We start from the raw sequence: 58,572 nt of genomic DNA on the forward strand, positions 1-58,572 counted from the left end.
ATTTGTAAAAATTAATTGTTCTTAGCTAAATTAAATCTATGATAATTGTTAGTAGCTAAAATATTTAGTTTTACCTACTAATTTGGGGAAGAAATGATTTGAAGGGAAGAAACCCTAAACTCTACTAATTCCTATTAAATTTGTTATGTGTTGTCTTGAATAGTTTAATTAAAATCTAGGGTTTATGATTTGTTATTGTGAATTGAACTTTTAGGGTATGGGTTGAATCTTTGTTATTTCTAGTTTTTGTTTCAAATATACTTTGTATTGTCTTGATAGTTTAGTTAGAATCTAGGGTTTAGGATATGAATTGAACCTTTAGGATATGAATTGGACTTTTAGTTTATGAATTGATCTTTTAATTTATAAATTGAGTATTTTAGGATATGAATTGGACTTTTAGTTTATGATTTGGACTTGTAGTTTATAAATTATAATTTTAGGATATGATTTGAACTTTTAATGTATGAATTGAACTTTTTTGATATGAATTGGACTTTTAGTTTTTAAATTGAAATTTTAGGATATGAATTGAACTTTTAGAATATGAATTGAACTTTTAGTTTATAAATTGAGTATTTTAGGATATGAATTGGACTTTTAGTTTATGAATTGAACTTTTTGGATATGAATTAAAATTTTAGTGTATGAATCGAATTTTTTGGATATGAATTGAACTTTTAGTTTATGAATTGAACATTTAGTTTATAAATTGAACTTTTAGTTTGTAAATTGAAAATTTAGGATATTCATTGAAATTTTAGGATATGAAATTAATTAACTAAAAAAAGATTAGGATATGAATTAACTAAATTAATTTGTTCTTATTTTATTTGTATAGATGGAACATCGTACTTGGATGTACAATAGGAATTATCCTAATCGGCGGGGAGTGCGGGAGGATTTTGTAGAAGGGGTTGATGACTTTATTAGACATGCAATGTCACTTCCGCCATACCAAAATGAAGGAGTAATTAGGTGCCCTTGTGTTAGGTGCGACTGTATGAAGTTTGGAAAACCGGAGGAAGTTAAGCTTCATCTTTATAGTAAGGGGTTTATAGCGAATTACTTTGTGTGGACTAATCATGAAGAGATCGACGGTAGCCATGGGATATTTCATAACATGGTTGTGGGTGAAAGTAGTAGGTCGGTGGAGAATACAAATGGTGATTCCAGAATTCATGATATGGTTACGGATGCTTTTGGAATGCACTTAGGGGGTGAGCCCAATGAAAATGTTGAACAAACTCCTAATGATAATGCAAAACGTTTTTATGAACAGTTAGAGGAAGCTAGTCGTCCACTGCGTAAATGAAGTCTGCACTCTGAGTTGTCTGTTGCAGTTAGATTACTAAGTATCAAATCTGATTGGAATATTTCTCAAGGAGCCATGGACACTTTCATTGACCTTATGCGTGAACTAGATGACCCTGATATCGAATTACATGGTGATTTCTATAAGGCAAAGAGATTAGTTTCTAAGTTAGGACTTTCGTCAATGAGAATTGATTGTTGTGAAGATGGTTGCATGTTATATTATAAAGATGATGCAAATTTAAGCAGTTGTAAATTTTGCGAAAAGCCTCGTTTCAAGAGGCTTTCCAGCGGGAAGATGGTCGCTATCAAGGCGATGCATTATTTACCTCTTATACCTAGGCTAAAGAGGTTATATGCGTCGATGAGTTCTGCTCCTCATATGAGATGGCACTTTGAAAATAGAAGACCACCTGGTGTTATGTGTCACCCTTCAGATGGAGAAGCTTGGAAGCACTTTGATAGGACATATCCAGATTTTGCTAGTGAACCAAGGAACATTCGGTTAGGTCTGTGTGCGGATGGCTTCACGCTTTTTTCTGTATCTGCGACACCGTATTCATGTTGGCCTGTCTTTCTTACACCATATAATCTACCACCCGAGTTGTGCATGACTAGTCCATATATATTCTTAAATTGTATTATCCCCGGTCCACGTAATCCGAAAAGTTTGATAGATGTATATTTGCAACCTTTGATTGATGAGCTGAAACAATTGTGGTACAATGGTGTTGAAACATATGACATATCAACCAAGCAGAATTTCAATTCGCGTGCTAATTTAATGTGGACAATTAACGATTTTCCTGCGTATGGAATGTTGTCTGGGTGGATGACTGCTGGGAAGCTAGCTTGTCCTTACTGCACGGAAAATAGTAAAGCGTTCACTTTGAAACATGGCCGAAAGCAATCATGGTTTGATTGTCATCGTCAATTCTTGCCTCCTGATCATGAGTTTAGAAGGATGAAAAATGCATTCAAAAAGAATAAAATGAAATATGATTCTCCACCTCCGATACTTTCAGGTGAGGAAATTTGGGAGAGGGCCCAGAACTTCAGTAAAGTTACTGAAGCTCCACCTTATAGATTTCCCGGATACGGTGTTACTCATAATTGGATGAAACAGTGTATATTTTGGGAGTTGCCTTATTGGAAGGATAATCTTCTCCGTCACAACCTTGATGTCATGCATATTGAGAAGAATTATTTTGACAATTTGTTCAACACAGTGATGGATGTTAAAGGTAAGACAAAGGATAACCCGAATGCTAGAATGGACTTACAAGAATATTGCAGGCGGCCTGAATTATACTTGCAGACAGCAAACAATGGTAAGATATTCAAGCCCAAAGCAAGTTACACATTCACCTCAGGAGCCTTATTATGCCCCCCCAATTTCCATGTGGGTTTTTTGATGTGATGGAACACCTTCCAATCCACCTTGTACACGAGGCACGACTTGGAGGGCCTGTTCAATGCAGATGGATGTATCCCTTTGAGAGGTAATAGTATAAGTTTGATGTAATTTTCTGTTTTATTTGAATGTTCATGGCTAACCTGAAATTATGTAGGACAATTGGCAAATGCAAACAATTTGTTAAGCAGAGGAATAGGATTGAAGGATCTATACGCGAAGCTTATCTTGCAAAGGAAAATGCTCATTTTTGTTCTTATTATTTTGAGAGCAATGTGCCATGTGCTAGGAATAGGCCCAACAGGCACACGGTCGACCTTATGAATGATCCATTATATCCGCCTATGTCCATATTCAATCAACCAGGCCGATGTTCTAAGGATGTTAGAAAGAGAAGTTTGAGTGATATGGAGTACAAGTCAGCTACACTTCATGTATTGCTAAATTGTCCCGAAGTTGTACCATTTCTCAAGTTAGTATTGATTTAGTAGTTATCAAAATATAAAATTTACTGTGATTACATCTCAATGCAACTACTAAAAATATTTGATGTGTCACAGTCACTTCGTGGGTCAATTTGGCCATGATGCTGTATATACGATATTTGATACGTGGTTCAAACAATTTGTAAGTTTATCCTTAAATTATTCTAACACTATGTAGGTAAACAATGTTTGGAAGTTATGCTAACTTATGAATTTTTTTAACAATATGTAGGTAAATGATTCAAATAATGGTGTAAATCAATTTTTGAAAGATATATCTTGGGGACCTGGGCTTCAGGTCACAACAATGTCTAAGTACGTTGTGAATGGTTATAAGTTTCATACAGAGGATTGCTCTAAAAATAAAAGTAGCAACAACAGTGGGGTGTGGGTTCAATGTGGTGATGGTAACCAAGTTGGAGATATTGATTATTATGGTGTGCTCAAAGAAATAATAGAACTAGAATATACAGGTTGGCCATTTAAGAAATTGATACTCTTTAGATGCAAGTGGTTTGACCCAAATCCAACAAGAGGTACAAGAGTACACAATCAATACAACATAATTGAGGTTAATCATACGAGGGAGTATGATCGCTATGATCCTTTCATAATTGCACATAATGTTAGGCAAGTGTATTATGATCCTTATCCATTGCGGCAGAATAAGTCCGATTGGTGGGTTGTAATCAAAACTAAGCCTGTAGGTAGGGTGAAAGTCGAGAATGTGTTAGATGTTGCATATCAAAACGATATCTCCAGTGTTCACCAAATAGTGGACGAACTTTTAGAAAATGATTTGGAACATCATGAACACATATTGGAAGAAGTTGATATAAATGAAATAAGAATTATAGATAACGAGGAAGAAGAATCAACTGATGAAGCTCAAACTAGTGAGGAAGAAGAATTCTCTGACGAGGAACAATACGTCGATGAGCTTTAAAAAGTTGGTTTCTTTAATAACTCTCGTTTATAGCTAGTTTCTTTATATGTTTTAATCTAAATATGTATTATATTATGCAGATGACAGGCAAGGGTCGAGGTAACAATGACCCTAGTGGTTCTCGGGGTCGAGAAAAGGCTAGGAAACCAAAGAGGAGGGTAGAAGATAATACTCAATCTTTTCCACCCTCTTCTGATGTGCCTATGCCTATGCCTATGTCTTTACCTCCACCCCAGGGCTATTCTGAGCTGCCACAACATCACACGCCCTACACCTTCGTGCAGACACCAGGTCTTTCGTCACAGGGCCATAGGACTATACATCCGACATACAGTCCACCTGCCTCACTACCCCGTGGATCACACCCATCATCATCACATGGATCGCATCGATCCATGTCACATCCACATGGATCACAACCGTCACTGTCACATCCACTCGGGTCACAGCAATCAGTATCACATCCACTGGCGGTCCATACAGCTATGTCGCAGTCATAGGGATCTCAGCCATCTTCATCAGGGACTCTATCTATTTCAGGCCTTCGACTGCGAGATACTAGCTCTGACCCCCCCTACACCTTCCACACATGCCTCTGATATACATGTTTCGAACGGTGATGCTGATGCTGACGAGGAGGTGCATTATGATCAATATGGCAGGAGCATCATAGTCCCTGAGGGTGATGGGTAAGAGTTATTTGTTATTTTTACGTTTATTTTTTTGTACAGTTTTTACTAAGATATTAATGTGTTTTTTTATTAAATTGCAGGTTCATCCCGAATAATATTACTACGAGGATAATCACAAAAGCAACCAGAAAGCTTTATGATGGCCCTTATGCGTCTTGGAGTGAATTCCCATTCTCGTTGAAGGAGCAAATTTTCAATGAATTTAAGGTATAAATGTTCTTTTAAGCAGTATAATTATTTATATTTATGATATTTTCATATAATATTAACTTTTGAAATACAGAGCAAGTATGTATGGGAACACCGCTATAGTGCGGACGTGGCTGCAAATTTTCATCTCAAAGCTCGCAAGCGGTTGTCACATACTTTCTCCAAAGCTAGAAAGTTGAACCAGAAGCCTGGCTGGTTGCTTCAGAATTATGGGATGGTTTGCAAAGGCAATGGCTTACTGCAACGTTCTTAGAGAAAAGCAAAAAAGGAAAGAAAGCTCGCGCATCTGAGAAGGGAGGATCCATGCACACTGGAAGTGCGATCAGCCTAGGGACAATAAAAAGAAGAATGGTACGTAATTGCTTCATTTATTTTAATTTTCAAAGTATATCTATTCTATTTATTAACTAAAATTTATGAGTTTTCAGGAAAAGAAGTTGGGGCGTCCGATGAACCAAGATGAGCTATTCAATGAGACTCATATTGTAAAGATGAAGAAAGAGACGGATCAAGAAAGGTGGGTCGAGGGACGAGCCTCGACTGTACATGTAAGTTTTCACTTTTCATTAAGTATTTTGATTTACTTTTATATAAATTTTAAAATACTGATTCAATGTAATTTTTCTTATAGGGTCGCTTCACAGCTGAAGTGGAGGAATTCATACGCAGTCAGCCACCTAATGAGTCGGGCGAGCCAATCCAACCTTCGGACGAGGATGCTGAAAGAATGTGGACGGAGGCTGCAGGCAGTCCAAAATGGGGGAAGGTATACGGGCTTCCTACTAAGAAATTCCATCGCTATAAGTGTGGAATGCAAGGAATAGGGACTTCCTTGTCAGCCGAGAAACTTGATGGGGAGAGCCTCTCCACTATACGGGAGACTATGACAAAGCTCACATCCGAGCTAGAAGCGGCCAACGAAAGAGAAAAGCTTAGAGATGCTCTTTTCCAGTACATTGGCATGCAAGCTCAGTACCAGGGCATGCAAAAGCAGCTCAAATCTCTCCTAGCTTCTGGAGCTTTTCCGATTCCCCGATCTCGTGAGTCATCGCCAGAGGCTCGCCTTCCCCGTGCTTGTTCCTCCCGTCTTCCAAGTGCTCGTTCCTCCCGTCCTCCCCGTGATCGTTCTTCCCATCCTCGACAAGTAGACCCTTTTGGATACCGTCATGGTGATGAAAGTTCATCAGACGGTGATGATAATGATGTACAAAACACTCATTGACCTTTATACACTTTGAACTAGACAAATAGAATTGCTTTTCTATTGGGGTTGTAATAAGAGTTAACTTAGTTTGGTTAGCTTAATGTGGTAGTTCTATTGAACTTTAAACTTTGTTGGTTTTATTGTTGGTTTTAATGTTGTTTTTGTGTTGTTGTTGTTGTTGTTGTTGTTGTTGTGTTGTTGTTGTGTTATTGTTGTTATTATTGTTGGTATTGTTGTTGTTGTTACTTGTAATAGGGATTTGGTATGACTGGCAGGTGGTGTAGTTGCCAAAACAGGCAGTTTCTGCCAAAATAATACCCAGAAAAGCCACCAACTTTGGTCTCTTTTTGGTCGCTTTTCTATTAAAAAAATAATTTTCTGGGCAATAGCGACCAAAGTTGGTCGCTTTTTACCCAGAATTCTCAAAAAGCGACCAACCTTGGTCGCTATTCCGTTAAAAAAATAATTTCTGGAAATATAGCGACCAACTTTGGTTGCTTATATTTAAAAAAAATTAAATTCTTGAAATTAGCGACCAAAGTTGGTCGCTAATTTAAAAAAAAATTAAAAAATTAATAAAAAAGCGACCAACCTTGGTCTCTATTTTCCAGATTTTAAAATATAATATTTGGATTAGAGACCAAAGTTGGTCGCTTTTTTATGATTAATAATAAAAAAAATGTATTTTACATTTAGAGACCAACTTTGGTCACCAAAATTATATTATTAAAATAATAAAGCGACCAAAGTTGGTCGCTATAGTCTTTACCCGGAATATTTGGTCCTTTTACCTTAGAGACCAAAGTTGGTCACTAATTAGCGACCAACTTTGGTCCCTAAAATAAAGGGACCAGCAATATTGCGACCAGGCATGTTTGGTCGCTTTTTGGTCGCTTTTAGGCCTCTAAGCGACCAACTTTGGTCGCTTTTTGTGGTCGCCTTTTACCGGATTTCTAGTAATGATATATATTTAGAGAGATTCTAGGGTTTATTACTTGGTGGCTAAGTCACTCTCTCCCTATAAATAGAGGATTATATTCCATTGTAATTCATCCCAAATTAATAAAAATTATCTCTCTACTTTTCTCCGCAACTGTTCTTCTTCTTTTTATAACAAAAAGGACATTATACCTACCTAAATGAAAGGAAAAGCTTGGAAAATATAGGCTTCCTTAAATGTGTAGGCGAGGTCTTCAAGCAAAACATGTCTGCCCAGTCAAGTTTTTGTTCATCAGAGACAACAAACAACTGCCCAAATCCATCTGTATCCCCTGGCAATTGTTCAAACTTCGCCTTCTCTTCTAATGGCAGTTGGAAGAATTTTTGAATCTTAGATTTCATTTTCTCCACCGCTGAAGAACTTACTCCATGATTAATCAACTGCAAATGTTAGCATATTGAGTACATACACAAATTATTCGTATTTCACTTCTATTTTCTTTAAATATTCAGTTGCAACCTGTACAATCTCAATACTAGGAAATATAGATAAGTACCTGAAAGAAACCCCAATCTTTGGCTGCAAAATGCAAATATTTCTGAAGCTCGGGATTCATAGAGTCAGTAGAGTTTAAACGTTGCATGTCATGATGTCAATGACTGGAACTTCCTTGTCTGATGATGAGATTGAACGGTCCTGATCATCACGTACATATCGGATGGAATCGTCACCAATTTCTGCTTAGCCAGTTCCTGAACAGAAGGAACTTTCATGGAACCTCCTAGCTCTCCCGTATGTGCTTCCATGGCGTTGCTCCGTTTTAGCTCTGTCCAGTTCTCTACTATTTTCTGATCGTAATTTGCATTTCAACAAGGATTATAATAGAGTTATTACTAGGAAGATCTAATCAGATTATTGCGTGTGTGGTCATCAAAACTTTCACAACGGCATCTACACGTTTTTCATGTCCAATTGGTAGTGGTAAGAATAGTACAGTCAAAGACCAAACGCAAAATAGACAATTAACAGCTACAAGCCATAGGGTAATTTTGTTTTTAAGTGTTTTTAAAAAAAAAATTCCTCTTTTTATATTAGGTAACTCTTTAAATCCAACACTTTACACGATTAAGGCTACAAAATTAAAATGGTATTTTGGTACATTACACACATCTTTAGTCTAAGAGTAAATTCAATTTTTTTTTAATGCCTAATCAAATTAAGACACCCCGATTGAAATAGAGGGAGTAAAATGTTGCAATTGAAGTGTAACATTTTTAATTAGTTAGTTGAAGATTACTTGTAAGAATGTAAGATCACCATATATATTGTGGGGTCATGTTGTACCCAAAATAATTGATGTTTTACGTTTTTCAAATTTTTTCTGAACTTGTCGTTTGTTTTGTTGAAAGATACGTTTACAAAGCCTTCTCAACTCCTAAAAATGTAGCACTATCGCGTACATAAGCAAGTAATAACTTATTCCCAATTTCATGCGATAATTTTAAGACTGAAATAAAGCAAATACTCTGTGAACATTTGGATTAGTGTGTTGAAATCTCCACGGTAACTTTAATTAGTAGCGTGTAAAAAATTGTACACGGATAATCTTTTTTAAAAAGAAAAAAATTTCTGAGATGAGATTTAGAGTGGCAAAGCACCTAACGCCATCAATTTGATATTTTGATCATTATACATTCTAAGCAATTCATATATAGTTCAGTTATATTCATGACACAAAAAATAATGTTGTGACTTTACTTGTTATAATGAGCAAAGTATAGTTACTTTAATGTAACAAAAACATTAGTTCTATAATTTGGTCTAGCTATAATTCTGTATACAGTTGAAATCGGGCATGTCCGATTTCGTAGGCTCGAGGAGTTGCTTCGAGAATAAGCTCAAAACGGACCAGGCTCGAGCCCGGTGGCAGAGTATAGGACTTGAAGATCGAAGTGCTCGTTGAAAATCAAGGCCGAGTATGACCAACCTCGAGTAAGGCATAATAACGGAATGGCGAGATATTAGCAACCAACCAAAGGTCTCGACGGAAATCTCGAAAAAGATCATGCCGAGCGGTTATCGGCGCCAATCACGGGATTTATCTCCGTTATTAGAGTTGTACCTTATTTAGGATTCATCTACTATATAAACAGGGACCCCATTCATTTGTAAGGAAGAGACATTCACTGATAAATAATACACACGCTGCTCTCTGTTTACTCATTATGCTCTATTGTCCTTTATTGTTCTTGCTGCTTGATCTCGAGACCGTTCCGAATCGAGGTCGATACATTGCCATAGCACTGGTTTGATTTGTTTTATCGTATAATTTACTTACTAATTCGTTATTTACCAATTGGTATTGAATTAGATCATGTATCCTTAAAACCACAATACAAGTTTAATTGTTACTCAAATTTTAGGGTAAATAGTTTGGCGCCCACCGTGGGGCTAAGGATAATAGTGATTGTTCCAGTACTGATTCTGATAACACACGTTATTTTCACACTTGTTCTTGTCAAGAATTTTTTTTTCTCAGGTTAAAGCATGTCAAACTCACAAAAAGCACCCGTACATGATGATGATGGTCTTGGATTTCACGGGGAAAACGACAACGTAATTGCTCCAAGAGCCGGGGTGCCACCGGCAAATCTCGAGGGAGTACCGGTCATCGATCCAGTCGACATCAGTTCGCACATTGCTCTGAATGCGAATTTAGGCGCGGACCTTGAAGGGAGTGTACGCAGGGAAGGCCGATCTAGTGGCCAAGGAACACAGGGCGTAGGAGACGGGGGAGTTAGTCTCCAGGTAATATTTGAAATGCTACAGGATCAACAGGCCGCTATTGCTCAGCTTCAAAGTCAACATAGAATTTCGAGTGTGGTCGAGCCGGAAATCACTCGCCGTACCGAGCCAGTTCTTGGAAGGTCGAATGGTAACGGATCAGGGACTGATCCTGCAATTATGAAAATGCTCAAGGAGCTCACCAAAAGAATTGAGTCGGGAGAGAAGAAAATCGAAGATAATGATAAAAAAGTGGAAACATACAACTCCCGAGTTGATCAGATACCGCGGGCACCCCTGATCTTAAAGGGTTTGGATTCAAAAAAGTTTGTGCAGAAGCCTTTTCCTCAGAGTGCGGCTCCGAAGCCATTCCTAAGAAGTTCCGTATGCCGGATATACATAAATACAACGGGACCACCAATCCTAATGAACATATCACTTCGTATACATGCGGAATAAAGGGAAATGACTTAGAAGACGATGACATCGAGTCCATTTTGTTGAAAAAATTTGAGGAAACTCTATCAAAGGGAGCAATGATTTGGTATCACAACTTGCCGCCAAATTCTATCGACTCATTTGCCATGTTAGTAGATTCTTTTGTGAAGGCACACGCCGGGGCCATAAAGGTCGCAACAAGAAAATCGGATGTTTTCAAGATAAGACAAAGGGATAACGAAATTCTGAGGGAGTTTTTATCCCGATTTCAAATGGAACGCATGGAGTTGCCGCCGGTCACAGATGATTGGGCCGTTCAAGCTTTCACCCAGGGGTTGAACGAGCGGAGTACGATAGCATCACGACAGTTGAAACAAATTTGGTCGAGTATCCAACTGTAACTTGGGCAAATGTGCACAATCGATATCAATCGAAGATCAGGGTCGAGGACGACCAATTAGGAGCCCCCTCCGGTTCAGTACATCCAAACAGGTTGGCAGTTAAAACCCCGAGGGACATCGACAGGGAATCAAGATCGAACAGGGAACGATATCAACCATATATCGCGGATCGAAGGAACAATGGCTCGGGACGCAACCCCTCCCGGAATGATCGAAGAAATGATCGAGGACAAAATTCTCAGGGACTTATGAGCAAAAGTGGTTTTGATAAGCATACGGATCCCGTAGAGGCACCTCGGTTATCGGAATATAACTTTTGCATCAACGCATCAGGCATTGTATCGGCAATCGGAAGGATCAAAGATACTAGATGGCCCAGACCCATACAAACCGATCATTCCCAAAGAAACCCAAATTTGATGTGCAAGTATCATGGCACACATGGTCATAAGACCGAGGATTGCAGGCAATTAAGGGAGGAGGTAGCCCGTCTCTTCAACGAGGGCCACCTTCGAGAGTTCCTTAGCGGTCGAGCCAAGAATCATTTTAGAGACAGAGACGCCAACAAGAAAAATGAACAGGAGGAACCACAACATGTCATTCATATGATCGTCGGCGGGGTCGATATTCCACAAGAGTCCGTATTCAAACGCACTAAGGTATCAATTACTAGGGAGAAGCGGACCCGGGATTATGTGCCCGAGGGCTCCTTATCATTCACTAACGAAGAAGCAGAAGGCATTTCTCAACTACAAAATGACGCTCTAGTAATTTCTATCTTATTAAATAAGTTCAAGTTAAGCGTGTTTTAGTGGATCCAGGTAGCTCGGCGAATATAATCTGATCGAGGGTCGTTGAGCAACTCGGCCTACAAGAACAAATTGTGCCTACAGCTCGAGTCTTAAATGGCTTCAACATGGCCAGTGAAACGACTAAAGGGGAGATTACTCTACCGATAAACGTGGCTGGAACCATTCAAGATACCAAGTTCCACGTGATCGAGGGCGACATGAAATACAATGCCCTACTCGGAAGGCCATGGATTCACAATATGAGGGCAGTCCCTTCGACTCTACACCAAATGATGAAATTCCCGACGTTGGACGGTGTAAAAATAGTGTACGGGAGGTGAAATACCCCGAATGGTTAGCCAACGTAGTCGTAGTCCCTAAAAAAGGGAACAAACTTAGAATGTGTGTAGATTACAAGGATTTTAACAAAGCATGCCCTAACGATTCTTTTTCACTGCCTAACATCGATCGTGATCGATGCCACGGCTGGCCACGAGATCCTTACCTTTCTCGATGCCTATTTCGGGTATAATCAAATTCAGATGAACCCGGGAGACCAGGAAAAGACCTCATTTATCACCAAGTATGGAACGTATTGTTATAATGTAGTGCCCTTCGGGCTAAAAAATGCATGAGCTACTTACCAACGCCTAGTAAATAAGATGTTCAAAGAACAAATAGGTAAGTCAATGGAAGTTTATATTGATGACATGCTAGTTAAGTCCATGCACGCAGAGAACCATTTGGCTCATTTGCAGGAAACGTTCGAGATTTTGAGGAAATATAACATGAAACTCAACCCCAAGAAATGTGCTTTCGGGGTCAGTTCGGGCAAATTCCTGGGCTTCATGGTGTCGAATCGGGGGATCGAGATCAACCCCGATAAAATCAAGGCCATCAAAGACATCACCATCGTGGAAAGTGTAAAAGTCATGCAGAGGCTAACTGGACGGATAGCCGCTTTAGGCCGGTTCATCTAGAGATCATCGGATCGAAGCCACAAATTCTTCTTTTTACTCAAAAAGAAGAACGATTTCACCTGGACCCCGGAGTGCCAACAAGCATTAGAGGGATTAAAGCAATATCTATCGAGCCCACCACTGCCCCACACTCCGAAGGCAGATGAGAAACTTTACTTATACTTGGCGGTATCGGAAATCGCGGTAAGTGGTGTCCTAGTTCGAGAAGACCAAGGTACGCAATTTTCTCGTTTACTATGTAAGTCGAACCTTAGGAGAAGCAGAAACTAGATATCCACACTTAGAGAAATTAGCACTTGCACTGATAAGAGCTTCTAGAAAGTTAAAACCAAATTTCCAATGTCACCCATATGTGTGTTAACCACTTACCCACTTCGTAATATTTTGCACAAGCCCGAACTTTCGTGTCGATCGGCCAAATAGGTCGTCGAACTCAGAGGGTACGATATTGAGTATCAACCCAGAACAACCATCAAGTCTTAAATTTTAGCGGACTTCGTGGCCGATTTCACGCCAACCCTCGTACCTGAAGTTGAAAAGGAATTCTTGTTAAAATCGGGCACATCATCGGGGGTATGGACCCTTTTCACAGACGGTGCTTCTAATGTGAAGGGGTCCGGGCTAGGCATCATTTTGAAGGCACCCACAGGTAGCACTATTAAACAGTCTATCAAAACTTCTAGGTTACAATGAGGCCGAGTACGAGGCCATGATTGCAGGTCTCGAGCTAGCTAAAAGCTTGGGGGCAGAAGTCATTGGAGCCAAGTGTGACTCTTTATTGGTGGTGAACCAAGTAAACAAAAGCTTTGAAGTTCGAGAGGATAGAATGCAAAGGTATTTGGACAAGCTACAGGTAACTTTGCACCGTTTCAAGGAGTGGACTTTAGACCATGTACCTCGAGAACAAAATAGTGAGGTCGATGCACTTGCAAATTTGGGGTCATCGGTCGAGGAAGACGAGATCAGCCCGAGGACTGTCGTCCAACTATCAAGATCTGTGATCGAGGAAGGTCATGCCGAAATAAACTCTACAAGCTTGACCTGGGATTGGAGGAATAAATATATCGAATATTTGGAAAATGGAAAGCTCCCATCGGACCCTAAAGAATCGAGGGCCCTATCGAACCAAAGCTGCTCGATTCACATTGGATGAAGATGGAACATTATACAGAAGGACATTCGATGGACCATTGCCGGTATGTTTAGGGCAGGGGAACTCCGATTATGTTTTACGAGAGGTCCATGAGGGCACTTGTGGGAACCACTCCGGCGCCGAATCTTTGATTCACAAAATCATTAGAGCGGGGTACTACTGGGATAGCATGGAAAAAGACACTAAGGAGTTTGTTCGAAAATGTGATAAGTGTCAAAGGTTTGCACCGATGATCCATCAGCCCGGAGCAACTTCATTCAGTCCTATCCCCATGGCCATTTATAAAATGGGGGATGGATATCGTCGACCCTCTACCAACGGCCTTAGGTAAAGAAAAATTCATTTTGTTTATGACTGACTACTTTTCTAAATGGGTGGAAGCACAGGCCTTCGAGAAGGTCGGAGAAAAAGAAGTTATAGACTTCATCTGGGACCACATCGTGTGTTGATTCGGGATACCTGCCGAAATAGTATGTGACAACGGAAAGCAATTCTTCGGTAGCAAGATAACGGAGTTCCCCAAAGAAAACAAAATAAAAAGGATCTTATTGACGCCGTATCACCCAAGCGGAAACGGACAGGCAGAATCAACGAACAAAACTATCATTCGAAACTTAAAAAAAAGGTTGAACGACGCTAAGGGGAAATGGAGAGAAGTTCTACCCGAAGTCCTTTGGGCGTATTGAACAACATCGAAGCCCAGCACGGGGGAAACCCCGTTCTCCTTAGTTTATGGCACTGAGGCCTTAATTCCAGTCGAGGTCGGGGAACCTAGCGCCAGATTTCGACATGCAACGGGGGAATCAATCACGAGGCTATGAACACTAGCCTCGAACTATTGGATGAAAAACGAGATGTTGCGCTTGTTCGGATGGCTGCACAGAAGCAAAGAATCCAGAGATATTATAATAGAAGAGCCAACCTTCGCCACTTCGGAATTGGGGACTTAGTTCTAAGGAAAGTCACCCTCAATACTCGAGACCCAAACGAAGGGAAACTAGGCCCGAATTAGGAAGGACCATATCGATTCCTCGGTATCATCGGAAAGGGATCTTACAAACTTGGCACAATGGAGGGCGAACAATTGCCAAACAACTGGAATGTATCGCTACTCAAACGATATTATTGCTGAGGTATGACTTTCTCCCTTTTCCATTTGTACTTGATACTAACTTATTGCAGGTGTTCGATCGAAGACGTCGAGAAAACTCTTCAACACGAAGACCTTAGGTTTTAAAGCACGCGTTGCACTCTTTTTCCCTTAAATCGATTTTTATCCCAAATGGGTTTTTCCAGCGAGGTTTTTAACGAGGCAACAATTATGTGCTACCTGAGGAAAATTCAATAGTATCCAAGGCTTCTTTTCAATCAACTTCGAATATTGGGGGCATCACCCTAGGAGGTTACATTTTCGAGAAAAATACTTCACGTCAAAGGGTATTGATAGGGAAACTTTGTAATGGGCCAAACGGTCGAATGAACTGTGTCAATATAGATTAGTCGGGCCCCAATGGCAAAAACATGTACGCATGTATAAATTGTTTAAAGAAGCGTTCTTTCTATATCAAACACTTTGTGTCTTAAAGAAAAATTTGCTACTATACAGCTCCATACTTACGATTTTGTGAGAAATGGCTCAAGGGCCAAGCGCAAACATACTTCGAGCACTCGGGGACTGCACGCTAGAATTATCTAAATTCGAAGTCACAAGACCTCAAAGAGGCACCCCTTGACATATAGGCCAAGGCCATCATACTCGGGGACTGACATTTCAAACAAATTCAAAATGTTATGGGGAAATAAGTCTGAGAGGCATACCCGAAGGCTACGGATATATTGAAGGCTACGGCCGAAATAACGCGGCTCGGAGACGTCCGAATCTCGCAATAAACAATAGGCCTTCAAATACTTTGAAAAAACCGGTTAAAGGGCTACCCCAGGCAAAACGATTAAAAAAGGGCTACGATAAAATCAGCCCTCAAAAAACTAAAAGGCTTCGATAAAACCAGCCCTTGAAAAACCTTAAGAGGTATCAAATTATCTTAACACAAACGTGCTAAGGCACAAAAAGCAAAGGGGTCTCAATCGACATCGGACCCTCAAAAAACCTAATGGGTAAAAAATACATGCTAAGGCATTGAATACTAAGTCTTTTAAGCCGAAAAGGGGGGAAATAATAGCCATCATTTAAAGGCCATATCGACCCAACCTAAAAGAGCCTAAGGGCCAAAATATTTAGAGTTAGAGACCTTGTTATCACTCAATTCGAACCTAAGGGTTACGCTACTCCGAGCTCGAATAAAATTGACTTGAATATAGCTCGAGGGTTCATCATAAAACCTTGAGAGGTATTATATTATAAGTTCGAAACTTGCCCATTATTTGATAAAAAACCCAAGGGTTTGTCTTACTTTTAGTTATGAAAACAATGCGGTGATGGCTTCGATCAAGCCATCCGAAATAAAAATCTCTAACATATTACCGAGCTCGGGGACTGGCCCTCGTTTAGCTAAAAATCCTAAGGGTTTGTTTTACTCTGAGTTCGAGCTAATGCTCACTCGATTATTGAAGTTATAGCAACAAAAAATTTCGCAAGGCAAAAACAAAGCAGACTTTATCACGAATCAGAGATAGAGCGGAAAGAAAAGGAATTTTTTATAAATAGAAGGTATTTACAAAGGCAACAAGGGGCCTTACACAAAAAACAAAATGAAAATCCTTAGGGCCTAGTCCACTTTGAGAGCCACATCTTCGGGAGCCGCTTCTTCGGGGACTTCATCCTCATCTCCTCCGCTCTCGGATCCACTAGCAGAGTCTTCATCGTCGGAGAGTAAAGCTTCGGCCTCGTCCTCCAAAGCTTTCACACTCTCGATATCGGCTAAGAGGCCGAAGCTACGAGCATGCACTTCCTCGAGAGTCTCTCTCCGGGATTGTCGCCTAGCATGATCGACAGCACACGATAATTTTACTTCGGCAGCAACAGAGATCTTCTGTGACTGAATGTTGGCAGCCTCAGCGTGAGCTCGGTAAGAGGCCACAAGGGCCTCCGCCTCAGATTTAGCCTTTGCAACGCGGACAACTTAGCCTCGAGCTCCTCAATCTTTTGGGCCCGGGCCAAGCTTTTCTCCTTCACACTTTGAAGTTGGCACTCGACCGAAGTCAGTTGGGTCCGAAGCGCGTCTCTCTCCGAGCCAAGACGATCCATATGTTATTTCCGCCCCAGAGTCTCGGCCTCCTTCATTTTGGCCTCCTCTCGAAGATGCTCCACCAGCTCGCCCTTCTGCTGGGCCTGCAAAGTCAAAGTGTTAATTGCCAAGTCAAATGAATACATAACAAATTCCCAGAAAGTTACATTACCTGCTCGATGAGCTCAGTCTGTTCTTGATGAGCCCTCGCAGTTCGGCTCGAAGGTCTCTGATCTTCTCCTCTTTTTGAACGTAGAGGAGTTTAAGGCCGTCTCTCTCCTCCACTAGCTTCTTGAGTTCGGCCTCGCATCGGGTCAGCTCGTCCCAGGATTTGGAAACCGCTTCTCGATGGAGCGTCATGGCCTTTACACAAAGGAAAAAATCAGACTTGGAAAAATGCGAATAAAACACAAGCATAATTATGGAGATAGAAACTTACTTGTTTAAGAAGCCGCTGAGCCTCGTCAAAAATGAACGAAGCATACGGGTCGGTAACATCTTCGACCCCTGCGAAGCATCCCTGGAATATATCATTCCCTTTATGGGCCGTCCCCACGTCGGGATTCTCCATAGCCCGAGCATCTCGAAACTGCCCTTCGGAGAACGTAAGGCCAGGCGGCGATTCATCTACATTAATTATCCTAAGCGAGTCACTTGGGACATTCTCTTCTCTTTGAGGGGCCTCGAAATTAGACCCTTCAGGCACACCCGCTAGTCGTTCTTCACGGCGGGGTACGCTTTTACCGCCCGATGGCTCGGGGACTCTGCTCGGACTTCCCTCCGAGATTTCTTCGGTTCAAGATTGAACCGCCTCAACCACCACCGGCTCGACAGCCTTTGAAGCTTCAGTGCTTCCCCTCTTCCGAGCTACCAGCAAGCAGTCGGCATCCTCTCCTTCTTCGTCCTCCTCCCGAAGTTGTTGAACCGCGTCAGCAGACAGGGCTGCACGGTCGACCTTCGGTTTTTGAACCCTACTTTTCCTGGGCTTCGGGGTATTTGAAGGCCAGGCCCTTTTTCTCTTCTTCTCTTTGGTTGGCCTCGGGATCTTCTCTTCACCGGGCGGAGGCGGCCTCATAAAAACATTGTCTCCGAGGCATGCATGAGGAGAAACTAAGTTAAAAACAGTATTTTACAGAGAAGCATCAGCATGTGAACAAAGGAACTCACTGTGGTATTTAGCTTCCACCGACCCTTGGCCAAATCACGCCAACAACGCTCAGTATGTTAAGAAGTAGAGGCCAGTTGTCGAACCCAACCTTCGAGATCTGGAATCGCACCAGGAAACCAAGGGGAAGCTGCACCATGAAAAAGAAATTAGATCGAAGAAGAACAAAGAAAGCAAAACAGTGAACATCATCGATAGAGTTGTACTTACGTTTCATGTTCTATTCCTCGGGGAATGGCATTTCCTCGGCGGGGATTAGGTCAGAGGTTTTTATTCGGACGAACCGGCCCATCCATCCTCGGTCTTTGTCCTCATCAATGCTCGAGAACAGCGCCTTCGTGGACCGATGCTGGAGCTTTATCAACCCACCTCGATAAAGGCGAGGGCTTTATAACCTGATCAGATGGTCGAGGGTGAAAGACATCCCCTCGACCTTGCTCGAAAAAAATCTGAGCAAAATAACGATATGCCAGAAGGAGGGGTAGATCTAGCCAAGGGTCATCGGATATTGGCGACAGAAATCGAGTATGACCGGATCTACGGGACCCAATGTGAAAGGATAAGTATACATAGTACCCTTTCACATGGGTAGTGATGTCCTCGTCAGGGGAAGGAATCACCACCTCCTTATTTTCCCAATTAATACCCGCTCGAGATCGTCTTCAGATATCAAGCAGATGTATCGGGACATGGGCTCACATCGGCCTGGAACTGAGGAAGGTCTTTAAATGGGAAGACAGCTCGCATGGCCCAGGAGCGTACTCCTCGATACGAGGCTCCACCGGCGTTTTATCATCGGCCGAGCGCGATGAGGAGGCTTTTTCTTTCTGAGGGGCAGTTTTAGATTTTTTAGCCATCACTGTTGTGGAATTCAAGAAAGGAGAAGAAGTTGATGTTATGACAAACACAAACTAAAGAGGAAGATGAACTTAAAGAAAGTTGAGAAGCTTGTAGAGATTTGGGGAAAGGTTTTGGAAGTAAAGATTGTAAAGATTGAGGAATTGATCTATTTATAGTGGCTACTTCGAAGAAACTAGTGGCCGACCATCAGCCGCCGTTAATTAATGGCCTTGGGAACTATGCAGACGCGACCCTTCAATCACTTCTGTCGCTGATGTCATGGAACTGACGTCAAGATCGAGGTATCGGAGAATCAAGGATCAAATCGTTTCTTATCACTTCACTCTAAGAAACGCGGGGACTATCTGTATACGGTCGAAATCGGGCATGTCCGATTTCGTAGGCTCGAGGAGTTGCTTCGAGAATAAGCTCAAAACGGACCTGGCTCGAGCCGGTGGCAGAGTATAGGACTTGAAGATCGAAGTGCTCGTTGAAAACCAAGGCCGAGTATGACCAACCTCGAGTAAGGCATAATAACGGAATGGCGAGATATTAGCAACCAACCGAAGGTCTCTGCGGAAATCTTGGAATAGATCATGCCGAGCGATTATCGGCCAATCACGGGATTTATTTCCGTTATTAGAGTTGTACCTTATTTAGGATTCCTCTACTATATAAAGAGGGACCCCATTCATTTGTAAGGAAAAGACCTTCACTGATCAATAATACACACGTTGCTCTCTGTTTACTCATTATTCTCTATTGTCCTTTATTGTTCTTGCTGCTTGATCTCGAGACTGTTCCGAATCGAGGTCGATACATTGCCACAGCACTGGTTTGATTTGTTTTATCGTCTAATTCACTTACTTAATTCGTTATTTACCAATTGGTATTGAATTAGATCACGTATCTTTAAAACCACAATACAAGTTTAATTGTTACTCAAATTTTAGGGTAAACAAATTTGTTTTTAAGTGAGTTAATAATGTAAAAATATTCATTGTTCTGCTAGAAGAAAATATTTAGAAAAAAAGTCCAGGAAACAAGAACCCGCCTACCATTCAACGGCTAACTGTCATTCCTCTCCCACTCTGAAACAAATTCAAGAAACCAAACTCTCACTCAATTCCTCAATCCTTCAAAACTTAATTTTTTTTTTTTCTTTTGAAGTGAAAAGCAGAAACTTCTTTTCCAATTCATCCTTACAAATTCGAGGAAATGGTGCCTAAAATTAGCAAGCTCAAGGTTTCAGAAAAAGCGAGGAAATTAGTATTTCCTGAAATGCTTGGTAGCTTAGTGGTTGGTGGAGAAGAAAGAAATTACAATATGGGGTCTGATACAAGATATGAATCTGCAGGTGAAGAATTACGCACTTTTGAGCCTCATGGGTTTGCTCTGAAACACATGATTAAGGATCAAACTTATGATTTTGACGAGGAGCTTAGTGTTCCCCAAAAGATAAATAAGAATTTGGGAGCAATTGTGCACGCCTGCGTTAATGATGATGATGAAAAAAGATCTGATCTTGAACATGAGGTGAGACGGGTAATCATATTTTTCATTACTACAATTTATGCACTAATCTGGTAAAAATGGATAATTAACATGCTATCATAAGTTAAAATTCATTGTCAGTCAAGGTATACAACTTAAATCTTTTTCATTGATTTCGCTCTTGATTAAAGGTGATCTGAAGCTTATTTATCATACTGCAAATCTCACTTTTTATCTCAATTAGTTCCTATAAATTGAATTGGAAATTCCCACCCACAAGATTCTCTTTTCAAGACTCAAGTTAAAAAAAAACATAAATTTGCCAGAAACTGAAAAAAATGAGCACGAAGAAGTTAGATTCATATTTAAATGATAGCGGACCAGCAATGTAGCTGTGCTGTCTAGACCAGTTTAAGAAATATAAGATTGAAAGTATCTGGCATTTGTTATTATTCTTCCTCATCCATATGTGTATTAGCAGCTTAATTAGTGGTTTTGCCAATTCTGTGGTTTCTAATTTTTCTTGTCTTGGCCGTATCAGTATATTATATACTCCCTCCGTTTCATATTAAATGAGGTAGTTTGACTCGGCACGGAGTTTAAGAAAAAAGAAGAAGACTTTGGAAACTTGTGGTCTTAAAAGCTTAAGGGATAAAAAGTTTGTGGGGCCATGACATTTGTGTGACTATAAAAGCTTCTCATTAAGGGTAAATGAGTAAAATGAAAGAGTTTAAAGTTGAATTATTTCCAAATTTAGAAATATGTCATTTGTTTTGGACAGACTAAAAAGGAAAGTACCTCATCTAATATGAAACGGGGGGAGTATGTCGTTTCTTTAATTATTGGTGGTGTCCTGTTGTACAGCTTTCTCGGAAGGAGATTAATTTGGAGAAGTTGCAAAGAGTTGCCAGTTCAGGTATTCCAGACGGAGGGAGTTTGCGAGCAACAATTTGGAAGGTTATTATTAACTGTGCTAATATTAATAACCTGATCCATTGGTATACGCATCTTTCATGAATATGATTATGAGTGCAAACACATTTATTTTACTGCTAGGTGTCCAGTCTAACGTGTTGAAATGTTTTCTTTCAAAAGCATCATCTATTTTTCTTGATCATTGAGTTCATTATAAGTAAGCAATGGTATATCAACAAACTAAATCTGAAAGTTACTGTGGAAGAGGAAGCAGAAGAATGACATTTGATTAAACTAGAACAAACATAGCCTGTATTATGGCTGAAGAACTAATATGACCTGATAGAACTGAATGGTGAACGAGATATGAGATTAGGCTGACGAAATGTATCTCTAATGAACGTAGAAGAATATGGCGTTAAATCCAATTGGTCAAAAAAATTCCATATGAAAGAATCTTTATTCATTCTGAGATTCCATACTTACTGCTTTGCTTGTAATTGAATCATGAACAAACTCTTCATAGTAACGGCTTTGCTTGTCGAAACTTTAGTGATGCTCATGGAAAGGAAGTATGTTCAAAACTGCAATCAGCTATCATGCAGCTACCATACATTTATCTTGCTTGGTGAAAACAACACTTCTTTCGTTCAGGGGAAATTCACAAGGGCACATTCAAATCATAGAATAACTCAAACAGGCAACTTATACATTCGAACACATTAAAAATGGCAAATGGACAACAGTGGGAGAGTAATATGATCTGAATGTGTTATTGACTATTAATTATTAGTCCTGTTGCTAGATAAGTGAGCACAAGAGTTTGAAAAGAAAGCAGAGAGAGTGACTGAATTTCACTCTTTATCATTCCTTACTACTCCTCAATTCCCAAGCCATGTCTATGCTTCAGTTTAACTTTTAACAACTGTTTTGCCATGATAAACGAATTGCAGCTATTGTTGGGGTATGTGCCAACTTCTCGTGACTTGTGGGAAAAGGAGTTGACTGAGAGTCGACTAAAATATGTTAAGCTCAAAGCGGAGCTTTTACTAAACCCTGTAAGCTGCCAACTATCTTGTAACTTTGGTCATAGCAGTTTAAATTTATCATGCTGTTCATTTTGACTTCATATCAAATGGATTAACACTCTTTAATCTAGACAGTCAGAGTTGTCAAGGAGAGAAGATAAAAGCTTGAGATTCCTTGGACACGATACTAAAGTTAGTGAGCCCCTTGAACGCTACAACATCTCAAAAGAGGATCATCCGCTAAGCTTAGGTAAAACTAGTATATGGCATCAGTACTTTGAGGCAAGTACCTACTGCAGTGTGACTTCTATTGGAACCTTTTACCTCACAGAAATATTTTTTTATGACAATAAACAATGGTGTTTCTAGTTTACAGAAATTTCAGATCAAATAGACCGTGATTTGCAGCGAACTCATCCAGATTTAGAATTCTTCTCAGGAGACTCACCACTGTCTAGGAGGAATAGGGTAACATTTTATTTGTATCCCTCGACTCCTGATATTTATATGTAGTTCTTCAACCATCAACTTCCCTTGCAAATCATGGTGAGTCTGTGATGCCTTTGTCTTTCTGGTTTTATGTATGCTTTGCAGGAGTCAATGAGAAATATTCTTCTTTTGTTTGCAAAGTTAAATCCGGCAATTAGTTATGTGCAAGGCATGAATGAAGTCTTGGCCCCATTATACTATGTCTTCCGCACTGATAGTGATGAGCACAATACTGTAAGTGTTCATTATTTAAATTCTTGCCTTCCCCAACTCCTTCCATAAATAGTAAAAGCAACATTTGCTTTTCCGCTATGCAGGCAAATTTAGAAGCAGATACTTTTTCCTGTTTTGTTATACTAATGAGTGGCTGTGTGGATCACTTCTGTCAACAACTAGATAGCAGTTCTATGGGTATCCACTCCACTCTTTCAAACTTGTCAAAGTTATTAAAAACCAATGATGAGGAATTGTGGCACCATCTTGAATATAAATCAAAGGTAAACATATTCCTTAAGCATTGACAAATTATTTGCATTTAATCTTCTGGTCCAAGTATTGCTCAAATTATTTGAGAGTTGTTTTTATATGCAAGCAGGTTGACCCACAATTCTATGCGTTTAGGTGGATCACTCTGCTTCTAACTCAGGAGTTTAAGCTGCATCACATCCTAAGGATCTGGGATACACTTTTAAGCAATCCTTTTGGTCTTCAGGTTCTTCTCCCTTCATTACCAATCAATTCTATGTAGGAATGGCAATGGGGCGGTGCGGGTGCGGCGCGGGACGGGTTTGATCTTATGCGGGGCAGGGCGGGTTTGATCTTATGCGGGGCGGGGCGGGGCGGGTTGAAACTGATTTTTCAAAATCTAATGCGGGGCGGGGCGGTTGCGGGTTTCATTCCGGAAATCACTATGGACTGTACAATTAAGGCAGAAATATAGTGAGAAAAATTTTCTGTGACATTGGTACTTTTTTGCACTAAATTTAGAAGTGATTGAATCAACTTTATTTTCCTTATGTTTTTTATTTTGGGTATCATATGGTGGCTTACAAGAGGGGAGATCCGTATTATGTCCTTACAAAGGTTCTTTTAATTATATACATATGGTCTTTTTCTTGTATTTAAATATTAACTGGATAGGAGATAATTCCTACTGGAAACGGAGAAAGAAAAATACTATAAAATCAAGCAGTAAGTATATGTTCACACTTCACATATATGAGCTTACATATTATATATTATTAACTAGTTATAAAAAAATTATGGAGCATATTTGTTATATGGAAATTTAACAAATACAAATTAATACGTAAATTTAGGTATACAATATGTTGATGTTACGCTTTAACGCGTTTATTTTCTAGCTTTTACGCATTTCAATTAAGTTATATTTTCTATTATAATTTCTGAAAATAAAAATATAATAGTTGGATATGAGGGATTTAAGAAACTTAAAGAATTAATATATTAAACTTGTGCCTTTTCAGCAAAAATAACAAATGGAAAAAAAAAAAAATGCGGGGCGGGGCGGGTCTTTGCGGGGGCAATGCGGGGTGGGTTGAAAATAGAAAAGCTGCTATGCGGAGTAGGGCGGGGTGGGTTGAAATTTTGCGGGTTAAGTTCAAACCCGCCCCGCCCCATTGCCATTCCTGATTCTATGTGTTGTATGTATAGACTTAGAGGGTTGGCCTAATAATATTACGGAGTAAGAACTAGATAAGAACCTATCGTCCAATTCCAAGTCCATTTTACTTGTGGCTGAATACACTTCTTGTGCTGTGTCGTTTGCAGGACATGCTTCTGAGGATCTGCTGCGCTATGCTAATGTGTGTGAAAAGCAAATTACTGAGTGGTGATTTCGTTGACAACTTAAAGCTTTTACAACATTTCCCTGAACTCGATGTTGAGCACCTTCTCCAGATAGCACAGGGCATGACTATGGACACGTCATTCCTTTCAGCTGTGTAACTCGTCCAACTAAACCAGGCCATTGCTACAACAATTGCTTAAACACCAAACTAAATTGGAACTCATACACGTGCCTTTCTTTTAGCTTGTTTTTAAGAAATCAAAAATGAAGTTAATGTCTTTGATCCTTATGTTTTATTTCATTCCTGGCTTTTTAAGCTTTGCTCCAGATAAGACGGTTTATACTTGCTTCAAAAAAGGCCATTACTACAACAATTACTCTTCCTCTTAAAAGCAGTGTTGTTATCCGAGCAGAATATTTCTCGCTACATTCAAATGATAATGTTGGTTTGCTTAAAATGGAACCATGGCCAGATCAGGCAGAAATACCCAGGGAATTCATTTACTTGGTAGGAATCCTTTTTCATCATACAGACCAAGTATCCAATTATATTGTAGTTAATGGATACGCTTAAATCTCATATGTCCAATATGTATCTGTTATGCATAAAAAATTTGCAAAATTTTATGGATAGTCAACAAAAACGACTCCTTAATCTTCCTGTTACAAAAGTATCTTAGACAATGGATGTTTACCTTTGGTTCGTTTAGTAGTAGATGAAGAAGTTATACTACAAGAATCAGCAGCAGCCTCAGTGACATCTCTGCTAAACCAATAGTCATATAATAAAATTCTTTATTTCATAGGAACTCAGTACAGAGAAGCATAAACACAGAGAGGGAAGAAAAGGGGAAATTGGAATGTATCACAGAGAGAAGCAACAAAGAAAGTAAACATGAAAAATTCATGAGAAAAAGCATCCAAGAATGCAACATTCAATTGCCCCCATCATCTCCAATCCTATAGTATCTAGGTATGATTCCCCAACGAGCTTTTGAGAAAAATCCTTTAAGTACACAAATTTTTGATATAATATTTATATTATTTAAAATTTTAGACTTAGAAACACGTGTTGCGCGTGCTGAGAGACTAATTAATATTAAATGCCTAAATCTAGTTAATTAATCTATCATGAACCAAAACTGAACGGTCCTGGATGGGCATCTGACAAGTGTGACATCCACCGAGCGAACCTTTGACACAATCGTAATATAATGAACCTACGATTAAGAACATACAATGGAATATCATGCGATTTTGTGCAATCACATAAAAAAGGGGCAACAGGCGACTCTGTACAATAGTTCAACAGTTATCATAAATCAAGTCATGAAAACGTCTTAGGTCATCCTTAAAACTAAATCGATCCAGACATAAGGCAAGGTAAGATGTACAACCCAAAAAATATAATGTCTAACCCACATAACTATTTCCTTCTCTATACCAATATAACACAAAAAGATTAAATATTTTAAACTCCATATCAACTTATCAAGTATAAAAAGAATGTTCACCTATAATGAAACAAAATGTACGTGCTATTTTTCTTCTTTACAGTATCAAACAGTGGAACTCCAAATTACAACAGCAAAAGTAACTTATAAGAACATTTCATGTGATACAGATAAACTAACCAACTAGAGTATCAAATACTACCTAGGACTCATCATCCGTCGTCTCTACCTTCATGAAATCAAGATACGATTTTCCATCAAGTTTTCGTGAAAAAAAATCCTGTAAATATTTTCCACGGGAACTCTTCGGAAAATTGCTGGATTATTTGGTCCAACAAGACTCTGTGCAGGTCCCAATTCGGAGTCAAAGCTGGAGGTATAGCATGTTGCAACAGATAGCCTCGCTTCGTTTGAATTTACAATTGCTCTGTGCTCAATGCTCCTATAAACACCATTGCTCACTATTTGCCAAGTCAATTAACACATTTACACCATTGAAATTTTTATTAGTATCCTATTAGAAAATGAGCTATTTCTTTACAAAAATAGGATTATATAAGTTCTCACTTGCAAGTGAATGGATTAGCAATAGTTTTTTTTATTTAATCCACATGTCTTGAGCTAATTATAAGTCATATAATCTCCAATTTATTCTAATCAAGCAAGTTTTAACCTAATTAGCCATATAATTTAGCAAACTAAATCACATGAAAACGTTAAGACTGCCCACTCAGTGGTGTATGGAGTGTGTATACTATGAGTTCAATTGAACCCAGTATCTTTTACATGGAACATAAATATACAATGAAAAATCACTAAAATTCCTAACAAATCTTAAATTCTGGACTCAAAATTTCAAAAGGAAATAATAAGTTCAATGTTAAAAAGCTTAAGATTGAATCAATCAAGTTTAAATCCTGGGTCCACCTCCGGCCCTACTTCCACCTTCCTCAAAGGATCTTCTTTTTAACAGAGGAAGGGTGAATACTTTGGATTATCTGTAATTTTATTAACTCGGAAAGTCTAAATCAAATCCTTTCAAGAAATTCGGAAATGTTAATAATTGAAACAAGATGAAACGGTCAATAAAACAAAGACTCAACCTATAACTTGCGCAACAGAACTGCAATTTTCACTACGTTACCACCCTTTGAGAAATCAGTTACTCAACAAGGAAGTTATTACTTACCTCCATCATATCGCCAATATTCACAGTCAAAGCATTTGGGAGTGGTTATACAGGCACCCAAATACCGTCTTTTCGCACTTGGAGACCTTCAGTTTCATTTAGCTGAATAAGGATGGTGAGGCCATCAGCATCAGAGTGAGGGCTGAGGCCAATGGTCTTGTCTGGCTCAGGGCAAGGAGGATAATAATTCATCCTTATTGACTGCATACCATCACTGAATAGATCTCTCATTTCCTTTTCATCCATCCTTAAAGCCTTTGCCAATTGACATAGGATGCTTATTGCTAGGCTCTTCACTTCTTTGCAGTATCCTTCCATGCTGTGCCTGCATTTCAAAAGTAACCAATCATATCATACAAACATTAAGAGATGAGGAGACTAAAGATCAAGGCTCAAGTTAGAAAACAAGTTCCAACAGAAAAATTAGTTACAAGTCTGGTTAATCTCAAGTCCGCATTATTATGCCACAAGAATATTATGGCTCAAGGTACATATTGTGAAATAGAACAGGAATAAGCTCCATAGCAGAAGGAGGAGCCGGGGCTCTAACCGCGTGCCTATTGAAGAATGAGTTGGCGACTCATAGGTAGTGGCTTGGTTAAGGAAACCTACTGGAGCCGTAGCGAAAACAAGTTTTCATAGGGCAATTGTCACTGCTTATGGACTCAAACCTAGGTGATCTACCCATGACCAAAATGTAGCTTGGGTGAAACTAAGTGGGTCCTTCTCATTTTCTGGTTATAAATTATTGATGCTAAGATCTTACCGATTTTCTTGTAGGTCGCCGAGGAAAAGTGAAGAATTAATTAATCTGTTATCATGGAAGACAAGATATTCTTTATTTTAGGTGAAAAATCTCTTGAGCTCATTGATTCCGGCAAGGGGTGGTTTGTTCTCATTGAAAGGGGTAAAAGATTCTCATGCAAAATAAACATAGATGAGGAAAATCTCCAGGGAGTTTGCGACGCACTGAGGCAAGCATATAAGAGGGAAGGGAATTATTATAGACGTTGGGGGTGGAAATCACAAGCTTACTATTACAGAACTTTTGTCAACTTCAACTGCTATGGTCGATTTATTCGTATTGGAACACGGTTGGGGGACAGGAAGAAAGCAGCAGTTATTCAGAAAATTGATTACAACTTGGGTTGGGGAGATATAACTGATAAAATTTTACACTTTTTGGGAAAACAAGCTTCAACCAGATCCAGGCATGCTTATACACATAGTACAAAGTCTTATGTTGACACTGCAAAGATTTTCCAATGCCCGGAGATGTCAAAAATTCCAGCAAGGGGGGTGACGAGGTGTCTTCAGTTAAGCAAGGTGCAGCCACGAAAGCTTTCATTTCCTCCCAAGATGTTTGGTTGGCACTTTTAACGACCCTTTCAACTACAGCCCTAACCATGAGGTGATCCAAAAATGGTTTTTGAATAGGTGGAAAGTTAGTGTTGGTCTGAAAGTCACCCCTATGTCCCACAACCAATTTCTTTTTGAATTTCCATAGAGGCAGGAAGCGTAAGAGTTCATGCTGGAGACTGGTTCTGGAATGGTCATCATCTTTCATTGAAGTGGTGGTCTCTGGTGACTGGCACTGATTTTGCCTCCCAGAGATCTGAACAGAAATGGATCAAGGCTTTTGGGATCCCTATTAATGCATGGAAGCTTGAGACATTCAGAACCATTGGTGACATTTGCGGCGGCTTCATTGACATTGATTTGGATACGAAGTACCGGAACCATTTTATTTGGGCAAGAATCTGTGTTAGCAACTGCAACAAAAAAACCCACAGAAGATAACACTTGACCTAGAGAACTGGAGTTACGAAATCTCAATTCTGAAGGACGTTGCGCCACCAAAGCCAGTTAGAGTAACAGGAGCTGCAGCAGGGATTGAGTCATCACCGGCGATGAGTTTAGGGAAAGCTGATGAGGGTTACGTGAATTCGGCGATGAGTTTGGGGAAAGCTAACGAGGGTTACGTGAATTCGGGGCACGTGGAGGGACAGCTGTCCAAGGGTAACTTTAATTCAAATCTCTTGGGCCCATTTCCCAGCCTTCTCAACTCACGGGCCACAAGTAAGAACATGCCCAATATTGCTAGCAATACAGGAGTTATTAAAGAACCTGTGGTGGGCCAAAATTTTAATTACTACAAAGGCCCAAAAAGAAAGCCCATCAGAAGGCCAAGCCAATCAAACCCAATTTTATTCAGGAGTGGCGTGCTAAAGGTTTATTAATGGACCCTCGTCCTAAAGTCATCGTTGCTGCACCTTCTTCTTCTATTTCTCTCAGCAGCTTCAAGCCACGAAGTCCATTGATGAATCCCTGCCGCATGCAATTGTTGAAACATATCTGGAAGCAGCTGATGAAGCTGATGATGAAGCAGAATCTCTTTTGGCCAACCTCAGGGGTCTTCCTCAACAACTGGATTGGTCAGAAGTTGCTTCTACCGCCTTAATGTGCTCAGAGTCTGATTCCTACACTGAGGCACTTTCTTTACCATGGCATGAAGGAGAGCAATTGGAAGTTCATGGATTCCAGCAGGGTATTCAGCAACCAACAACAATAGAAACCTCCAAGTGGACCAAATTGGTTATGGGAAAAGTTTGCATGGCATTTGGAGTCAATACAGTGGGATTTGAGCATGAAATTTTCGATTTAATTACGAGAATTGATAAAAAATGACAGGTTCAATTGCAAAACAGGGGTTCACCATCTTCAGCTAGTAGAAAACAGAAAGGGAGGAAGAAAGGTGGTACGGAGGTTCAAAATTTAATTTGCAATATCAACTATGAGGGAAGAAACAACAGGGATAGGGGAAGGTATGGCAAGAATATGTCCACATGAAAGTAAAAATTCTCAGCTAAAACATTTGTGGGTCTGAACAAGAAGAATAAAAGGAGTACTATTGCATCTCTAGCTAGAAAATGGAAAGCTGACATATTGTTTCTCCAAGAAACCAAAATGGACAGCATTCCAACTTTTATCAAATTTGGGGGAATAGGTCGGTGGTTTTGGCAGAATTGAAGGCTAGTGGCACTAGGGGTATTCTTATCTTGTGGGATAAGAGAATGTGGAGGTGTATTGATTCTCTTCAAGGTTGTTTTACACTGACTTGCTTCCTTGAGAGCTTACATGAAGATTTTAGACGGGGTTTTACAGGTGTCTATGGACCTCACAACAATACAGAGAGGGAGGTCTTTTGGCATGAACTAGGTGCAATAAGAGGGATTTGGGGTGATCAGTGGGTCGTTGGAGGGGACTTCAACGTTTGTAGGTTCGAATCTGAGAGGTTGAATTGTGCTAGAAGGACTAGCTATGAAGAGTTTCTCGGCAACAATTGTGGACCTGTAGCTAATGGATTTTCCTCTACAAGGGGCTCAATATACCTGGTCAAAAGGGGAGGACATTTTCTACGCCTCACGGATCGATAGATTCCTAGTCTATCTAGAATGGAATAAAAGCTTCAATGCTGTCAAACAATTGGCTCTTCCAAGTTAGAAAGGGGAGAATGGGACACAACACCATCCTATTTCAAGTTTGAGAATATGTGGCTGCAACAAGAAGGATTGATTGATATGGTGAAGGGGTGGTGGCAGAACTATACAATAGGTGGCAGTCCAGATTTTGTACTCATCCAGAAGCAGATGAGCTTGAAAAAAGATATTACCAACTGGAACAGGGAAGTCTTTGGTATGCTAGACACAAGGAGAAGCAGAGCGACGAGCTGTCAGTTTTAGAGAAGGCAACGAAAAACAGAGCTCCTGACCAGCTTGAAAATCAAAGGTTCATAGCTCTGAAAATGGAGTTGGAAAAGATTGCTAAACCAGAAGAAACCTCATGGAGGCAGAAATATAGATGTTTTTGGTTAAAAGAAGTGGACAGGAATACTAGATATTCCATACAAGGGCCAACTCACACAGGAGGTACAATTCTATTGACAAGCTTAAGATAGGCATGAGATTACAGATGATAAAGAATTGATCAAGAGGGAGATCTAGAACTACTACCAGAATCTCTACAAAGAAAATGAAGAGTGGAGACCAACTTTAGCTTTGATGATGTTACCAGCCTATCAGAAGAAGAGAGAGAGAGATTCTAGAGCAATGCTTTGAGGAAGAAGAAGTTCATTCCATCATTTAGTCATGTTCCCATGACAAGGCCCCAGGACCAGATGGCTTTACTATGGTTTTTTTTCCAAAAGTCATGGGATTTCATCAAACCGGAGATCATGGCTGCACTTAATCATTCCATCAGCAAGGTTACATGGTGAAATCATGCAATGCTTCATTTATTGCTCTAATTTCAAAAGAGAATGATGTTATTGAACTTAGGGACTATAGACCAATTAGCCTTATTGGTAGTGTATACAAGATTGTGGCCAAGTTGCTAGCAAAAAGATTGAAGAAAGTTGTAGGAAAGCTGGTGTCTGCTCACCAGAATGCATTCATCAAGCAAAGGTAGATAACTGATGCAGTTCTAATTGCTAATGAGGTATTGGATTGGAGGATAAAAAATGGGGAACCTGTTGTTATGTGGACATAGAGAAGGCATTTGATCAACTTAATTGGTCCTACTTGGTTTCTATTTTGAGAAAAAAGTGGTTTGGGGACAAATAGTTGAAGTGGATCAAGTATTGCATCTCTACCATCAAGTACTCAGTCTTAGTGAACAGAGGTCATGTGGGCTTCTTCTCTCCTAAAAAAGGAATAAGGCAAGGGGATCCACTTTCTCCATTTCTGTTCATACTAGCCATGGAGGGCTTAAGTAAAATGATTGAAAAGGCCACGCAAATGCAGTGGATTCAGGGATTCAATGTAGGTACAAACATTGGGAACACTATTACTATATCACATTCATTTTATGCAGATGATACACTAATCTTCTGTGAGGAAAATAGAACTCAAATCATGTACTTGAATCTTACACTACTTCTCTTCGAAGCCTTATCAGGTCTACATGTCAACAAACTGAAAAGTATCATCTACCCTGTCAATAATGTACTTAACATTGAGAAGCTAGCAGAAATCATGGGGTGCAGCATTTGAACACTACCTAGTACCTACTTGGGCCTACCACTGGGAGCTAAATTCAAAAGCTGTGAGATTTGAAATGGAGTTGTGGAAATATTTGAGAAGAGGTTGCCTTCCTGGAAGTTGCAATCTATGGGGGGAAGAATAACTCTTATTAGCAGTGTACTTGACAGTATTCCTACTTACTTCATGTCCTTGTTTTCCATCCTTATAAAGCTGCTAAAAAAGTTGGACAAATTAAGGAAAAACTTTTTATGGGAGGGGAATAACAGTTCTCACAAATTTCATCTGGTAAAGTGGGACAAAGTTGTGCAGCCCAAGTGCAATGGTCGGTTGGGGTTCAGAGATCTTGCCATGCAAAATAAGTGTATGCTAATGAAGTGGTTATAGAGATATGGTACAGATGAAACAAGTCTTTGGAAGAAGGTGATCAATGCTAAACATGGGGAAAAAGACTATTGGTGCACTAAAATTGTCAATGCCCCTTACGGAGTAGGACCTTGGAAGTATATTAGCAAGTTAGGGAACGAAATTTTCCAGAATGTCCATTTCAAGCCGGCAATGGAGCACACATCAAATTCTGGAAAGATAAGTGGCTCAACAATACTACACTTATGGAGGACTATCCTAATTTATTCCATTTTGCCCTGGACAAGAACTCCTCAATTGCTCAAAACAGAACTAGCAATACCTGGGATGTGCACTTTAGAATAGCAGCTCAAGACTGGGAGATTGAAAGCTTGATGCAAATGATAGCCGAAGTGGAGGCTTACAATATTGATGGGAATGCTTCAAACATGATGAGATGCGGCAGTAATGGTAGTTTCGCTGTCGAAGAATGTTATAGGCAGCTCAATTCTCGAAATCAAGTTCTTCATGGATGGCCTTGAAAGCTGATATGGAGGACCAAATTACCAGTGAAGGTCATTGGTTTCAACTGGATAGCCCTACATGAAGCTTGCCTAACTCAAGATAATCTCAACAGAAGAGGGTTTTAAATGATTAATAGATGTTATCTATGCAGTAGGAACCAGGAATCTATCAGTCACCTCTTCTTGCACTGTCCAGTAGCCATTGACATATGGAACATGTTCTATTGTATTTTTTGGATAAGTTGGGTCATGCCACAGAATCTGAGAGACGCATACTTGAGTTGGAGTCTTTGGTTAGTTGACAAATCCATCAAAAAGATCTGGATTATGATCCCTGTAGTTATTTTTTAGTGTTTATGAAATGAGAGAAATAAAAGATGTTTTATGGCATCTCAACTCCATACCACTTTTGATAGATCTTAAATACTCTTGCCTTATGTTTTGATGATCTAACAAACTTTCTGATAAGAACCAGTTAGGGAACCTGAACTACTTGAATTGCTGCAAACTCCAACAGACTCTAGTAAAAGTTGAATTGCTGCAGATACAGGAGCTAGGAACCAAACAGGGACCTGATGCTCATGTGGTTTCTATATAGCAGCACAAAGTCATTTGGACACAGCTGGAACTGAAGTGACTGGCGGCACTGTTTCTGCCGCACTGCACCACACTGTCAACCCACTTATTCTCTAACCAAACAAAGTACTCACATCATTTCAAGTGATGTGATCAAGATGTACCAAAGGGGCTTTTATACAAAACATCACTAAAAGGTTTCAGTTTCATTATTCAAGCCTTTAGCAAAAAACAGAAAAGAGCATTCTCTCAAGCTGGAAGAACAAGGTTGAACGCTACTACGGACCAGTTCCAAAACGATTGATTATTGTTGTCCTAGTTGAGTTGTAACCTTGTTATTGCACTTATAATATCTCATAAATTGCTTACTTAGAAGTTTACTGATTAGGAACTCTCTTGTAAATCCTCAGACTCGTTGAGTTTAGGTTGTGGCTAGATTTAGTCTTAAAGAAAAGTCTTTGTAATCGTAGTATTTCAAAGTGGCTTGTGGTGATAGCACCACAAGTTAGAAAAAGCCTTTGTTACTAGGATAGTCACAAAGTGGCTTGTGGTAAAGGTGCCACAAGTTAGTTTGAAGTCTTTACAATCGGAAGCATTGTAAAGTGGCTTGTAATAGGTAATATTACAAGTTAGTGAAGTTAAAAGCCTACAGGGTAGGTCATGGTTTTTGATCCCCTTGTGCGGGATTTTTCCACGTAAAATTCCTCTACCTCATTTACTTACTGCCTTACTAAGTGCTCTCAGCAGAAACTTGTAGAGGGCCAGGTACTCTACGATTTGGTGGACCCATACAAGCTAACAATTGGTATCAGAGCGGGTTCCTCCTATCAGGCTTACACCTAGGAAGGATCCTCATGGCGGCTCCACTAAATTTTGAAGAAGGTCAATCCATATATCACCCACCCATGTTTGATGGAAAATGCTATTGGTGGTGGAAAGCTAGAATGCATGATTTCATTATGGCTGAGGATTGTGAGCTTTGGGATGTTATCTGCGACGGTACGTTTATTCCAATCAAGGTACTAAATGAATCTCCTTTTTCAATAAGAAAGACCTGTAGAGAATACACTGAAGAAGACAAGAAAGCGGTAGAGAAAAATTCTCGTGCCAAGAAAATTCTGGTATATGGTTTGGGACCTAAAGATAGAATCTCTACATACGACACTGCCAAGGAAATATGGGAGGCTTTGCAAATAGCTTATGAGAGAACTACATAAGAACAACAAGATAAATCTAACACTGATGATAGTTCCACGATGGCAGCTGAAGGCGAGGAGATTGGACATGACTCAACGCTTGCCTTGATGGCTCAATCAGATAATGATGAAGACAATGGCAACGAAGAGGTAAACTTCAGGGATGTTCAGAAAAATCTGAAATCCTATTCTCCAAAAAAACTCATATGTTTAGATGATATTTTAATTACTGCATTTTGTAGTCTTGCGGAGGATAGGGATTCCTTGTTCCTAGAACTAGAAGAATCTGAACATATTAGAAAAGACTTAGTGGCTGCAATTACTGATCAAAAGAAAATCATTGAAATTCTTAGAAAAGAAAATAGTGATCTCTTAGCAGAAACTGCTGATCTAAGGAAACAAATAGTAAAGTCCTTGACTGAGTCATAACCCGAAAGCTCTGAGAAAAAAAAGAGATAGTTAGTGAGGAATATTTTAGGCTTGAGAATGAGGTGAAGGCCTTGAGATGTAGGATGAGTGCTGAAATTGAGAAAAACGAGCTTCTCCAAGCAATCTAGAAAAGGTAATGAATGATCTTGAAAAATCTCTAAAGTGGACCTGGTTCGTAGAAGCTACCGCAACCTTGTTCACTAATGTCAGTGAAGAAGGGCGGGGAACAGGGTTCCCAAGGAAGAAAGATCCTTACAACCCTCACAGTAAGAGCGCCACTGCATCTGATAACTGGCCTCGTACCCAATGTGGGAACATTGGACACTTCTTGGAAGGTGTCCTGGCCAAGAATCAGTCAGTTTCAAAAGATAAAGTGGCTGCTAAAACTGTGACCACAAAAGAGGGACCAGGTTCCACTCACAGAAAACGCACATTACCTGCATGGACTAAGAGAGCTCTTATTCATCCTCTTGGTTACTACAAGGGATCCAAACTTGTTTGGGTTCCTAAAACTAACTCCTAATTTATTGTGCAGGGAACAGTGAAGGGAAGTGGTCAACAATGGTTCATGGATAGTGGATGTTCGAAACACATGACTGGGAACACCACAGACTTTCTTTCACTAAAAGCCCTGCAAGGAGGGAGTGTATCCTTTGGCAATGGCAAAAAGGGATACATTCTTGGAGTTGGAAAAGTTAGGAAGTCACTCACTCACTCTATTGAAAATGTGTACTATGTCAATGGACTTAAGTACAGTCTCTGAGTGTCTCTCAAATTTGCGATAAAGGAAATAAAGTGGAGTTCTTGTCCAAAATATGTACAGTCACTGATCTTGTGACTGGTGAAATAGTTCTGGTGGCCAAAAGATACAAGAACATCTATGTTGCTGATTTTGAATCCTTACAGAGTGGTGATCTGAGTTGTCTGAAGGCGGTTGACGATGACGCTGAACTATGGCACAGAAGAATGGGCCATGCAAGCTTTTCCCTTTTGAACAAACTGATTCAGAAGGACCTGGTCCATGGTCTGCCTATGTCACAATTCAAAACTCAAAAAGTCTGTGATGCCTGTGCCAGAGGAAATCATGTAAAGTCCTCCTTTAAAGCAAAAAGGGACGTGAGCACCTCAAAGCCGCTTGAGCTCCTGCATATGGATCTGTGTGGACCTATGAGGGTGCAAAGCAGAGGAGGAAAGAGATACATTTTCGTGATCGTGGATGACTATTCCAGATTCACATGGACTCTGTTTCTCAGAACAAAAGATGAAACTGTTGAAGTATTTGTGGCCTTTGTGAAGAAAATCCAGGTGAAGATGGAGTCTAAAGTTGTATGCATTAGATCAGATCATGGGATGGAATTTGACAATGTCAAATTTGATGAATTCTGCAATGAAAATGGCATCACACACAACTTCTCAGCTCCCAGAACTCCACAGCAAAATGGAGTAGTAGAAAGAAAGAACAGAACTCTGGAAGAAATGGCAAGAACAATGCTGATTGACAGTGGACTTGCAAAGAACTTTTGGGCTGAAGCTATCAATACTGCCTGCTACTTAGTGAACAGGTGCATGATCAGATCAATTCTGAACAAGACCCCGTATGAACTGCTGAATGGAAGAAAACCCAAGCTGACCTACCTAAGAACATTTGGATGCAAATGCTATGCCTCAACAATGGAAAGGATCAGCTTGGTAAGTTCGATGCTAAGAGTGACGAAGGGATATTTCTTGGCTACTCTTCTCAAAGCAAGGCTTACAAGATTTATAACAAGCGGACTCAATGTGTTGAAGAAAGTGTCCATGTTATCTTTGATGAATATCATCCATCATTTGAGAAGAGTGCTGTAGAAGATCAAGATAGAGAACCCTTACTTGTCCCTGGTGAAGTCATTAACATGACTAATGGAAAGACAGACTTGATGAGTAAAGTGAAGGAGGCAAAGGAAGATAATGCGGCTTCATTATTAACAGAACCAAGCACTTCAATTACAATCACTGAAGCTGAAGAAAGAGTGGTTGATGCAGTTCAGGGAACTCCACTGGCATCTGAGAGAAGGATAGAGGAAAATCAGCCAAACATACAGTCTTCCTCTCAGAATGAACCCCAAACATCTAACTGGAGACATCAAAGTTCTCACCCTATAGATAACATAATCACTCCTCTATATTCTAGAGTTCAAACTAGGTCAAGAGCTAGAAATTCACTTGCCTTCACAGCCTTTCTCTCCCAGATAGAACCCAAGAACATCAAGGAAGCCTTAAAAGATGCAGAATAGATTACAGCCATGCAAGACGAGCTGCATCAGTTTGAGAGAAATAATGCTTGACACCTGGTACCCAGACCCCCAGATAGAACTATTATAGGAACCAGGTGGATATTCAGAAACAAGCTCGATGAGCATGGAATTACCACAAGGAACAAGGCCAGACTAGTGGTTCAAGGTTATAATCAGGAGGAAGGGATTGACTATGATGAAACTTTTGCTCCAGTGGCTCGCATGAAAGCCATTAGAATTCTGATCGCCTTTGCTTCTCATATGGAATTCACTTTGTTCCAAATGGATGTCAAAAGTGCATTCTTGAATGGACTACTTAGGAAGAAGTCTATGTGAAGAAACCCCCTGGGTTTGAATGTCATGAGCACCCTGAATATGTGTTCAAATTGGACAAAGCCTTGTATGGGCTAAAGCAGGCTCCTCGAGCGTGGTATGAAAGATTGTCAAAATTTCTCTTAGAAAATGGCTTTAAGAGAGGGAAAATTGACAACACTCTTTTCTTATAGAAACGAAGAAGGAACCTGCTCATTGTTCAGGTCTATGTTGATGATATCATTTTTGGAGCAACAGCTGACTCTGTGTGTGAAGAATTCGCAGAACTTATGGGAAGTGAATTTGAAATGAGCATGATGGGTGAATTAAACTTCTTCCTGGGTCTTCAAGTGAAACAGTCCCCAAAGGGTACTTCCATTTGTCAGCAAAAAAACATCAGGGAACTCTTGAAGAGGTTTGACATGGAAGCATCAAAAGTGATAGACACTCCCATTGCAACGGCCACCCGACTAGACATGGATGAATCTGGATCTCCTGTGAATCAAACAATGTATAGAGGCATCATTGGGTCTCTTCTCTATCTCACTGCCAGTCATCCTGATATTGTTTTCAGCGTGGGGTTGTGTGCGAGGTTTCAATCAAATCCCAAGGAATCTCACTTGAAGGCTGCCAAAAGAATACTGAGATATCTCAAAGGCACGCAGGACCTGGTTCTATACTATCCATCAGGCGACAATTTTAATCTAATTGGGTATGCTGATGCAGACTATGCAGGTTATCTTATGGATAGAAAAAGCACTTCTGGGATGGCTCACTTCTCAGGATCATGTCTTATCTCTTGGGTTACAAGGAAGAAAAATTCAGTGGCTCTTTCAACAGCTGAAGCTGAATATGTAGCTGTTGCATCCTGCTGTGCTCAGCTTCTGTGGATCAAGCAGCAACTGGAGGATTTTGGGGTACTCACTGAGAGTGTACCTCTCCTATGTGACAACACCAGTGCACTCAATATGGCAAAGAATCCAGTTCAACATAAAAGGACCAAACATATTGATGTGAGGCATCATTTTCTAAGAGATAATGTGGAGAAAGGGTTGATATGCATGAAATTCTGCAGCACAGAAGATCAAATTGCAGACATTTTCACCAAGGCACTAAGTAGGGAACAGTTTGAACGAAACAGAGTAAAGCTGGGACTGTTGAGGCCAGATTAAGAACCTGATTCCTTTTTAAGTTGGCTCCTATTATTAAGAAATAATGGGTTCAAAGTGTTTTCTGGCCCTGTCTAACTCACTTCAATACCGTTGCAGGTAAACACGCATGATGAGCATAGAAGCAGTAGATGCAGTACATGACTGATAAAAGAGGATTAATTTTAAAAAAAAAAGAGAAAAGGGGGAGCTTGAAGAAAATGTTCTTTTTCAAGAACCAGGTTCTTGTACTAAAGGTTAGTAGTTCTGTGCATCCTTTAATACACGTCTTAAAAGGTACAAAATACAACTGCCATATCATCAACTTTTCAGATCCGGCTGTCACGTCCCTTCAATTCAAACGTTCCATCTCCCTCTGAAACATCACAATTCTCCACGCCCAACCGCCGTTTCAGAACCGGTGCCTATTCTTCTCCCTTCATAATTATCCTCTATGTTTAAAAACCCCTCTCTTCTTCCCTTATTCACCATAAGCCCTCTTCTAACTTCACCCATCATCCCACCACCTCTCCCAATGGCTGAGAAAACTTCCGATCTTTCTGCATCATCTGTAACTACCTCTGACCTGTCTATGGAACCTCTCGCCGTCTCTGAGTCTGTGTCACCCTCTATCACTCCTACTGCTACAGTCACACCTTCAGAAACCCTTGAAACTACTATTCCGTTCTCTCCGTCGTCTGTTGCCCACACCAGTCAAACCCTAAGTGGAGAACAAGGTCAAATTACTGAGTTCACAAAAGGCTCCGCCATTGCTGCAGTCGACTCCATGGTTGTGGAAGCACCGGTTGACGAAGAAAAGATGGTGTTTGTGGTATCAGCNTGGGACATTGTATTTGATATGAAAGTGCTTGGGGAAATTTTGCAAGTTCCTACAGTTGAGTGACGAGTGTTCGAGATGTTTGCCAGTACAACTTCCGCAATGCAGTAGTGAAAGATAATTCCAATCAGAAAGGGGACCAGATCCACAAGAAAGCCCTACTTCCTGTCTACCAGTTGTTGCTTGAGCTAGTTAACAAAGTCCTGTTGCCTCGAGCAGAACGCCGGTCTGTCACTTCCAAATCTGATTTATTCTTAATGGAGCAATTGGACGGTTTTTACCCTCTGAGTTTGCCTGCCATAATGATTGAGCATATGCAGAAAGTGGCTGATTTCAAGGATGGCAATCACGGGCTTCCCTATGGATTCTTGCTCACACAAGTATTCAAACACTTTGAGGTTCCACTAGGAACAGGTAAAGTAGGGACCCGTAAGCAGACATTCTCACAGACAACCCTGGAAGAGTGTGAGTGTATTGAAAAGTATGGGGGTGTAGGAAGCACTTCAACTGTGTCTCAGCTCATCAATGCCCAAAACAACGCAGCTGAGGAGATACGTCGATTGAAGGCCATGAATGCTATCCTGGAAGGCTAGCAAGCTCGAGTGGTTCCTTTCTCGAACGATGAGGTGATCCGTTTGACCCAAGAAAATGCTGACCTCAGAGCACAAGTTGAGAACCTGAAGGCTGAACTGCTCAACGAGCAAAAGTCGAGCAACGCCCGAATAGACCTTGTTCTCCAAACACTTGCTGCAGCGTCCAAGCCTTTTCCTCCTAGTGCCCCCTAAGTTTCCCTTTAGTGACCAGTGTTTTGGATATGACTTCTTCTTTTTTTGTTGATGGTTGGTGGTTGTTTTTTTTTTGTGTGGTTGGGATGTACTATTACTGCTCCCATGATTCAAGTCCGATGCTGCCTTTCCTTTTTTCAAAGGAAGAGGCATGTTAAAATTATTAATATAAATCCTCTTTTATCTTGTCTAGTACTCTATCTTTGTCTTCTATTTTTCCTCATGATAGTGTGCACATATGTGGCATGGGTTAGCTTGGCTGGACTTCTTTGTCCTTTTATTATTTTTAATGATGCCAAAAGGGGGAAAGGGACTCAAGGGGAATCACATTTGGGAACTGGTTCTTAATTCTGAACTCGTAACTTAAGGCATTGTCTCAGGGGGAACTCTTTGACATGCTCTTTGATGCCTTAATTTATGAACTTATAAATGTTTAAGTTTGTCATCATCAAAAAGGGGGAAACTGATAGATCTTAAATACTCTTGCTTATGTTTTGATGATCTAACAAACTTTCTGATAAGAACCAAGTAGGGAACCTGAACTACTTTGAATTGCTGCAAACTCCAACGGACTCCAGCAAAAGTTGAACTGTTGTAGATACAGGAGCTAGGAACCAAACAAGGACCTGATGCTCCTGTGGTTCCTATATAGCAGCACAAAGTCATTTGGACACAGCTGGAACTGAAGTGACTGGCGGCACTGTTTCTGCCGCACTGCACCACACTGTCAGCCCACTCATTCTCTAACCAAACAAAGTACTCACATCATTTCAAGTGATGTGATCAAGATGTACCAAAGGGGCTTTTATACAAAACATCACTAAAAAGTATCAGTTTCATTATTCAAGCCTTTATCAAAAAATAGAAAAGATCATTCTCTCAAGCTTGAAGAACAAGGTTGAACGCCACTACGGACCAGTTCCAAAACGATTGATTATTGATGTCCTAGTTGAGTTGTAGCCTTGTTATTGCACTTACAATATCTCCTAAATTGCTTACTTAGAAGTTTACTGATTAGGAACTCTCTTGTAAATCCTCAGACTCGTTGAGTTTAGGTTGTGGCTAGATTTAGTCATAAAGAAAAGTCTTTGTAATCATAGTATTGCAAAGTGGCTTGTGGTGATAGCACCACAAGTTAGAAAAAGCCTTTGTAACTAGGATAGTCACAAAGTGGCTTGTGGTAAAGGTGCCACAAGTTAGTTTGAAGTCTTTACAATCGGAAGCATTGTAAAGTGGCTTGTAATAGGTAAGATTACAATTTAGTGAAGTTAAAAGCCTACAGGGTAGGTCGTGTTTTTTGATCCCCTTGTGCGGGATTTTTCCACGTAAAAATCCTCTGCCTCATTTACTTACTGTCTTACTAAGTGGTCTCAGTAAAAACTTGTAGAGGATCAGGTACTCTACGATTTGGTGGACCCATACAAGCTAACAACTCTATTAAAACCAAATGTTTAACCAATCTGTTTTGCTGGACAAAGTTGTCCCCAATAGTTAGTACTGAACACTTTTTGGAGTTTATTAGCTCTCGTGTCTCAGATCGAGACATTGTATAGGGGCTAGCAACTCACTTTTGTTTTTTTGTATATCTACTTCTTGTAAGTAGCTCGTTGTACTCTTGCATCGATAACGACCCGACCGGTCGTTTTGAGCTCTAGCACGTCGTTCGGCAGTTTGAGGCCATGAGTTGATTCACTTCAGGAATTATGACTTGCACGCATGGTCGGAATTGAAGTTCGGGATGTTTGGAGTTGATTTGAAAAGAAAATTTTTATTTCGGAAGCTTTAAGTTGAAAAAATTGACTAAGGTTTGATTTTTGAGTAAACGAAGTCGGAATCGGGATTTGAAGGTACCAACAGGTTCGTTCGATGATTTGGACTTGGGCGTATGTCCGGATCGGGTTTTGGATGACCCGTGAGCATTTCGGCGCCTATTGTGGAAGTTGGCATTTTGGAAGAATTTCATAAATTTGGGTTGTAGTGCATTTCAATATTATCAATGTCCGTTTGGGATTTCGAGTTTGCGAATAGCTCCGTATGGTGATTCTGGTATTGGGAGCACGTCCGGAAGTGGATTCGGAGGTTCGTAGGTCATTTTGGGGTCATTTGGCGAAAGTTAGAAATTTGAAGATTTTTGAGAAGTTTGACCGGAAGTGAACTTTCTCATATCGGGTTCGGATTCCAATTCCGGAAGTTGGAGTAGGTCTGTAATGTCAAATGTGCCTTGTGTGCAAAATTTGAGGTCAATCGGACGTGATTTGATAGGTTTTGACATCGAATGTAGAAGTTTGAAGTTCTAATGATCATTAAGCTTGAATTGGGGTGCGACTCATGATTTCGATGTTGTTTGACGCGATTTGAGGCCTCGAGCAGGTCCGTATTATGTTATGGGACTGATTTGCGTGATTGGACGGGTCCCCGAGGGCCTCGGGTGTGTTTAGGGGTGGTTTCGGATTATTTCAAGCTGTTTTGCAATAGCTGATGCTGGTGTCCGGTGTTGTTCTTCGCGTTCACGAAGAAGGATTTGGCTTCAGACTTTGTTCTTCGCGTTCGCGAAGAAGGAAATCTCTGCTGCACGGGTCAGACTTAGTAGGCTCACATCTCCCAATCTATAAGGAATTTGGAGATGATCCAAAAGAGAAAGTTGTAGCCCTTTATGTCTAGTTTTCGGTAAAGTAAATCATTTAGCATTTGGATTTGTGTACAAAAATTTATGGCTGGTACACTACATGATGTCTGGGAAGATGAAGAAATTTATGTCGCACAGGGCTGACTTTAGAGGCTTATGTCTCGAAATCTATAAAGAATTGGGAGATGACCAAAACATGAATGTTGTAGATCTTGGTTTCTAGTTTTCAAAACGTTAAACCATTTGTCATTTGGACTTCTTTACAAAAATTTATGACCATTATACTAGAGGCTGTCTGAGAAGAGTTTGGGATTGGCTTTCTAGAATTTTGTTCATGGCGAACGCGATGGGAGGTCCGCGAACGCGAAGAAAGGCTACCTGGCAGTGTATAAGTTTGCAAAAATGGTTTTGGCTCATTTTATCTCATTTCCTCCATGGGAGACAACCTAGGAGCGATTTTGGAGCTCCATCTTCATCATCTATGTCAAGGTAAGTGATTCCCACCTATTGCAAGTTAATCACTTGGATTATATCTAGATCTTAACATGAAAAACCATGGGAAATTAGTGAATCTTTGGGGTTTTGAAGGAAAACCTAGAAATTTATATTTTTTGATTTTGACCATGAAATTGGACATGAAACTTGGAATAAACTATATATTTGAGTTCGTGGTTCTATGGGTAAAGTTTATCTTCAAAAAAATTCGAATCCGGGCACGTGGGCCAGATGATGATTTTATCGACTTTTCAAGCGGAGTTGGAAATTATTGTAAATAGGATTTTAATGGGTATTGAGTATATATTAATGGGTTTGCATAATTATTGACTAGTTTTGGAGCGTTGGGCATCGGTTTGAGTCGTCGGAAGGGCTTGGGAGCCGGTTATGGATCTTTGGAGCGAAGTAAGTCTCCTTTCTAACCTTGTAAGAAGAAATTATCCCCATAGGTGAAATAATTAAATATGTGCTTCTATTTATGGGGGCTACGTACGCACAAGGTGACGAGGGTCCGTGTGTAGCTACTATTATGCTTAAGTCCGGGTAGTCTAGGACCCGAAAGCATGTTATACTTGAAATATTTGTAACCTTATTGACAATTTAAATTGCTTAAATCATATCGAATTGGTTGACCGTTAAAGAGAAGTTCCCATTTCTTTGGGTAATTGTTTCCCTGATGAATTCTTGATTAACTGTTTGGTGTGTTTATTTATATTTGACCGCATCACATGTATGATTCGCGAGCGGGGTAATAGATGCATCTATGGTTCGCGCCATTCGACCCTCTGGCAGTGAACAGTTTAAATATTATGTTGGATCGGGTCGTACGACCTCGGCATGATTTGCGCATGCTTGTATTGCTTGCCTTGAAATTATAAATAATGATATTACCTCCCTGGCCTGAGATAAATTGATAATTGAGGAAATATGAACTTGGAGATCTATTATTATCAAAAGGATTGTTTACTTGCCACACGATTCCCTTGAGCTTACTGCTGTGTTTAATAAATCCACGACTGATTTTATTATTGGACCACTAATAAGTGTCGAAGTCGACCTCTCGTTCCTACTTCTTCGAGGTTAGACTGGATACTTACTGGGTATGCGTTATTTTCGTACACATACTACACTTTCTGTGCATTTTTATTACACAGGCACATGTATGTCTTGTAGCCTCGTTGGCGCAACGGCATGGTTGATACGGAGACTTAGGTGAGCTGCATCTCTCGAGACGACCCGCAGCCAGCAGAGTCTCGTTCATAGTATTGTACTTCCTTTTCTGTCCAATTTGTATTCCAGATAATTATTGTATTACATTTTATTTCCTAGAAATTGCTCATGCACTTGTGACACTGAGTTTTGGGATGACTATGAGATTATTCAGTATTTAAATTTGTTAAAGTCACCATTATTTTCTCGGTTAAGTTCATTATTTATTATTTAATGTAAGGAAAAGAAATAATTTCAAAAATACTAAAATGAGGAATTTATTTAACTTCTTGGTGTTGGCTTGCCTGACAAGTGGTGATCAGCGCCATCACGACCCTTAATGAATTTTGGATCGTGACAGCATCTTCTTGATGCCTTTTAATACAACTTATTTCATCAAAAAAAGATCAATGTGATTTTTTTAGGGATAACACTTAACACTCTTCGCCAGAAAATGATACCATATATATAGATTAGTATTACTCCTACTTTTTTTTCATATTAAATCGTGAACACCCTTAACAAAATTTTTAGTTTTGTCACTAGTTACCACAGTTAGAGAAAGAGATAGTGAGGAGAAAGGCACCTGAGCTTGGGAGGCAACTTTTCGAACAAGTCGATTTTCCACATATGAGGGGGAAGAGTAGTAATGCCAAACATATCACTCCAATCGAGCTCCTGCTCCTCCGATAGAACAAATAAATTCCCGAAACCTTCATAGCTGCCTCCCTGTTGCCATAGCTTCTTCTTTTCTTCCATTGGAAGTTTGAACAATTCTGTAACCTCTCTCTTGAACTCCTCCAACACTGAAGGTGACACTCCGTGGTTTATAACCTAAAACATTCAAACATATGTGCTAGAAAATTTTGCTTCAGACATTTTCACAATTACAAAACTTAGCTCTACCAGAAAGTGAGAAAGAGAGAAGGAAAGGGACATGGAATCTTATGCAATTTTAACTCCATTACTGTGATATTGTTAGAAGATAATTCTTATATGTCAAAAATAAAATATAATATATTCATTATCATTTACTATCCATGATTAATAGCCATTATTATAAAATTATAACTAACTTTTTATTAGCCTTATTGGCTTTAATTTCTAACAGCCATTTCAATAGCCTTTGAATGACATTCAATAATTTTTAAAAACGTTGCTTATAATCTGAAGTTAAAATCTTTGGATTATATATATATATATATATATATATATATATATATATATATTTTCCTATGTGTTACTTTGGATAGTAGAGTGAACAAAGTTAAAACTTTTCTTCCCTTTTCTTTTATGCTGGGTTTTCTTTTATTCAATATTTGTTATTTTTGCTCCTAGTTTATACTAGAAGAGCTTGTTGAATCCTGGGGGATACGCCTAATTTTATTCATTACGGTGTAGGTGTAATATCCTTAAGGACAGTGTCTTTGACACACCTCAAGCTAAACCTTCTATTCTCCATAATCATTCAATATTTTTCAACAATTTAAGGATATTTCCACATTGTTATTATGGAGAATACCGATTGCAATGTTTTGGACGATACTCCTACGCCTGATGCACAAACTATTCCAACCATTGTTCTAATTCAACCAGCGACACATAGATGTTCCATCCATCTTCCTTTCTTTAGAGAAGGTAAAGGTAAGATCCACTTTAAGTAATTTATAATTTGGAAGTGGACTGTACAACACTATATGAATATTTGATACTGTGAGCTTTTGATACTTTTTATTTACTACAGTAGGATTTGCCACTTGTGGCAGAGTGCAATCTAAATTGCTTAACCTGAAATTTTTCAATATTTTGTTGATGATAATATAGTATGGGTAGTTGTTCATAATATTTTGAGATCTTAACATTTTTTGCCTTCCATTTATTCAAATGTGGCATAATTAGTTTTATTTGAGCCATGAGAATATCAGTTAGGTCCTCTATAAAAAGTTATTTAAAATGATTAATAAGTGACACATTAGCTACTCTAAGGTGCTATGAGGTCTTAATTCCTTTTGTATGAAAAATAATTAATGTAAATAAACTACTATGATTATATGATGTAGTCAGAAATAATACATGAGATAAGACCTTGATATTCTTCTGAATCTGATAATGTAGCTAAATAGAAAAAATCTTCGGGGTGAAGCTACATTATTAGCTTGTGATTTATAAAGTAGAACTCTTTATGAGTTGTGAAAGTGTATCTCCTTAACCTGAAATTTTCGAAAACGTAGGGGTCCATGGTGTCCAGAGTTATATAGCTTGGTCCTAAGAAGGAAAAAGTGGAAAAAATTATTTATTAATATTATAATAAAGCCTTACAAAATTGGAATTTTTTGTGAAAAAAATTTGTATTGGAAGATCAAAAATATGTATTATTTCTATCTCTGAAAAGTTATATTGTTTCGAGTCTCTTAGTTATTTGGGTAAAGAAATGGTTGAATTAAGACCCGTTTTCTACTGATTTGAGATATTTTTTGTAGAAGTTAAAGTTCATTCCATTTTTAGAAAAAATTTTACTTTGGTACTTGATTATGGAAGATACAAGAAGAAAATAAATTCTTATGTTTTGAATGATGTTTCAAAAGTCACTTGTACATAAGTCAAGTTCCATTTCATTTGAGAAAATTTTATGTCTTGAGAAATATTATGAGTTAGTATTCTATGTGTGGATTTTCCGCTATATTAGAAGGATACAGTGATGATATTGAATCTCTAATTCATATGTGAAAAACTCACTAGTGATTATGTGATCACATTTTGATGGGGTGTTATGATATTGAAATTATTTGGCGATGAGGTTGATTAACCAACCCCTTGGTGAGTTAAACCGACAATAATTATGTCGATGAATTGTGATTGCCAAGGCGCAATAACCATTGTAAGAAAATAAATCTTTCAATGGGAAGAGTAGACATATTTTTTAAGATCTAATGTCATAAAGCAATTGCTTAGAGATGAGAATTTTTTATGCATACTATGTGTAGTCAAAAGAGGATTTGGCCGATCCTTTGACTTATAAGTGAAAAATCGAGGGGATGAGACTTTTGCCAACTGAGATGTATCAACAGTGATGGTAACCCAACCTATGTGATTGGAGATCCCATGAAGTAGGTTCATATAGGTAATAACAAGTCATTAGCTGATCAAATATGCACTATCAAATTATGTCTCTTCCTATGGTGTGTGCGTGTATATAGTGCAAGACTGCAAGGAATGTGAGACTGAGTTATTAAACTCTTAATCCAATAATCCATACCCTATTGTGGGTGGTGTATTGTGCTGCAGAATACACTTGATGGATGGACCTATATGAGTGTGGAGTGGGGCCGCTCTTATGAAATTTGTGGCGAAATTTCTAGAGCACTCACGAAAACTAGGGGCGTGCATGGCCTATTAGCGCAAAACCGCGATAAACAACAAAGTGTGCGTGAGTATAATGTGATAGATAAGACACTAAACTTACAAAAGAATTCTTGGTTCATAGAAGTTCTAAACTTCACCAATTTTAATCTTATTTTATCTAGGTCTGGTTCATAGTCCAAGAGACACCAGGTTCGATGCATTATGCTCATTTGTGAAAACCCAGCGAAACTTCTTATTTTGTTATTAGAATTATTTTTGAGATATGTGGGGGATTATTAGAAGATAATTCTTATATCTCAAAAATAAAATATAACATATTCATTATCATTTACTACCCATGATTAATAGCCATTATTATAATATTATAGCTAACTTTTTATTAGCCTTAATGGTTTTAATCTGTAACAGCCATTTCAATAGCGTTGCTTACAATCTGAATGGCATTTAATAATTTTTAAAAACGTTGCTTACAATCTGAAGTTAAAATCTTTGGATTATATATATATATATATATATATATATATATATATATATATATATATATATATATATAGATATGTGTGTGTGTGTGTGTGTGTGTTACTTTGGATAGTAGAGGGAACAAAGTTAAAATGTTTCTTCCCTTTTCTTTTGTGCAGGGTTTTCTTTTATTCAATCTTTGTTGTTTCTGCTCCTAGTTTATACTTGAAGAGCTTGTCGAATCCTGGGGGATATGCCTAATTTTATTCATTACGGTGTAGGTGAAATATCCTTAAGGACAGTGTCTTTGACACACTTCAAGCAAAACCTTCTATTCTCCATAATCATCCAATATTTTTCCAACATATATTAGGCTTAATCCTTCAGAAGTTAAATCTAAGTCCCATTTTTGGAGGAAAAGGGAAAAGTTGAAAATAAGTATTACGGTCCAAGTTTTAGCATGTCTCAGATTGTTTTATATGAGCAAAATAGATGAAATTTTATTAAGAATCTTAAAAACAAAATGGAAAAGAACTACGAAATGCAAGAAAATTAATTAGCTTGACATCAAGATAGTTCTTATATTTGTCATAACATTGTAAAATATTTTAGACCTGTGTGTCATGTAATTAGTGAAACAACAAAAATTTCGAAACCAGCTACGATACTAAAAATATCGTACTAAAATTTAGATTTTAATAGCTAAATGAATTAGATTTGTTGTTACATATTTTTAGTGTTAAATATATTGAAAGGCTTTAAGATAAAAAAAATACCACATAGAAAAGGTTATATCAGTTTCGCTGGTTGACGAAAGAAGGGTTCGGGTATAGGAACTTTGAAAGAAAACTCCAAATGAATATGTCAACAAACACATAAGCCCCAAATTATGAATACAAGAGGCCACGGAAAGCAAAGAATTATTAACAAATTATGAATGAAAATTGAACCTGGAGAAAACCCCATTGTTGGCAAGCTGAGTGAAGCTTTTGAAGCTCAGAATCCATGGAATCACCAGACATCAACTCTTTAAGATCGATTACTGGGACAGAAGGAACCGCCGTCCCGGCGAGTATGGCCGGAGATTCCTGTTCTGGACGGACATACCTGGTCGGAATATTGGTAAGGTGCTGTTTGGCAAGCTCTTGAACACTTGGAACTAACAAATTTCCAAATTTCAATTTTGCCGGCGTTGACTCCATCGGCTTAGTCAAATCTGTCACGACCCAAAATCCACTAAGGTCGGGATGGCGCCGGACACCACTGTCAGGCAAGCCAACCAAATTACTCAATTAAATTCCGGTTTTAAATATTTCTGAAATCTCTTCTTTTATACGTTTAAACTATACATAGTAAATTTCACTAAATAAGAAATAAAATATTTAACAACTTTTGAAAATTCTGAATAAACCTATAGACATCCTCAGAACCCGGTGTCACAAGTGCATGAGCTATTTCTAAGAAACAATACAGTACCACATCCGCCCGGAATACAAATTGAACAGAAAATAAATACAATATACTGAAAGAGACTATACTAGCTGCGGGTCGCCTCGAGTAATGCAGCTCACTTAGCCTCCGTATCAACCATGCTGCTACGCCCATTGGGCCACTATAGACGCATGTGCCTGTGCAACAAAAATGCACAGAAGTGTAGTATGAGTACAGAAACAACGTGTACCCAATGAGTATCCCGTCTAATCTCGAAGAAGTAGAGACGAGAGGTCGACTTCGACACTTACTAGTGGTCCAATAATAATACTATTAATGCGATGAATCGCGGATTTATTAGCAACAGTAAGTTCAGATAAGTCACGAAATATGTAAAAGTTCCTCTTTATAAAAATCTTCGGATTCCTAATCCATTAATTAACAATTATCTCAAGTCGGGGGAGCAGATATCAATATCAATAAATCTCAAGGCAAGCAATACAAGCATGCGCAACTCATGCCGAGGTCGTACGGCCCGATCCAACATAAATATAAAATGTGCACTGCCGAGGGTCGAACGACGCGAACCATAGATGCATCTATTACCCCGTTGGCGAACCATGCATGCGACGCGGTCAAATTTAAATAAACAATCATCCTGCTCGCGAACCTTACATGCGACGCAGGTACACATAGAAATACATGCTCCAACAGTAAATTAAGAATTTATCGGGGAACATTTATCCAAATAAAAGCCAAATCTCTTTTTAACGATTTAAGAAAATGAAGTTTAATCCTTTTAGAAATTCATTTACCAATTCGACAGGATTTAGGCAATTCAACTGTAAACAACATTACAGTTATTCCAAGTACATCATACTTTTGGGTCCTAGACTACCCGGATAATAACATAATAGTAGCTACGCACGGACTCTCGTCACCTCGTGCGTACGTAGCCCACAAAAATAGGAGCACATAACCAATTATTTCACCTATGGGGACAATTCCCTCTTATAAGGTTAGAAAGGAGACTCACCTCTCTCCGAAATTTCCATAACCGGCTTCCAAGCCCTTCAAACGACTCCAATTGATGCATAACGCCCCAAAACTTTTCAAATAATGGGAAAACCAATAAAAATTCACTCTAATACTTGTAACATTTCAAATTATATAAGTTCCCAACTCCGCTCGAAAAGTTGACCAAAATGCCCTCGGGCCCACGTACCCGGATTCCGAAATTTCTCGAAGATAAATTCAACCCATATCTTTACTAAGTCGAATATACAATTTGCTCAAATTTTCATGCTCAAATTCTAAGTAAAAGTCCAAAATTCCAAGTTTTAGGTCTTCCCAAAAATCCCAAATTTATACTAATTTTCCATGTCTAAATCCATGTAAGATCACATATTTAACTCAAATATAGGAAGAAATAACTTACCTACTGTTGCTTGGTGAAAATCCCTCCTTGAACTCTCCAAAATAGTCCAAGCCAAATGAAAGAAATGAAAGAAATGGGCTAAAACTCGTGTTTAAAACAATCTGCCCAGTCTTCATCGAGTTGTACCTTACGCTGTGCAGGTTGTACATCCTATTACCATTTTCCCCTGCTGTACACCTTTTATTAAAACGCCCATAACTCCTTGAGAAAATATCCAAGTGACAAACGGTTTGAAGATTTAGAAACTAGATTCAAATATCTTTCATATGATAGGTTGTCCACCATATAACTCTTTATATATTCCGAGATATGAGCTTCTAAAGTAGGCTCCATGCATCAGAAAATTCTGTCAAAACTGCTCCACCAGCCATTTTAAATCGATCATAACTTTCTGATAAAATGTCCAAATCATGAATGGTTTAACTTTCTGGAAACTACAATGCAAGGTCAACAACTTTTATGTTTTAAAATTTTCAGATTCCTTATAGATTTCGAGATATAAGCTTCCAAAGTAGCCTCCTCGATTGCACCATTGCTGTCCAAAACAGCAGTTGCAGCAGATTTTTAGCAGCTTTAAAGTTCCGAAATTGATCCGTTAGCCTTCCGAAATCCACCCGAGACCCTCGGGACTTCAAACAATTATACCAACATGTCCCAGAATACAATATGAACTTAGCCGAGGCTTTAAATCACATCAAACAACGTCAAAATTATGAATCGTACTTCAATCCAAACTTTATGAACTTTGAAATTTCAAACTTCTACATTCGATGCCGAAATCCGTCAAATCACGTCCGATTGACCTCAAATTTTGCACACAAGTCATATTCGACATTACGGACCTGCTCCAACTTTCGGAATTGGAATCCGACCCCGATATCAGAAAGTCAAACTTTCGGTCAAACTTCTCAAAAACCTTCAAATTTCTATCTTTAGCCAAATAACTTCAAAATGACCTACGGACCTCCGAATTCACTTCCCATCACGCTCCCAACTCCAGAATCACCATACGGAGCTATTCCCAGACTTGGAATCCCAAACGAACATTGATAACCCTGAAATGCACTTCAACCCAAACTTATGAAATTCCTCCAAAATGCTAACTTCCACAATAGGCGCCAAAACGTTCCCGGGTATTCCAAAACCCGATCCGGACATACGCCCAAGTCCGAATTCATCATACGAACCTGTTGGAACCTTCGAATCCCGATTCCGAGGTCGTTTACTCAAAAATCCAATCTTAGTCAATTCTTTCAACTTAAAGCTTCCGAAATAGGAATTCTCTTTCCAAATCGACTCTAAACTTCCCGAAATTCAATTCCGACCATGCGTACAAGTCATAATACCTGAAGTGAAGGTGCTCATGGCCTCAAACTGCTGAACGACGCGCTAGAGCTCAAAACGACCGGTCGAGTCGTTACATTCTCTCCCACTTAAACATATATTCGTCCTCGAACGTGCTAAGAGCTGTGGTGGGGTTGTCCGAAATCACTATTTAACACTTCGAGCACCTACCCGTGCTACCGCAACTCAGCTGGGCACCCTAGCTCGTTAAATCTGAAGATATCCTTTTTCACTTAAGCGAATAAGCCTTAGAGCCCAATTCCAACATCCGGAATTCTCTGCCAGGCCTGCTCCAACGTACGCCCACCGTACCAATAACTACACGCAGCACCAAAACATGACTGCATACCTTAGCTGAATTCACAACTTGCACCCCTTTACTCACAGGACCACAATAACATTCTCTGATCTAATTAATCGAAATTCCACGAATCTGATGCTCCCATTGCACCTCATGACCTACCTAGGTCTTGCTCTAATTTTTACAATATTGCCATGACGGAAGAGATATGTAGAAATTCATAACCGGCTGTCGGATCAACAAATCATTGGGGCTATACCCCCGACAAGAACCATCACCTCATTCTGAACCAAATAATGGTCTTAGCTCCTTAATATACTTCATATAGTCAGATTGCACTGATCCCAAATCCAATGATCTCGTCTCACCCAGTACGAGCTGCTCAGGCATTAAGCCACCCCGGACATGAACGAAACTCTCATATGATGCCACAATGTGCCAATAGGCTACCAATTCGAACGCGATACAAAAGGAAAATGAACTCTGAAAAGGAAATCCAATTACCCCGCTCGCGAATCATACATGCGACACGGGCACATAGCTAATATGAGTTTTCCTCAGAAAAATAGGAAACAAAACACATAAGACAGATATAGGGAACTGTACTCAACATCACACTGTTGCGGCGCGCAACCCGATCCAAACAACATACCCATGGCGGCATGCCACCCGATCCACACATAGAATTCACATAAGGAGATACACACCGAGCTAAATTGCTCATTACAACAAAAATACCGAATATCGGTCACAAGCACGCTAAGTGCTTAATACCATCCTTGGGGAGACATATAGCACCATAAGCTAACAACTCAAGCACAGCTGGGGTGCGATATATGTTTTGAAGCTAAAGAGCCATCCTGCTCACATATCACCATCGCTACGCGGAACCTCAATACATAAGAAAATTATCGAGCCGTTCACAACTCACACGGCACAATATAGCATTACATGAAATAGCCGACGACGAAATAACACCCCATGTTTGAATACTCCTCCATAAGGAGCGCTATGGTGAAATGAACACATTCGGCCTGATATAAGGCCCATATTCACATTTAAATCCATCCACAGACCTCAAGCTGATTCTGATCGCACTGAACTAGGCTAATAACCTTTCAAAGGTCCATAATAACTCCCCTTTTTCTCATAACACATAAGAACAACCATTATAACTGGAGTAATCCTCCACTGTCCACAACCCAATAAACCGAGTGCCCTCCAAGCATCAATTCTCAATTTAACGACATCACCACAATCTTCATACTTGGTTTAACTCTTCAATTAATCAAGTGACTACATGCCATACTTATACAACCTTCCCACGGGGCACACTCCCACAACCTTCCGTAACAGATAACAAGTTTGTACATCCAAACAACCGGCCGCACTCCGCTGAAAAGCGATCAAGAATCCTTAACCAGGATGCAAAGCCTTTTTCACAAAACACCGATCTCAGGTGACGCTGAAGACAATACCAACTTACTTTAAACATCAAAACTTCTTTCCTGCTCATCCGAGCTCGTGACATCCTTGTCAACACCGAACTGCAACCTTGATCCTTACTTAAAATTCCATACCACTCGCTGCACCCGACATGCCAATATACGATAGAACACGATTTTCATCATAACTCCGAAACCACTAATAGATTAACACTACATCATATAAAAACTTTTTACTTAACTCACTTCAGGAGAACCATAGCAACACTTAGGTGAATTCTCATAACCGTAGAATATGCAAATCTCCAAGTAGTGGCCTAAGCCACCATGGTCATTCCGGGATCCGCCTACACATAACAAGCCATAACAGTAGAATACTTTTTAGTAACATCAATTACGGCGGCCGACAAGCCTCACACGTACCGTCACAAACCATTCGCATAACTTGATTACGCTGAAGGAACTGATCACTACCACCAATATGCCAATTCAACTATGGCTAACCAATCTATCTTCTCCCAATTTATCCTTGATTGCCTTAGAAATAACAATAAATCCATTCAACACATAACACACTCTATCCGCACTCATCCCGAGTGACCTTGAATCACGAGAACATGCTGTCTCAAATCCCACAAACCATTTCGTACCTCCCCAATGCTACGCTGCAAGTAAAACATCATAGAACATTCTGGGCCTCTTCTCATAAGCTGCTACACAAGCTTGATTCTTAACGGTACCTATAGGCTCGAAATCATTAGGCACCACGCTTTACCCTTTGAATCCACTAGGACCATTGCTTAGAGCCACCCGCTCTGACTTGGCCCCGAATATAATCAACTCCATGAATCTTCTAGCACATGAATACCCTCTCGGCGAAGCACCCGACAGAATCACTTCCCTTGAAACCCGCATCTATATAAGACATAATTCCTGAATCCTTCCCAAGTCTGAACATGAGCCAATAAGGCCAACCATAGCACACCTTTAACAATCCCTTTGCTCGAATTACCACTTATGTTCCTTTCCCGTAGCTAAAATAACCCATCAATATGCTAATAACCGGAAATCTCGCAAGTAGTTAACCATGCAACCCAATCATAGGTGGTGGGACTCTCCCACTTAGCTTGAAGCCACTGATATACAATCTCTGGAATTCACCAGTATTCTTTATCTCATATTGACATAGATCTAGCACAACCATCCCGCCGAGTTCTTGCAATCTTTCTATAACACCGTTTATGAATACATTGAATCGTTAACCATGTTCACATGTCCGACCCCTTCACCAGATAGCCAGTAGGATTCTTCGCAGAGATTTCGCCAACCACGCGACCGTTGATCTGCTCGAAGGAGATGACCCACCTGAGCCTGTGCTCATTCACCAGCTGCACAAGTCCATCCACTCCTCGTGGACATCAACTAAATGAGCGACAATATCCTCCAATTCAAGTTATATTGTAACCTCCTTCATATCAAGCAACTCCTTTTCGTCATATCAAATCTCCCGCCGTATAATAGTCGATATTTCAAATCAAGTCCGTAGACCCAGCCACTGAATCCACATACTACTCTGCCACTCCCACTTTGGGCAGACTCACTTCTTTAAGTAACTACTCGACCTCCACTTCTTGCACCTGGTCTTCTAGAATTTTAACCATCGCATGACACTTCCCACACGTCCTTCATCATCCTTTGCTACTCGGTTATTGCCTTAAATAAAATCTATCGTCGTAACACTTGAACCCACCAATCGCTACTAACTTTAAACCTTTCCGAAGATCATCGTTCTCGAGCCGTCAACATTAGAAATACACATTAACCCTAAACCACTGCACCCCGCGATATTTATAGTCGCTTTTCCAATATTATTTCACAATATCTTACCCCAAATGCGAATTGCAGAAGACCATAACACCGGCGAACTTAACATATTCAATCGAGGATGACAATACCACGTCGCAGATGAAAATTCCACCACACTTGAAAACACCAAGTCTCGTTACTCCATCGATCCAAATCAAGACATTCATAGGCCAATTGTTTTTTCCCCGCCGGAAATGAAATACCGAATCTCAGAATCATGCACTGAGAGAACCCCCTTCCAAATCTTTCACTGCCCCAACATATAGGCAAGAACTTTTACCTACACGCCCATACTGTGCCACAACCGATCATGAGCAATCGTAGAAATCTAAGCATACTCTCAAAGCTCTCGGGAATACTGTTACTGAGCTGAAATGACAAGATATCCTTCCGCAAGGTAACTATAATAGCCCAATCACCTGTGCAGGGAGAAACATCCCCCACCACATCGGTAGTACCATTACAATTCTTCAATTCTCGATTTATAACAAGCGGTTCGCGTCGCATAAGATCGAATAGGAAGGAAATAAAGGCATAAGTCTCAAAGGAATCAAACTGCACGATGAGGAATCAAGAAGGGAAGTGCTCTTAATAGCCTGTAGCCCCTCGAAGATAAGTACAGACGTCTCCGTACCGATCCACAAGACTCTATTAGACTCGCTCATGACTCGTGAGACATAAGGGAACCTAACGCTCTGATACCATGTTGTCACGACCCAAAATCCACTAAGGTCGTGATGGCGCCGGACACCACTGTCAGGCAAGCCAACCAAATTACTCAATTAAATTCCCGTTTTAAATATTTCTGAAATCTCTTCTTTTATACGTTTAAACTATACATAGTAAATTTCACTGAATAAGAAATGAAACATTTAACAACTTTTAAAATTCTGAATAAACCCATAGACATCCCCAGAACCCGGTGTCACAAGTGCATGAGCTATTTCTAAGAAACAGTACAATAGCACATCCGTCCGGAATACAAATTGGACAGAAAATAAACACAATATACTGAAAAAGACTATACTAGCTGCGGGTCGCCTCGAGTAATGCAGCTCACCTAGCCTCTGTATCAACCATGTTGCTACGCCCATTAGGCCACTATAGACGCATGTGCCTGGGCAACAAAAATGCACAGAACTGTAGTATGAGTACGAAAACAACGTGTACCCAATGAGTATCCCGTCTAATCTCGAAGAAGTAGAGACGAGATGTCGACTTCAACACTTACTAGTGATCCAATAATAATATTATTAATGCGATGAATCGCGGATTTATTAGCAACAGTAAGTTCAGATAAGTCACGAAATTGGTAAAAGTTCCTCTTTATAAAAATCTCCGGATTCGTAATCCATTAATTAACAATTATCTCAAGTCGGGGGAGCAGATATCAATATCAATAAATCTCAAGGCAAGCAATACAAGCATGCGCAACTCATGCCTAGGTCGTACGACCCGATCCAACATAAATATAAAATGTGCACTGCCGAGGGTCGAACGGCGTGAACCATAGATGCATCTATTACCCCGCTCGCGAACCATGCATGCGACGCGGTCAATTTAAATAAACAATCATCCTGCTCGCGAACCTTACATGCGACGCAGGTACACATAGAAATGCATGCTCCAACAACAAATTAAGAATTTATCGGGGAACATTTATCCAAATAAAAGCCAATTCTCGTATTACGATTTAAGAAAATGAAGTTTAATCCTTTTAGAAATTCATTTACCAATTCGACAGGATTTAGGCAATTCAACTGTAAACAACATTACAATTATTCCAAGTACAGCATACTTTTGGGTCCT

At 39.6% G+C, this 58,572-nt stretch overlaps 2 protein-coding genes and 1 pseudogene across 3 annotated transcripts; 1 reads left to right on the forward strand and 2 right to left on the reverse strand.

Annotated features, from left to right (window-relative positions):
- Positions 1 to 7,351: 7,351 nt before the first annotated feature.
- LOC109220132 (protein SRG1-like) lies at positions 7,352 to 8,070 on the reverse strand. The gene is made up of 2 exons (XM_019384597.1): positions 7,762 to 8,070; positions 7,352 to 7,645 (listed from the first exon to the last, which is right to left on the reverse strand). Exons 1-2 carry the CDS (start codon positions 7,846 to 7,848, stop codon positions 7,397 to 7,399), a joined length of 336 nt encoding a protein of 111 aa, XP_019240142.1. The 5' UTR covers positions 7,849 to 8,070; the 3' UTR covers positions 7,352 to 7,396.
- Positions 8,071 to 20,038: 11,968 nt separating this feature from the next.
- Positions 20,039 to 24,994, forward strand: LOC109220131 (TBC domain-containing protein C1952.17c-like). Of its 2 annotated transcripts, none has more exons than XR_002067036.1 (9): positions 20,039 to 20,478; positions 21,301 to 21,393; positions 22,305 to 22,409; positions 22,515 to 22,661; positions 22,749 to 22,847; positions 22,974 to 23,102; positions 23,186 to 23,365; positions 23,490 to 23,580; positions 24,660 to 24,994. XR_002067036.1 is itself a non-coding variant. In XM_019384596.1 (9 exons), the coding sequence occupies exons 1-9, from the start codon at positions 20,161 to 20,163 to the stop codon at positions 24,834 to 24,836; spliced, it is 1,365 nt and encodes a 454-aa protein (XP_019240141.1). In that variant the 5' UTR covers positions 20,043 to 20,160; the 3' UTR covers positions 24,837 to 24,994. The 2 variants fall into 2 exon arrangements, 1 of the variants encoding a protein (XP_019240141.1); XM_019384596.1 differs by having other exon boundaries at positions 20,043 to 20,478; positions 23,464 to 23,580.
- Positions 24,995 to 26,127: 1,133 nt separating this feature from the next.
- On the reverse strand, positions 26,128 to 50,140 carry LOC109220133 (annotated as a pseudogene).
- Between the last annotated feature and the right edge of the window lie 8,432 nt (positions 50,141 to 58,572).

This window comes from Nicotiana attenuata, unplaced genomic scaffold (genome assembly GCF_001879085.1).
Source record: "Nicotiana attenuata strain UT unplaced genomic scaffold, NIATTr2, whole genome shotgun sequence".
In the NCBI taxonomy this organism is placed as follows: domain Eukaryota; kingdom Viridiplantae; phylum Streptophyta; class Magnoliopsida; order Solanales; family Solanaceae; genus Nicotiana; species Nicotiana attenuata.

What these genes read in the sequence shown, in the direction of transcription:
- LOC109220132 (XM_019384597.1), bottom strand. Translation starts at nt 7,848, where the DNA reads ATGCAACGTTTAAACTCTACTGACTCTATGAATCCCGAGCTTCAGAAA. An exon ending in AAGATTGGGGTTTCTTTCAG is followed by an intron (nt 7,646 to 7,761) that starts GTACTTATCTAT and finishes TAACATTTGCAG; the next exon opens with TTGATTAATCATGGAGTAAG.
- LOC109220131 (XM_019384596.1), top strand. Translation starts at nt 20,161, where the DNA reads ATGGTGCCTAAAATTAGCAAGCTCAAGGTTTCAGAAAAAGCGAGGAAA. An exon ending in ATAGTGATGAGCACAATACT is followed by an intron (nt 23,103 to 23,185) that starts GTAAGTGTTCAT and finishes TCCGCTATGCAG; the next exon opens with GCAAATTTAGAAGCAGATAC. An exon ending in ATCTTGAATATAAATCAAAG is followed by an intron (nt 23,366 to 23,463) that starts GTAAACATATTC and finishes ATATGCAAGCAG; the next exon opens with GTTGACCCACAATTCTATGC.